The sequence below is a fragment of the Capricornis sumatraensis genome, chromosome 15, assembly GCF_032405125.1.
Source record: "Capricornis sumatraensis isolate serow.1 chromosome 15, serow.2, whole genome shotgun sequence".
Classification (NCBI taxonomy): Eukaryota; Metazoa; Chordata; class Mammalia; order Artiodactyla; family Bovidae; genus Capricornis; species Capricornis sumatraensis.
This window is the reverse complement of record NC_091083.1, coordinates 57281986-57351673: the sequence shown is the minus strand read 5'-3', so window position 1 is coordinate 57351673 and position 69688 is coordinate 57281986. Positions and strand designations below refer to the sequence as shown.

General features: G+C 60.1%; 1 protein-coding gene across 5 annotated transcripts; it reads right to left on the bottom strand.

Moving 5' to 3' along the window:
• Nucleotides 1-18108: 18108 nt before the first annotated feature.
• Nucleotides 18109-61069, bottom strand: KCNQ2 (potassium voltage-gated channel subfamily Q member 2). Of its 5 annotated transcripts, none has more exons than XM_068987032.1 (17): nucleotides 60774-61069; nucleotides 45638-45728; nucleotides 44523-44649; nucleotides 44058-44233; nucleotides 43120-43245; nucleotides 41347-41457; nucleotides 40719-40814; nucleotides 38025-38119; nucleotides 36970-36999; nucleotides 33915-33983; nucleotides 32972-33001; nucleotides 28858-28911; nucleotides 25218-25441; nucleotides 24757-24865; nucleotides 24238-24369; nucleotides 19574-19697; nucleotides 18109-18840 (listed from the first exon to the last, which is right to left on the bottom strand). In XM_068987032.1, the coding sequence occupies exons 1-17, from the start codon at nucleotides 61067-61069 to the stop codon at nucleotides 18109-18111; spliced, it is 2622 nt and encodes an 873-aa protein (XP_068843133.1). The 5 variants fall into 5 exon arrangements, with proteins under 5 accessions (XP_068843133.1, XP_068843132.1, XP_068843134.1 ...); XM_068987031.1 differs by lacking the exon at nucleotides 28858-28911 and adding an exon at nucleotides 22234-22341; XM_068987033.1 differs by lacking the exon at nucleotides 28858-28911.
• Nucleotides 61070-69688: the final 8619 nt, after the last annotated feature.

Genomic DNA, 69688 nt, shown 5'->3' with positions numbered 1-69688 from the left:
TCACATGATGTCAAAGCTGAGGTCATCTGGCCAAGGAGAGGACCCAACCATGGAACCCTAGCATCCATGTCCCTGTTTTCCAGCCCCAATGGACATCCAGTAGGCCAAGCCCCGTGTTACCCACACCTGCCATTGTCTGCAGCTTTGCACAGAGCTATAAGCCCAAGAGGGCCCCATAAATCCAGCTCTGCTTCCTGTTGACAAAGAAGCATCTGCAAATAGCTCCTCAAGGCTCCCAAATGAGTGGCAGGAGCTGGCACAGCCATGCCAGCAGGGCCCCAGCTACCTGGGCAAGGCTGTGGGCTAATGAATATTCACAGCATCTTCCCAATTATGGAAAACTAAGCCAACCAAGCTTCCCTTGTAGGCTCCAATCTCCCCAACTTTCTGCTCCCCTTCTCCAGGCTTTTATCTCTTCCTTCCAGCTCAGCAGGAAAGGGCAGGCAGGTGGGGGCTGCCTTGAACCCCCTCCCAAAGTCCTGGCTGGGCCAGTGTCTGTGCGGTGTGTCACGATGCCAGCACCCACCCCATTCCAGCTCACTTTCTCTGAAACGCTTGACACGTCCCTGGCCTGATCTCAGGAAGGCCCTGGACCTTGTCCCAGTCCTGGGTGGAGATAATTACCCTGAAGTCCATTTGCAGAGTTTAAATACGTCCTCTTGGCGCTGGAAGCACAGATTTGCTTGTGGCGAGTTGGGGGTGGAGGCATTGTCCCTTCCTTGGCTCAGCCTCTCTGGAAGGGCTGTTTCCTCCAGTGACGAGCTGGGGTGTCCTCACCAAGCATGCTTGGGACCTTGTTCTCTGGACCTACTGTTGGGGGGTGCCACCGCTGTCCCACTACCCCTCCCTGCTGCCAGGCCCACAGGCTCCCTGAGAGGCAGGAAGCTGGACACAGGGGGGGACAGGATGGAAGGGTGGGGGCTGGAGAGCCTGGCCCTGGTGCCCCATCTTTGTGGAGGAGCTGCAGAGCATTTGCAGGTACCAGAAGCAACAGCTCCCATCTCTGTAAAAACAGTGTCATGGGCCCCTCAGACCCAGCCACTCAGCTCAGGGACAGAACCCTCCACACAGGCCGCCGATGGACACCAGGAACAAACGTGGAGGTTGAATGGGATTCACACTGCCCTCCAAATCCCATTCAAGCCAGCAAATACCTCCCAGAAAATGGGCAGCCCCACAGAAAACTGGAACCATCAGGGCCATCACTCCTGCCCTTGGACAGCGCTTAGGGTCTCCAGGACAGAGGACGGGGTGCCTGGGACAACATTGTCCTCCCTCACAGGCACAGGGGGACCCCAGGGGTCTGCCAGGATCCTCTCTTGCTGCTATGTGTACAGTACTAGAGCTTTGAGCTGGGCCCACCCTGCTCGCCTTGCCCCCACACCACCTATTTCCTTCCTCTATTCGAGTCCCTCTCAGAAGACAGGGTCCTGTGGTTCTGCTTCAGTCCCTGCCACCCTTCCCCAGGACAGGGCACAGCACATGGTTGGGAGAGGATTGGGGAGCAAGGGGCCGGTTGCAGTAGGACCCCAGTGTGGCTGCCGTGGCTCAGGCCAGGTCAGGGTGGCCTGTGCTGCCCAGTCATGGAGTCCCACCTCTGTGCGGGCTCTCCAGCCGAGGAGGTCAGACAGCAGTTGTCCAACAGGAATCGGGTTTGCCTCCACCTCCTCTGGACCCACCCAGCAGCTCCCCGCTTCCTCTGTGGTCACTTCATGAAGTGGTCAGGTGGGGCAGGACTCAGCGTGAGGGGAGCCCAGGAGCTCTGACCCCCCCAGCCAGGCAGCCTCTCCTCCTGCCGTCCAACAGCATCCAGTATCTCTGCACAACCCGCTTGGCCTGAGTGGGATGTGTCTGCCTGGAGGCCACAGGGAGAGGAGGCCACGGCCGCACTGATCTCAGCCCTTGTCCCTTATCCCAAGAGCTCTGCCTCCCCAGACACAGCCCCAGGTTCCCAGTCCCCAGGGAACAGCTCCCCCTGTTGCCCGCAGCCTCCTCTGCAACAGACATGTCTCAACTGTTCCCCTGTGGCAAGCTTTCTGTCACCCGAGTCCCATCACCATCCCCTGAGCCGCCCTCCAAGTCCAACCACTGTCCCTCATGTCCCATCTGTCCCCCAAGTGCCACCACTGTCCCCCATGTCTCGTCTGCCCCCAGAGTCCCACCACCATCCCCTGAGTCTGACCCCTGAGTTCCACTACCATCCCCCGAAACCTTCTGCTATCTCTTCTGCTCTCCTCATTGACCTCCTCTGGCTTACTGAAGCCACGCTGCTGACCGCATCTAGAAGGACCTGTCCCTGCTCCTGCTGGCACCTGAGCCCCACTGCTCCCTAAGATCCTCTGGCCGCTCCCCTCCTTGTGAGCCTGACCTGGCAGGTAGACAGTTGAAAAGAGCTCAACTTCAGAATCAGGCCTGAGAGCAAGCCAGGGCAACCAGGGAGAGGCTGAGGCAGACATCAGCTGAGGGTTGGATAGGCTGGGTGGGGCAGAGGACAGTGTAGGGGGCTCAGCCACAGAGGACCTGGGGTCTGAAGGCCAAGGTCATCCCTAGGCCCTGGGCTCATGGAGAGCAAGGACCCACCCACACTCCCCACCTTCAGGCCGATCCCATGAGCTTCCAGTGGAGGCATCACCGCAGACCCATAGCTGGCCATCGGAGGATGGCCCTGGCAGAGGAGAGGCTCTCCATGTTCTAGAAAAATTTGGAACCCCAAGTATTAGGCAAATCCTGAGCCTCACTTGTTAAAGACTTTTGAAAATCTAGGTCCAGAGTGAGGGGTCCTTCGATTGTCTGTTCTCCTGTTCCCTGGAATGAGGGGTCTCCAAGGTCACAGGCTGCACTCCTGAGGGGAGTGAAGAGCCCCAGAGCCCCCGGAAGGGGACATTCAGGCTGGATTGGGGTCTCTGAGCCAGGCTGCTCCCCATCTCTGCTTCTGCACCCTCAGATCATACTTTCACCTAAAGAAATGACTTGGCAAACCAGGGTGGGCAAGGCGGGCGCAAGGGGATACTGGTGATTAGGGCTCCACATCTCACCTTCCCAGCTAGTTAGCTGTGATGCCCCTCTGCCCACAGCAGCCTCTTCCCTGTCTCCTGGGGAGATGCCGGAGGCTGAGTGGCAGCGAGTGTTTGCAGATTCTTTATCTCCAGTTCTGGATTGCGGGTGCCGCCTCTCCAGCGAGCCTGACGCCTGATGCTGGGATCCGTGGGAGACTGTTGACTCAGAGAGAAGAGGTTCTAACAGAATTTCTCCTCTGGGGGTTGTGACTTCTTGAGAGGCAGGCAAAGTTGGGGGAGGACGTGCCCCAGGACGGGCTCAGAGCCGGTGCTCGTCAGCCATATGTGACAAGGGCATAGAGTCACAGCAGTCCCTTCTCAAGGACACACCCAGAGGCTGATCGGGGTGCACCCATCACTGGGCCCAGACACACTGGCATCCACTCCAGGCTGCCCGCAGCCAGGCCTCGTCCAGCTTCGATTCTCCCCGCCTCCACCCAAGGGGTCTCCCTTCCTGACCGTAGCCACAGCAGGATGCTGGACACTTTCCAGGGACCACACAGACCAGGACACTTTGGGACACATCCCAGAGCAGGACCCCTCCCCATCGATCATCCAAAATCTGGGACGAGCTGGTGGGGGCCTTGATGGGGGCAAATAAGCGACTTGAGGTGCTCCCAGTGGACCCTGGCTGTGACCTAGGCTGCATAGACCCTTCCCCCGTGGGGGTGGGTGAGGAGCTCGGTCCCTGGACAACCCAGTTCCTCGGTGCTTGCCTGGTTGGCCCCCAGGTGCCCACCCTCTCCAGCCCAGTTATCTGCCTGGGATCCCACGTGCATGGCCACGACTCTCTCTGTATGCCCAAACCAGGGAGAAGACAGAACTGCCTGAGCCCTAAGACTAGCTTTGCTGAGAGACATTCAAATAAGCAGGTTCCTGGTGCTAGGCGTGGATCAGGATGAATAATCCCACATGTGGGTTTCTCCTTCATCTCAGAAGCTTCTCACTTGCCCAGAAGGACACGCTTCCCCTCCCACCTCCTCTGAGCCCTGCCGGGCTTGGAAGCTCATTCATCTTTCGACACCCAGACCCTCCAAGCCCATCCCCCAGCCCATAGCTCAGTGTTTCCATAGCAACATGCAGGTGCCTCCGTTGGTCACAGCTCATTGGACTGTGAGCTCTTTGAAGGTGGTGGGCCCTGACCTGGCTTACAAGAGCAAGGAGCTGGGGGGCTCTGTGACCCTGAACCCCCTCCCATGCAGTCCAGAGAGTGAGCATGGGTGCCAGCACTGCCTACTGGGAGCCTCCGGGCCTCTTCCGTCCTGCCAGTGACCTTGTTTATTCCAGAGTGGTTTTGATGGGCAGCTGAGGTCCAGAGAGAGGGACCCTTCCCCTTCACTACAGTGGGGGGTGGCATGCTGACCAGTGACAGCCACGCCCTCTTCTAGGAAACCCCACAGGAGACAGAAGTCACCGCTGGGAAAGGTCCCACCTGGCCGCATCCCTGAAGGAGGAAGGCCAGGTGCTGGCCCTGTGGTGCTGGGTGGGCCCTGGCCTCCTTGTCACCCAGAGCCCCTCTAGACTCAAGGATAGGACATAGCCCATTATCCGCTGCTTTAAGCCAGAGGAGGCTGAGAGTAAGAGGGGACTGGGGCTGGCCAGGAGAACTTCCAGAGCAGCTGTCTTTCCCCTCTGGTGGGCGTTCCCTGCAGAGCAAGATGCCTTTCTTCCACCCCACTCTGAAGATGCCCAGGGCCCAGCAGAGGGGCCAAGACTTGGGGAGGAGCACACCTCAGCAGGAGGCCGCCGGGTCCTGAGTGGGGTGGGCACAGCGGCAGTCCAGCTGTGGCCACCGTCCTGCTGAGCCGACCAACTTGGCAACTGATAAAATTCCCGGGGGGCCTTTCCTCGGGGTATTTGAATAACGAGGATCATCAAGGATTGAGGATCATTTCAAACACACACAGGTGCTACATTTCAACTTTCCTTTCAACTCAGCGGGGCTGTTGGAAGGAAAGATGAATAAACCAGAGACTGGGCCCTCTTGGCCTTGTCAAGATGGGGAGGCCAAGGCGGGGGCTGCCCCCAGGACTGGGGCTCCCACCTGGCTGGAGCTCAGGCCCTGTTCACAGCGGGTGATAGACCTTGGTCCTGGATAACAGCCCTGGGTGACACAGGCAGCGGGCGCTGGGAAGGACCAGGAATCCCCCATCTGCCCCCAGGGAAGGCAACTCCCACTGGGAGGGGCTCCAGGACCCAACAGATCTTGCATTCTGAGCCCTGGTTCCCAAATTGTGCATGGGCAAGTGGACCCATGCTCCCTACCCCATGTCACCACGGGAGCTGTCACCCGGGTGGCCCCTCCCACTGGGACAGGTGGTCTGCCCTTGTCCTGGCACCTACCCTTCCAGTGAGGGTCTTGTGGCCCTGGATGCCACATGCCCTGCCCTGGCCCCTGGGAGCAGGTGGGTGACAGGCAGGCCTCAGAGCTGTGACACACCTGTGGTTTCCGCATCACTGGTCCTGTCAGTGCCTACAGGGCTGTCTGACAAACAGAGGCCTCTCTCAGCCAAATTTTTTTAAAAGACACATAAAATATTTACCTTCCTGCTGCTGAAGAAAATGATGCATTTTTGTGTCCTCAGCAACCATACCCACTTCGGCCGTGGGACACAGACCCAACAAACTGTTCTCTGAGGCGCCTGCCTGCCTGGGGGACCCACCCTTGGCGCTCACCCCACAAGTACGGGTTTTCACTGCAGGGTCGGCCCTGCTCTTGGTACTATGTTTCCTCCGTGGTGAAATAATTGAAGATTTGTTTGGTGTTTTTAAATACAAATCTAGCCTGTGATGCCTGTAACTGCTTCCATAAAGAGCATCACAGAGAGCTGGAATTAGGAAGGCTCTCTCATACCCACTTCACACCCTCGCCTGTCCCCCTGCCCAGCCCTCTGCATGTGTTAAAGACATTGAAAGTGAAAGTGAAAAAGTCACTCAGTCGTGTCCTACTCTTTGCGACCCCATGGACTACACAGCCCATGGAATTCTCTAAGCCAGAATACTGGAGTGGGTAGCCTTTCTCTTCTCCAGAGGAATCTTCCCAACCCAGGGATCAAACCCAGGTTTCCCGCATTGCAGGCAGATTCTTCACCAGCTGACCCACAAGGGAAGCCTTAAAGACATTGAACTTGAGGTTAAAGTCTTCCAACAAAGAAAACTCCAGGCCCCAGGGCTTCTCTGGTAAATTCTAGTAGGTGAGCAGTGTTATGCAATCACTTTCTGAAGGAGAGGACATACTCCCACCAGTTCCCCAATGACTCCAAAGCCAGGACCCTGCAGAGTGAGGGCACCGTCTGTCATCACGGGGATCCAGCCACAGACCCAGAGGGTAACACGTCACCTCCATTCAAGCTCAACACAGGATGCAAAGCTGACTAAACACTCAGAAAGTATTCAGTGTAATTTCACTGGTTAACAGATGCAAGAAGAAAACCCTGTGATCATCTCAATAAACTCGGAAAAAGCATATGGCAAAACTCAGCAGCCATCCCGATGAGAAGTTCCCAATCACCAAGAAGAGACCTACTGCCCACGCCGAGTCCATGCCAAGTCCACGGCATCTCCACGCCATCAGCAGTGCACAAACACAGCACTCCAAGAAGGGAGGCAGCAGGCAGCTCCCTGCTCTCCACCTGCACCCACGGAGGCCACACTCTCTTTGCTGCAGACCTGTGTCCTGGGTGCACTGTGATTCTGTGGTTACATACCTGTGGCCACACAACAAACTACCCCAAAACCCAGTGGCCTCAAACAGTGACACCCATTTATCACCTCACACAGCCTCAAAGGCCAGGAATCTGGATAGGACACAGAGGGGTCAAAGGTCTCAGCCAGAGGCTGGTGTTGGCACAAGCTGTGGGCCGAGCACCCCCATGTGGCCCTGGGCAGCCTTGGCTGGATCCGGAAGTGAGGGTTCCTGCGAGAGGAGCACCCTCACCACTCCGGTATTTTCTGTGTGGCGAGAGCATGAAGGTTCCCAGCCTCCAAGGGGCCTAGGAGGAACGTCTGGGGTGAGGGTCCAGGCCAATTCCTGGATGGGCAGGCAGCCCCTCCTCCCCTCCAAGAGGGATCCCATCCCCAAGGAGGCCACAGTCAGACTGTCAGCAGCGTACACGGGTTCCCTCCAGTCTGGGGGTAGGTTTCCCCCTCACAAGAGGAGGAGCTCGGGCAACTGCCCCACAGGTCCCACTCCCTGGGCTGATTCTGCAGGACCAAGAGGGGTCCCCAGGGGCCTGAGACCCCTCCCACGCCCAGCTGGCTCCTCCAGCTCCCTCACTCTGCCGTCTGCAAGTTCTGAGTCCTGAGGGCTGGCCCAGGCGGCCAAGGGGGAGGTCTGCAGCCCCCGAGGTGGGCACAGGCTGGCAGGGAACCAACTGCTTAGACTACATGGACCCACCTCCTTCTGAAACCAGCCTGTGGCTCCTTCGGGGTGGCTCTCAGAATTCATGGGAGCTGTGCTCAGTGTCAGAGCCTGGAAGCCCACTCTGCCGTCTCCCCAGAGGACCTTCTTTCTACCCATCTTCTTGCACAACTTCCTCCGACTCGGAACCTCTGGCCAGGCCCTTTAGCTCCTCTAAGCCATGTGGCCCTCTCCTAAATCAGGAGGGGGCTCTAAACACAGGCCAAGCCGCAGTGGAGGACAGACTCCCAACAGGCGGACTTGTTCTGGGAGAGGAAGGCTGGGAGTTGGGCCTTCTTGGGGTGGGAGGTACTGGGCTCTCAACAGGGGCTCTGTCCAGGCCCCTCCCACCTGTAAAGTTTTCATCTAGCCCTGCTCTGCCCACTCACCTAGCTTCTCTCCTGAGGAAGCTCCTCCCTCCCACCCCAACCCCTATCAGAAGCCTGGGGAGAGCCGAAGCTGGGGTCACAAGGCCCTGTCCCCCTGGCCCTTGTCTACAAGACGGGCGAGCCTTCCTGGCCCAGGGTGGGCAGGCACCCATTCTCTGGATGCAGGCACAGCGCAGCAGCGTCAGGAGTGTGGAGGGATGGTGCGCCCTGTGAGGCTTGGATGCTGCAGGGAGCGTGCTCCTGGGCTGGCTGAAGCCGGGGGGTGCCAGCATGTGTGGACGCCGGGATGAGAAGAAGGGAGCCACCCTGACCCGAGGCAGGTGACGTGGGACTTGGGCGCTAAAACAGTGAAGGGGCAGGTGCGCTGGGACTTCGCCAGGGAAGATGGCCCCAGGACCAGGGCCCCTGGACTCCCTTGTTGGGGAGCTGCCCGGGGGCCGGGCAGGCAGCCATGTCCTGAGGTCAAGGCGGAAGCAGAGGTCGAGTGGAGGACCAGATCTGTGTCTAGGCGGCTGGGCCCTGAGCCTCTCCGGGCCGGGCAGGTGGGGTGGACCACAGGCAGCGATGCGGCAGACGGGAGGATTCAGTCTGAACCAGCCAGCTGCCAGAGGAAGTTAACAGAAACCAATTCCAATGCAAATGTCAAACCCACCCTGTGATGAAAAATTAGCAGCTCTGAATGTCAAGGAGGGAGTCCCAGCTCCGGCTGTCTGGCTCCAGCGAATGGTGTGGGTGGCGAATAGGGCTGAGCTGTTTTCTCCAGCTCCTGGGCCGGGGGCCGATGGAGGAGGTAGCTGGATTGGGGCCACTGTTGGTGCAGACTGACCACTGGATGGTCAGAGCACCATTGTCCTCTCAGCCCCTCTCCCAGGAGTCCAGCGGGTCCCTGAGTGGCTCAAGGGCTTAGTCACGCCTTCTCCCCCGCCTCCCCACAAGGCAGAGAACAAAGGATGCATTAAGTAGGTGCTCCATAGAGACTCTTGGCCGCATGAGCACGGCTCCTGTGAGCATGAGTCCTGCGCCCAGCGCTCTCCTGGTCCACTGGCCCATGGACACCCTGGGCAGGTCCCACCCAGGGTCACTCCAGGTAGGAAGGCAGTGTCCCGAGCCACCCCCTGTGTTCCCTGCTCCCAGCCTGGCCAGGTTTCAAGGCCATGCTTGAAAACTAAACATTTTCCACCTAAAAGTGTCTGAGAAGCACAGGCCACGTGCCATCATCACCAGTGAGTCCTCCTTCTGCACGTGCAGAAGTAAAACGCCAATTGCTTGAGTTAAGCTCTTTCATCTTAAATTGAAAAGAAATGACATTCTTGCAACTTGTAAAAGCAGATGCTGGCTGCTACAGGGCAGGGTTTCCTGAGGACCAGCAGTGTCTGGATTTGGGGCCTTTCCTGGTGTCAGACCCCAGCGAGTCTGCAGGGACTCAGGCACAGGCTCAAGAAGCTGGCCCTGGAGAGATGGGAGGGCCTCAGAGGAAGAGACCCATGGTGGGAGGACAGAGGGGGCTGTACACCACCCACGGGACACAGGTCTACATGAGGGAGGGGCCCAGAGGCTACGAGGAGAAGGCAGGAGTGGAGGTGGCCCCAGAAGGACCATAAGGATTGGGGAAGAGCCATGGAGGAGGGAAGGCGTGGGTGGTCACCCCTCCCAGAGGTACAGATGTGAGGGGAAGGTTTGGACTTTTCCTTGCTGGCACTGGGGGGCCCTAGAAGGGTTCAGAGCAGAATGCTGCCAAGGACAGAGGGGCAGAATGCAGAAGGAGAGGGCACAGTCAGACAGGCAGAGAAGACTGCGGACTCGGTGAGGTGGGCTCACATCTGCCCTCACACAGAAGAAACTTCTGGGCCTGCCCTCCATTGGGACAAGCATAAATGTGCAGCTTCTAAGCCAGCAGCCTGGTGGGCTGGTGTGGACAGCTGTGTCCCACAAATCCCCATGCCACCATTTGAGGTGCAGTCTGGGGGCTCCCAAAACACCAGGCAGTGATGACGGCTGGGCCCCTGCTCAGTAACCCCTCTTTCTCACCTGTGAAAACCCTGAACTTCACCCAGGTCTCACCAGATCTTAGAGCCCTGCCCTGAAGCACCAGCCTCGGGGATGTAATAACGTCTGCAGACAAGCCCAGCATCCCTGCCTGCCTGCTGTGTTCCCAGCGCAGGGCCTGAGCTGAGCTGTGTTAGGAGACGGTCAGGGAGATTTGCTCCGTCAGCTTCCGGAAAGGGAGCTGGTGACAATAGAACTTGCTCTGGGCAGCAGCTCTAGTAACGGGAGACAGCTTCCAGGTCTGTGTCCGTGGCTCCCTCCCTGGGTTTCAGCTACTTAGGCAGGGCGGCGGGATGGTCCCAGCACCAGACATCCCACTTTGGACTCGAGGGTCAAAGCTTGCCCGGGGCCTGCTGTACCTACAGTCCATTAGGACCACTGACCCAGGATTGGATTAGGCTCTGCCTTGAGACAAAGATGCTTGACAAGCCAGTAAGGGTAGGCTGTGATCACCCATGGAGCTGTCTGACCTCTGACCTCACGCACACAGTGGCATTTCTGTCCCTACCGTCTGTACTCCAGTAGCCATAATGAAAAGTCAGGCTTCATAAGTGGTGTCCATGGTCTGGCTTTCAGGCTCCCTGAGCTCAAGGCCGTGTCTGCCTCATTCTTGCTGCTCCAAGGACTGACACAGACCTGTTTGGTGAATGAATGAATACCCAAATGAATGAATGAGTGAATGAATATGTGAGTGAATGAGTGAATGAATGAATGAATGAGAGAATGAATGTTTGAATGAATGAAGGGCACCACTCCCAGAGAAGCCTTCAGTCTTGTTGTGTGCTAAGTCACTTCAGTCGTGTCCAGCTCTTTGCCACCCCATGGATTATAGCTCATCAGGCTCCTCTGTCCGTGGGATTTCCCAGGCAAGCATACTGGAGTGGGTTGCCATTTTCTCCTCCAGGGAATCTTCCAGACCCAGGGATTGAACCTCCGGCTCTTATGTCTCCTGCTTTGGCAGGCAGGTTCTTTACCACTAGCACCACCAAGTCAAGTCCAATTCCGAGAACACCACCTCATGGTCTTGGGATCCCAGGAGCGGCAGGTTTGAGGGTCCAGGCGGGACTGTGGCTGCAGCCACCCCAGCTTCGAGCCCTGGATTGCAGAGCAGTAGAACAAGCACCAGGCAAGTCAGTAGACACTGGGACCCAGGCCAAAGTGTTTGGATGGAGCAGTGTCTCCTACTGTCCTGAGGCCTGAGGGCCTGGCTAGCATCCTAGCCTCTCCCCATCCAGCTTACCAGCCCCCACCCCAAGGAGCCCCCACAGCAGGAGCCCTTCCTTGAACCCTCAGGCCCTTCCCCAGGTGCCACAGAGTCCAGGGCCAGGCCTGGGGACATCAGTACAGCAGAAGCCACCAGTCAGCCTTTCCAAGTTGAGGAATGATAGTCCCTGGGAGCTGCCGGGGATGGCTCCCCAGATGGGCTCCGTGTCCCAGAGCTCCAGGCAGCTCTCCACCAGGTGAGTGCTGCCACCTAGTGGCACCAGGATGCAGAGGCCCTGGGGCCCAGGAAGGGCTAGAGGGGGCATCCATCCTGGAAGGGCTTAAGGTTGGGCAGAGGCTGGCATTCCCCACCAGCCTTCCTACATCCATGCCTGCGCATGGCATCTGTCCACCACACGTCCTGTCACTCAGTCACCACAGTCTCCTCTGACCCTCCAAGGCCAGCACTCACACGCTGGGTCCCCTGCCTGCTTCACCTTCAGGCAATAAGAGGCGCCCCGCGTGCTAGGAACCCTGGTGGAACATGAGTCACAGACAGGGGCATGTGATCAAGGGGGCATGTGAGCTAGTGGGGGCGCTCATAAGCCATCTGGAAATGCACCACGGGACGGGGGGGACATCATCTTCCTACCCCCGGAGGGCTTGTCCAGGTGGGTGGAAGGGGCAGAACTGCGGGGGAACAAGATTTCAGGATGAGGGAGGGGCCAACGGACCGGGAGGTGCCCAAGCGGCCCTGTGGCGGACAGGCAGTGGGTGAGCTGCTGGACGGCAGGTGCCCACGGCACCCTTGGACCAGCACCCCTAGCAGGGAGAGCAGGGCCCCCAGGGGTCTGCTATGACCCCTTGTCTCTGGAGCCCTCTCCTCTGGCTCTAGCAGACGGGCAAGGACACAGCAGGACCAGGGTGGGTGATCTGGGTGGACACAGGTGAGAACAGAAGGGGACCCTGCACCTGCAGGCAGGAGTCCAGCTGCACCTAGACCCCAGTTCTCCCCCAAACCCAAGGCTACCCCAGCCAGAACTTTCTGGAAGTCTCACAGCACAAAGGCCTCTGGTGGGTGGCCTGGGCTTGCCAGGTCTCTCCCTAAGCCCCTGCTGCAGAGCCAGGTCACCTGGGAACAGGCTGTGGAGGCAGCAGTCAAGGCCTGGCCACTGCCTCTCGGTCCATTGTCCTGCTGAGCTGCTCTTCCTACTCAGCTGACCCCCAGGAGGATCCATCGGAGTGGAAAATTCCAGAGGGCAGTGGGCAGTATAGTTGAAAACACAGGCTTAGCTCGCCGCCACATCTCCGACTCACCTGCAGCCCATTCCTCTCACAGAGAGGAGATATGGGGGCAGCGACAGAGCAGGTGCCACGCCCGGCAAGAGGGCCTGGGGGACATCAGAGTCCAGGCAGGGAACCAATGGCGAGTTCTGAGTCTCCACTCACATGCAGAGCACGCACCTGAGAAAAGGGCCCCCCCCACACACAGGCGCCCACCCAGCATTTCGAGGGCCCGCTCCCAGGACTCCTGCCGCTCCCAGTGGCAGAGAGAAGGGCCAGGTGGGGAGCTCGGTGGACTCAGATCCCAGGCCCGGGGTCATGAGCATGTCTATTGTCTGAGCCACCAGCTTGTCCCCCACCGTTACACCAGTGACAGGACACTGACTGGGCTCGGTGCCTTGACCTCGGAGGGTGCAACCCCACCTAAGCCCTGTCACTGGCCAACAGCCCCGAGCCCCGAGGAAAGAGGCCACACACTGTCCAGGTTGAATCACTGTGTTTTACTAAGTGCACAGGTCCACTGGGCATCCGACTCCTCCCCGTGGCGCTACAGCTTCCCAGAACCTCCCACGTGTGTCCCTGACACCAGATCGCGCACCCGCCATCCCCGGGCAGCCTGCACTGGGCCCTCCGGGGGGCACACGCATCAGCCTGACAGTGAGTGCAGTCAGTGAGTCTCAGCTGGTCCATAGAAAACTAGATTCTTTCCCTGGGCGGCTGTCCCTGGAAAACGGACGGCACGCAGGTCACCTGTCACGGGGGTGACAGGCCCAGGAGCAGAGGCCCGGCTGTGCTGCAGGGGCGCGGGCGCGACGGTGCTCGTCAGCACTGAAGGCATCATGACATATTCTTTGGAGCATGAACATGAACAAAAGTGCAAAGACAGCCAAGACAACAGCGCAGATGGGGCCAGGGCCGGGCCGCCTTCGGAAGGCGTGGAATGGGGGCGGGGTCCCCAGGTGGGCGGGCAGGCAGAGCCCCGCAGGAGTCATGCCATGAAGTCCCCTACCCCCGTACTTGCTGCAGACCTGGGCCCGCGGACCCTGGATGGAGGAGGCGGCGGGGTCGCAGGTTGGTGCCTGGCAGAAGCCAAGGGGGCAGGGGGTGACCACGGTGAATTTTCATCAACGTGCATTAAGGCAACAACTTTATGAAACTCAGTCAGAGCTGGACGTGCAGCATTCAGCAAAGTCCACACACCTGCCCAGCAACCCCAGGACTGAGGGCTGCCCCCCAGGAGGGTCCTCGCCTCTCCCGGTGCCTGATCTGCCTGTACTGAGGGTCTCTCCAGACAGGGCCATCCAGTCACACCTCCATCAGGCAAGGGGACCCATGCAAGTGTCCAAGACAAGAGCTCCTCAAGACAGAGGGGTCTCTCCTCCCACAAGCATCTTTTTCATGCTCCCTACCTCCTTCCTATACTCTCCTCCCCCCAGAATGCCCTCCGCATCTGCCCCCATCCTCACAACCCCATCCTCACAAGTCAACAGAAGCCAACGAGCTGTGTGCCCCACTTGTGCAGCTCCAGGCGCTACAGTGTCCCACCCTGGGCAGCTGGCTTTCTAGGCCCCCTGGACAGAGGGCAGGTGTAAGCCCCCGATCCTAGCACATCACCTACTTCAGGAAGCTCCCGATCGTCTCTCCCACTTAGCACTTGGTAAAGGCCCAAGTGGAGCTTGCCCTGGGGGCAGAAAGCAGCTGGCCTGGGATGGCCTGTGGCTCCCCTGGGCACTAAAAGCAAGTAGCCCGGCCCTGCAGGGCCTAACATCCATCCATACAAACAGGCAGCCTGGAGTTCTGCTCAGGGGTCACAGAGGGCAGGACTGTCCACATCACTGCCCAGGGCAGTGAAGACCATGCAGGGCAGTGCAACGCGAGAAACAGTGTCTAATTTGGAGCTATGTGTACTGGGAGTCATGAAGCCACCCTGCTGCTCATAACTCCCCACCACGCTGGTGGCGGGGTGCCCTGAACCCTCCAGGTGGGGCCTCCCTGCCGAACCAGCCCTCTTCACAGCCATTTATTCTGGGGACTTTGTTGCAGAACCAATGTTGACTCTGCAGGAAGAAATCCGGGCCAATGCCTCCACCAGCGCCTGGCGTGGTCTTGACATCGGGGGAGCATGGGAATTAACACCAGCAATCTTACAAAGGCCTGTCTGCAGTCCCCACCCTCCGGGGCCTCAGAAGCATCAGCAATGTCCCAGGACCATGTTCTGTCCACAAACAGCATGACGGTGTAGCAGAAAAGAGGACACTCCCCCCCATCCTGTGTTGACATCTTAGGCCCGTGACCACCGGGGTGCCCCAGCCTAGGGAAGGGAGAAGTTAAAACAACGTGTGAAAGCTGTGGGGAGCTGCTGTCTGGTGACCGCTCCAGCTGAGAGTGTTAATTAGAGGGCAATGACTGGCTCTTCTCATGGGGTGGACTCCCTGGCGAATCCCCCCAGAGGAGGGTGGTGCCCCCCGGAGGGTGCCGTGGTCTCCCAGGGGCAGGGGCCCGGCAGGGGAGGCCCGGCAGGGAGGCCCCGGAGGGAGTCCCCTGCCCCCTGGCTGGGTTCCTTCATCCTCCACGGTGGCCATGGCTCATGCTGTCACAGAAGAGGGAGGTGTGGGGCAGAGAAGGGAGAGGGTCCTGAGGCTGGGTCACATGGCTCAGGAGGGCAGAGGGAGCCACCAGAGCCCCCACATTGCAGCTGGATGCCCACAGACACCAAGACCTCCCTGGCCCAGCCTAGGCCATCTTGGCATCTGGACAGCCTCCGGGGCAGCTGAGGAGGAGGAAAAGGGTAGGCGGGAACCTGCCTGGGCTCTGGGAATCCCCCTGAGGTGCTGCCCAGAGGTCAGAAGAGCAGAACCCCACCCAGGGTCAAATTCCCAGGACTGTCTGCAACTCCTGAACTCACTAATTCCTATGGACTGAAGCAGGAAGAGCCACAGCGAGTCAGACAGGCATCTGTGCATGGGTGGGTAAGTGTGTGTGCACATGGGTGTGTATGATTGTGCATACATGGGTGAGTGTGTGCACTCTGGTGTGTCTGGGTGAGAATGCATGTGACTCTGTGTGCAGGTGCTGTGTGTGTACCTGTGGGTGTGTATGCATGTGTATGTGCTGTATGTCTGCAGGCATGAGTGTGAGCACAGGCATGTGCGGAGCTGGGGGAGCCGCGTGATCAAGTAACTGAGATGCTTCTCTTGGGAAGCCCCTACCACACGTGCGGTGGGGCAGGGTGGGCCCACAGCCATGGGTCACCCAGAAAGTGCACTGACTTGCCTGGAATGCCAAGCACTCTCCTGCCATACCTCCTGAAGATGGGGGCCCTGGGGCAGCAGATGGACATAGAGGAACACATGTTGCTTAGGCCCCTGAGAAGGAGCCTCTACCCCATCATCTCCTAAAACTGCACCCCGAAACAGTCCCCCAAGAAAAGATGGGGGACAGGATTTCATGGAGGAGGCATCACACTCCTTGCTGAGCACAGCACGTGGATAGTCGGGCCTCAGCCCCTCCTGTTGCAACCTCAGAGGCCCTCCCAGCAGTGGCCCTGGCGCCAGCATCTGGCTTAGCAGCTCTGCAGACCAAGCTAGCCTCTCTGGTCACCAGGGACCCACAGCACAGGGCATGCATGTGATGGGACATGCACCTCTCTCCAGGGGCCAAAGGGCCCTCCTACCAGGCCAGGGGCCCAAGCAGGCCAAGGTCCAACGGGGGTGGGTCCCTGCGGCTGGCAACCTGAATTGAACCCTTCCAGAGCCAGACAGCAACAACTGGGGGCTGGAGTGGCTGTGGATGCACTTGGTCCAGGGGCCGGCCTGCTTGTGCCCTGTCGGGGCCCTCCAGCTGGGGCCTCTCTCTCCCAAGATGGGGGGCAAAGGGCAGCTCCGCCCTTACCCAGAGGAGCTGCCACTTGCCGGGGTCTCTTCACACAGTCAACACTAAAGAGGGGCTTTGCTCACCACTGAAGGTCTGAGGTGGAGAACATGAAGCGGGCACAGAGCAGATACGCTGGGTTGGGGTGGGGGGCCAACGAGGCACCCCCCCTGCCCCAGGCCACATGGAAGATCCCACAGCCAACCCTTCCTGGAGACTCGGGGGAGGCATCCTCATGCCTTGGCCCTGAACACAGACCACGGTTCTGACTCCGAGCTCGGGTCCTCCTGCACTGGGCCAGCAGACAGGTGCACATGGCTGGGACCTGGGGGTCCTGGTGTAGCGGGGTGGGGGGGGGGCACGCACAGAGGCTGCAGTAGACACTGCTCCCCAGGGATCTCAGAGGCCAGGACCCTAACAGCCAAGGGCATTCAACCCTCAGACACTGCTTTCAAAGTCCTTCCCGGAGAGCAAGCACAGTCTCTCACTGACCAGGATGGACGGAAACGTCCTGAGGAGACAGCTCAGGCTCTCCCTGGACCTGATATTTCAGGGGAAGTCACTACATGGTAGGCTTTGCAGACCCAGCCCTGGTGCACAGGAAGGTCACTGCCTCAGAGGGCACTAGGTGTCCAGGCTTGCTGTCCTGTCACTCCAAATGCCAGATGCCCCTGCACACTGACAACTGGGGGCCCAGGACGGGGTCCACTCGGCCTACCGGGGTTGGACTCCTGGCTCAAAGCGACTGCCCCTCAGGCTCAAAACGAGAAGGATGGGCACCACTGTTTCCCAGGGCCCAGGGAGGGAACAGGCATCACTGATCGCAAGACACCCAGAGGTCACAGTCAAGGGCTGGTCAGTGAGGAGAGTGGGGGTGATGGTCAGCCTAGGAGGGACAGGAGAGATCACCTACAAGGCAGCTCCTTCATCTCTGGACAGTGTGGGGCAGGACTCTACTGAAGGGTTTTCCCATTGGCTGAAGCATCGTCCAGCGGGGGTGCTGTTGGGGGGCTGATGGGGGACAGGTGAGGCAGGGTCCCTGGAGGACAGCGAGCAAATCGACTCACCACAACCGGCCCAGTCAGGATCCCAGAGCATGAGCCCAGCCAGGGGGCACCCTAGCCACTCAGCACTCCTCCCTGCAGGCAGGTCCATATCACAGCGCTGGCCACAGCGTGGTGACCAGCGTCCAGCCAGGGGAGAGGGGAGAGGACACAGGGGACACCCCCCAGCTTCCACGTCTGGAAGGGAGACCCCAAGGATCCCCTCCAGGAGCCTATGGAGCCGGCCCCTCCCCACAAGAATCAAGTTCAGGAGGTCTGAGGCCACTCTGTTCTGGAGGGGGTCCCAAGCCTTGCCCCCATGCCCCCTTCAGGCCAGGGTCCTGAACGTGGGGCTGGCTCCTGTCACAGGACGCTCAGAACCAGGGGAAGAAGGTGACACTGACCAGCAGCTGTGCGTGGTACCCAGGATGATGGGGCAGGACAGGAATGGGGGCAGAGACAAGCCACACGCCCTGGGCCTCAAACCTGCTGAGCCTCACAAGGCAGATCTGCCCCTCGCTGCCACCCTGCCCCCAACAAAGCCTGCACCTGGCCGCCAGGGGCCTATCCTCAGCCTTGACCCTGGCCTCTGTCATGCCCGGGCCAATGGTCTGCAGAGTCTGCCGAGTGGGCACGGCCAGCCGGGCTGCCCCTTGCTGGAAAAGAATTTCTGCCAACCTTCAGTGCAAGAGACTGAGGGCCACGCCTGCCCACCGCCCTGCACAGGCACCCCTACTGCCTTGCTCTAAGAAAAGGGCCCCAGAGCATCTGCCTCGAGACCAGGAGGCCAGGAGTCAGGGGGAGGCTAGCAGGTGGCCTCACTTCCGGGGCCCGGCCCAGCCCATATCACCAAAGGGGCCCTCGCCCGTGGCGGAGCGCGGTGGGGGCCCGCACGGGGTGCAGAGGTCCGAGTCCGTGTCCGACTCGCCCTCCGCGATGTAGGGCCTGACTTTGGCGCACGGAGCGACCGCCGCGTAGCAGCTGTTGAGGGCATCCAGGTTCTCCTTGGACTGGGAGATGCTGAAGCCACTGAAGGAGCGCTCCAGCTCCTCGTGGTCCACGGATGGAATGGAGATGGATGTGTCACTGTCCCTCAGTGCGCCCTCGTGGGGCCTGCAGGCCGGGGCATCCTCCGGCCTCAGGAACTCCGTGCTGGCCCGGTGGCCCCCACTGTAAGCGGACAGGGACCGCTCATGGGCGGGTGGCGGCGGGATGCGCACTAGCGAGCTGTGGTCCCCCACGGGTGAGGTGCCGTGGCCTGGGCGGGGGTGGCACTGCTGCTGCCACGAGGTGGAGGGTGGGCACTGGGTGGGGGGTGCAGGCGGGGGTGCCGCGAAGTTCTTCTGGCCCACGGAGCTGGTGGAGCGGACGAGCTTGATGATGCAGCCGCTCCGGCCACCGTGGTCCCGGCTGTCTTCGGGGCTGTGGTACGGTGGCGCCGGCTCCGGCTCCTTGGCCCCAAAGTAGGCCTCGGTTTCCGTCGGAGGGACACCCATGCGCTGCATGTAGATGTTCACCAGGAAATCCAGCTTCTTCTCCATGGACAGGACCTGTGGGAGGGGCTAGTGAGACATGCTGGATGGTTCCCATGCTGGGGAGGGGGTTGGGGGTGGGGAGGACGGTCCCTGGAAGTGGGAAGGGCTGGATGCTTCTCATGGCGGGGGTTGGGATGCTCCTTGGAGCTGGGGAGGGCAGCAATGCTCCCTGGACAGGTGGGGACCCTCGACACTCCCCAGAGGTGGGGGGACACAGGAGGTCACCTACAAAATTGCAGAGGCAATAGAAGGCAGGACACCCCCTCCCCCGACAGCTCAGCCTCTGACTGCCCCCATCAGGGTATGTGGCCTCAGGGCTTCAGAGCATGGACACTCTTGCTTCTTTGGGCCACTCTGTGGGTTCACCCATAAAGCAAACTCCAGAGGGAAGGAATCACCCGTTCCTCTCCTGGGCTCCCAGAAGCAGACCCTCAGCAAAGGGTCTTGTGTGTGGTTCCAGAGGACTTGCTCCCAAGAGAGTAGAGGAAAGTCAGACAAGGTCAGCCAAGTGGGGTGGAGAACGACCACGCAGGCCCTGCAGTAGCGCCCCCCAGGAGAGAAGTGAGCGAGCAAGCCAGTGCTTGGCCTGGGGTCTGTAGGCGCTGGCCAGCAGAAGGGAAGTGCCCCAGGCCTGGGAGTGCTCACGGGGTACCCAGGGTCCAGACACCAGAGCCCTCAGCTCCCAACAAAGCTGGCTCACCCTCCCGCAGCAGCTGCACTGACACCACGGACCCCCAGCCTCTCCCACCTGCTTCTCCACCTTCCCCAGCCTCCCCATCATGCTGGGGTCCTCGGGCAGCTCCGCCTCCGCCGGGCCCTTGCCTCGGTCTTTGTCCGCCATCGCTGGGCCACGCCCCACGATCTGGTCCACTCTGCCGGAAGAGACCCACCCCGGGCGTGAGGTCGGGTGAGAGTGCCGGGGCCCAAGGCGTCTCCTCCTGGGCCAGGCCGCAGCCCCCAGTTTTAGGCTCCGACTGAGCCAGAGCCGACTGAGGGCAGCGAGGAACCAGGACAGATAGACGCCTGGCGCCAGGTCCCTGTCCTGCTCTCTGCCACCCTCGGTGCCTGTCCCTTGACCGTCCCATCCCAGCGGGGCTGGCACATCAGCGAGGAGCAGAGAAGGAAGCCAGGGCCATGCACCCGCAGCTCCCCGCACCTTCCCCACCCCCACCGCCAACCCCACCCCCACCCCAGCTCTGCTCCTGGATAACGTACCACTGAGGCCCCGCCCACCCGGGGGTCTGGAGGGGGCGGAGCTAAAGGTGGGCCAAGGGAACCACAGAAGCGCGGACAGGGGGCAGGGGGCGTGAGGGCTACGCTCCATGCGCCAGACGCGGGAGGGGACACAGAAAAAAACACCGAAAACCGCCAACGCACAACCAGAAGGGACAGACAGAGCCACTGCCAACCAGAAGGGGTCCCTGTGCGCTCGTGCGTGTACACGTGTGTGCTTACTATGCATGCGTGTGCGTGCTTCCATGTATGTGCGCACACTTGTGTGAACGTGAGTGTGCCCTTATGTGCACACGAGTGGGGGATGCGCAACACAGCTGAGCTGGCCTCAAACAAGGGCAGCAGTCAGGAAAGCCAACAAGAGGGGAGGGAGGCCTCCTTCCTGGAGGGGCTTCTGCTTGACCACCGAGTGAGCAGGAACGGCCCCAGAGAAGCTCAGAAGGGGCCTTGAGAGGAGCAGCGTGGGTGCCTGAGTCGGAGGGGTGCAGCCACATGGACACTGGGCAAACACACTGGGGCCAGGGTGCGGCTGGCAGGACAGTGACCCGGGCACAGGCCACGCGAGCCTCATGGCCAAAGCCTCCTTCCAGGCTCCAGAGTGGGGAGGGCTGCCAGCCCCCCCAGAAGTGCCACTTGAAGCCACTGCCCCCTCCCCGGCTGCCTTCCTCATCCACAGCTGCCCTGATCGCCTGTCAGGACTCAGGGATCTGTCCTGTCTGTCGCAGGAAGCAGGAGGGGTCAGGCTTGCATCAGCCATGGGGCAGCCTCCTCATGCTCCAGTGGGCATCATGCTTGATCATGCGGGGGGAGGGGTTTGGGGGGATGAAGGGCCCTCAGACTCCAAGCAGACGCTGTGGGGACAGAGCGGGAAGAGGGCTGTCTGGTGTTCAAGTGTCCACACAGTCCAGGCACGGGCGCTCAGCGCCTTCACCCCTGCCACATGACGGGCTGTCCACCTGGCTGCTGCCCTGGGATCCTCAGCCCAGGGTCAGCCTGGGGGTGCTGCTGGTGAGTGCTCCTTGAGTCTGCACCACCCCCTCCCCTGGGCCTCAGGTGAGGAGCTGGGCTTAACCCCTCGTGCCCAGTCAGCCCTTTGGCCCCTTCTTTGTGGGAGTCTGCATGTCCTCTGGCTGCAGTGGTCCGGGAGGCCTGGGGGCTCCGAGGGCTGGCAGGGCCTTCTCAGCCCCTGTGCCCTGAAGCGATGCCGGAAGGGCAGGCTGCTGTCTCGGGGCACAGCTTCCTTGGGGCTGTCCTCCGTGTCCTCTTTGTGGGACACAGGAAGGACAGGGGATGCGACAAACACTGTCTGGGCTGCCCTGGGTCAGTCCTACTCCCCCGGAAACTCCTTTCTTATAGGAGAGCTGCCAGGCTGGGGTGCCGAGTACACTGACTCCCGGCCTCATGCAGAGAAACCCCAGCACACAGGAGTCAGACACCCAACTGGCCTTCAGGACACCCCTGGTCCTTTCTGCCAGCATGGCCAGGGTGCCTCTGCCCTCACCCCACAACCCTGCCCTGGGTGCTCTCTTAGACCTACTGGGGGAATCACAGCCGTCATTTCAACCGTCCAGGGGAACAGGAAGGCTCCGATGTCTGAATTCACCACCAGTGACCCTGCTCCTGCTGCCTAACACCTAACTGCCCTCATACCCCACTCCTCTTTGACCAGGACCACCTCCTGCAGGAACCCTGACTGCGGTGACAACTGGACACAAAGCCCAGGGTTCTGGGGACCCCCTGGGCGGCCCACTCAGGTTGGGGCCTTTCCTAGTCACTCTTCACCAGAGTCTAGAGGCCAGAGGACCTGCTTGGTCCATAAGCGGCACAGAGTGACCCACCGGCAGTGGTGCTAAGAGCCTGCATTGGTGCTCAGGCAGAGCTCCCGAAAGGCAGGCCCTCACGTCTGAACGCATCTGGTCCCTGGGGGGCTGCCGTCTACTTGTGCCCGGGGAGCACCCCCAAAGAAGTCACACAGGTGTCACACAGCCTCCCCAGGACCACGCCAAGAGGAGCAGCTCAAGGGCCCCCAACCCAGCCTCCCGGGGCCTCAGAGGACGTCACTTTGTCAAGGACAGAAACAGCCCTGCATCCTGTTGGGCAGAGAGGGTGCTGCCGTCATGTGGCTGGAGCAAAGGGGACTGGCATTCCACACAGACAGGCGGGGCGTGTCCTGACCTAGGTGAGTACTGGGGTGACTCTCTCGGAGGGGCCGTGGGTCCTTTGCTGGGGTACTTCTTGTGCCGGGGAGTTGAAGGGGGTGGGGGGCCCACAATCATATCTATCCTGGCGAGTAAACAAGAAAAGAGACACCGGGAAAATGCATCGTGAAGCAACATGTGGGGGGCAGCAGGAACTCGCAGAGAAAAGGAGCGACCTGCTGAAGGCCGCCCTGACCCTGGAGCACAAGGACTCTGAGCTCCAGGACCTTGGCACCGGGCAGGGCCACAAGCTCGTGGTGCCCCATCTGCCCGGGCCAATGTCCACATGCACAGGACACAAGGCAGCTGGCAGCAAAGTGCCAAGGGTCCCAGGAAGGACATGAAGGCCCTGCCAGTGAGCGACAGACATCCAGCTCCTGCGGAGTGGGTCTGTCTCATCTGTTTTCCAGACAGAAAGGGAGGGAGAGGAGACCATTTAGGACAGAAGAGCCTGGTGGACAAAAGCAGCTGCTGTGACGGATGGAGGTAGGCCACCCACTGGGACCCGGGCCGGCCTCTCACTCACACTTGTACACATGTGAACACACGTACACGCTCACACACTACGCATACCTGCATGTTTGCATGCACTGGCACATGTCCACACACCTGTGTACACATGCACTCTCACACATTATTTGCACGTGCACAACTGCATGGGCACACACGTTCATACAAACACACAGGTCTACTCAATGCTTGAGGAGGACACTGAGCAGCTGAACTCCTGGCCCAAGCCTGTGGACAGGAAGGGTCAACCCCTGGCCCCACCCTAAGAGAGAGCTGGAGACCTAGACGGACCCTTCCCCTGGAATCTCAAGCAGAACCGGGCAGACACCACCTGCTGTGGGGCCAGAGGCTGGACTGACCCCTAGTGCTGCCGTGACCATCCAGACCCCTCCACGGCCAGGGCCTGGGCTTCAGGCCAGAGAACTGGCAGCAGCTTCAGGGAAGGGGCCTGGCCAGCAGAGAGTGAGGCCCACGCCAGGACAGACCCATGACAGCCGTGGCATCACAGGCACCACAGACACGTGTGCTCGTTTGTGTGGACAGTGCGTGCTTCTCAGCACACGTGTACTCAGTGTGCATGTGTGTGTGCTGGCCTATGGGACATGTTTGTAGACATGAGGCTTAGGAAACAGTTATTTGTATATACATGTGCCAACACGCATGTGCATGTGGGAGCAGACATAGTTCTGTGTGCGTGTGTGTCCTGGGTCCTCACTGTGTCTGTGTACATGTGTGTATGACTGACTCCTGGAGTGAACAAGCCAGAGATGGCAGTGTCCGCGTGCGCCCTGCCCCAGCCACACCAGGCACCTGTCCAGCCCCATCGCCTACTCTGGCCATGGGAATCCCTCTGCATGGGGGGAGGGAGAATCTGCCCTCCCATTCTGGAAGAAAAGGTGCCACATGGCCTAACTGCTGCCCAACAGGCCCACAGAAACCTGCCCCTTCACCTCGCAACAGAACTACTCTCCCCAGCTCACGTGGGTACACATACATGCAAGGACACACAACACACACAGATACATGCGTACACCCACACACTTCTGCAAAACATGTGTTGCACTCGTGTGCACACATGCACACACATGCACTTTACACACACGTGTGCACATGTGCCCACGGTCCGCACACACGTGAGTACACGTGTGCATTCACAGACGTGCATGTGCACACATACACACATACACGTTTGCCCATCATGGCAAGGGCAGAGAGAAGAGAGAGACAACAGAAAGATTCAAAACAGACCACACAAGGACACAGCAGAAAGCCCACGTGGGGCCGGCGTGGGGCCGGAGAGGAAGGGCCCAGACGTGGCAGCAAGCAGGGCCAGCCACTGTGTCTGCAGCCGCATCCACCGCCACACCTCTGCCGGGAACGGGCAGCCCGCACTGCACCGGTCCCCGAACAGCACCCGGGTTTGGCCCAGAGGACCCGGCTCCGCAACCCAGGGCGGGGTGGGCCCTCTTGCCTGGACTGCAGGTTTTTGATGCGGGACAGCATGTCTAGGTGGCCGGCTGAGTACTGCTCAATCACATCCATCACGTCGTAGGGCCGCAGGCTCTCCTTGAACTTCCGCTTGGACACCAGGAACCGCATGACACTGGGGGAGTCAGACGAGGGGCTGTGAGCCCTGGGCAGAGAAGGGCCCACCGAAGGCAGCCCTCCAACAACCACCTAGCTATGGCCCTCCCAGTATCTCTAGCCCTATTATCTGGGACACCCACCGCCCGTACTCCCTCCACCTTTGGGCCTAGCTGTGCCAAGGACCCTGTCCACTCAGGAACCCCCGTGCAGCACAGCTCCTGCTGTCCACGGCACCTGGCACGCGGGCACAGGCGATGGCCATGACAGCAGGTGCCTTGTGAGCTGCAGGGCCCGGGCTGAAGGGGTGTCAGCCGCGAGGCATCCCCCTGGAGCTGTGTCTTCAAACCCGCTCCCCAGGCCCCGCGTGCACAGATGGCTCTGTGAGAGGCAGCCAGGTCCTCACCACACGGCCCGGATGCTGACTTTGAGGCCTGGGGTCAGATCCTCTGTCACGAACTCGCAGTTGCAGCTCTTATTATCGTCCACGATGTCCTCCCCTGGGAGACTTGCTTCTGGGTGGAAGGACATAGCCCGTGAGGGGCCGGGCAGCCCCCGGCGCTGTGGGGCCTGGTGCTCTGGCCCTGCAGCGCTCCAGCCCCCACTCCCGCCTTCTCAGCCTGCTTCCCTCCACTGTGCTCCTCGGGGAGCGGCCACCATGAGAGGGCATCACTGTACATGGACAGATGGGCAAAATGTGGTATGCCCACACACGGGACCCGGGGAATGTCTGCCCTAAGAGCAGGGCTGCGCCGTCACCAGTGCCATGGGTGAGCATGGAGCTCGTGGTGCAGGACAAGCCCATGCAGCCCCACCTCCCGGAGCTCCAGGACAGCAGGCCTGCACCCCCAGGGCTGCCCAACCCACCTTCCGAGTTCTGCCGCGAAGCAGCACCCCTGGCCCGGAATGCCTGCCGGGCGCGGCCACGTTCCCCGAAGCTCCAGCTCTTGGGCACCTTGCTTGGACTGTCCTCCAGGCTCTGGTCGGCGCTGGGTGACCGGCGGACGGTCTGGGCCTGAGGGGACCCCTTGCCCTTGGCAGCCACGCCGCGGGGGCTGGAGAAGACACGGTCTTTCAAACTGACCTTCTGACTGCTCCCGCGAGAACCGACAGACGGACAGACACACAGAAAGACAGCAAGAGAGGTCACCCTGCAAAGAACACTCCAGCCCACTGGCTGCTGGCGGGTGGACGGGGCGCTGAGGCCATGGGGATGGGGAAGGAAGGTCGCCCGGGTGAGTGGAGATGGGTCAGCCCTACCACAGACTCCCAGGGCCCACTGGGTGCTCAGCCTGGCCGGGGGCCGGTCAGTGGACTCTGAAATCACTTTCAATTGCCACCCAAAGGTGCCTGAACTCTTGCCACACTGTCCGGCCAGGCCTCCTTCTCCAAATGTCCTGGGCACCTCCTGAGGGTGCCCAGCCACTTCAGTGATTACCACACCTGCCCCTCCACCCTTGTAACTGCCCCAGGTCAGAAGGGTGAGGTCTGCAGCTGACCCCTGGGCCCCTCTGCCCAACCCTGGGGAGCTGCCTGGAGGAAGAGTTGCAGGGGAGGGGGAGGGGAAGCAGCACAGAGGGCAAGGGTCTGCCCACCCCTTCTACCCAGGGTGTTACAGGTTCCCCCAAACAAGACCCATCCAGGAATAGAACATTCACGCTCTGGAGAACACTTGGGGTGCCAGCCGAGCCCTGGCCAGAGGCCGCAGGGAGGGGGCAACCATGGCCATCCAGCCACAGCCCCATAAAGGGCTCCCTTCCCTCATCTCTTGGTAACCAGGGAGATGGATCTGACACCCCGAGCTTGTCGGTTCTAACATCTTCCAGGCCTCATGCAGGAAACAGAAGCATGGTAGTCACAGGTCGTGGTAGTCACAGGTCAGGCCCAGGGCCAGGCGGCCACTCACTTCCTCCCACAGACCACCATCTGCCTGGAGGAGAGCGAAGTCCCTGTGAACTGTGAACCCATTCATGCCACCACACTGAGGGGCCACCGGACCTCCTGGAGTGGCCTCTGCACTGCCCTGGGGCCCGGGGCCTGGGGCCAGCCCACAAAGGCACCTGGCAGGGCCTCTGCTGCCCCTGGGAAGCAACCACCACAGCTGATCCCTCAGACAGTGCCAGCCCCATCACAGATGCCCCGGGTCAGCCACCTCCCCTGACCTAAGGGGGACCCACAGCTGACACAGTGTCAGACGGCGCAGAGATGATAGGCCATGGACAAAAGACGGCCCATGGCCTGGTCCACCCAGCCCAGACACTGCAGTCCAAGCTGGTGCCCCCACCTTGCCCCCAGCCAGCTGAGACCCTCTGTGCTAGTTCTCAGGCCTGAGGCATGGAGCCCACCCGGAGGGGAGGTTCCCCCAGAGACTCTCAGTGCCCAGGGTCCCCTTGAGCACAGGAGCCAGGGCATTTGCTTGCTCAGGACACTAGCCCCAAACTTGTAACTGCTGTGCCTGGCACGAGGCCAAGACAGGGGTGGGGGGCCGAGGGACCCCCGGAGCCAGGGCATGGGAGCCATTGTGCAGATAACCCTCGTCATTCCCAAAGGAGACCACCAGCTGGTCCAGGAGAACCGAGAAGCAAGGGCCCCACCAAGCCCTTGATGGGGACCCCCAGCTGGACTTGCTGTCCTGTACATACCAGGGGTCCCTGGAACTTGGCCCCACGCAGCTGCCTGTGAGGACAAAGCCACAGGAAGGAGCCTTCCCTGGCCTCGCCCTGGCCCCGCCATCCCGTCCCTGACTCTCAGACTGCTCAGACCGGGGAGAAGCCTCCTGCTGGGGGACCATGGGTGGTGGTCTGGACTTTCTCAGTTATCACAACTCAGAGTCACAGGCACGCAGCCCCCCCTGCATGCGCAGCCCCCCCAACCACCCTGATCCTACGTCAACTCCAGGTGCTCGAGTGCCAACAGTCCTGCAGGAGTCAAGAGAGGCTCTCCCTCACTTCACAAGCCAAGGATGGAAGTAAACGCAGGGTGGGGCTCTGGCCGCCTGCCCCCAAGGAAGGGGCGGGAGGCTAGCCCACCCTCCGAGTGAAGGGCATTTACATGGGGCCAGACAGCAAGCTCAGGAAGGTCTGGGGGAGAAAGCAAGGCCCAGCCTCTCCTCTCCTGCCTGCCACCACCCCCATCCCCCATCCAAGGCAAAATCCCCAAAAAGAGAAGCCAGCCATCAACAAGGATAAGCGAGGGGGTGCCCTGGCTGAGCGCCGCTATACCCTAGTCTGCACGGCCAAGGCCCAGCTTGGAGGGGGAGAGCCAGCATCCACCAAGAGAACCATCTGGCCCACGGCTGGACCTTGGATGCCCAGGGAAGGTGAGGAAGATGAGGGGAGAGTTGTGAAACACACATAGCGGGGCCGAACATGGCCTGGGCCCCTGACCGGCCGTGGGCACCTCTGGCCCTTCCGGTTCCCAGGCAGCCTGACCACAGCCCCCAACCTGACAGGCCAACCTGTGGCCAGAAGCCCCCTGGACACAAGCTCTGGGCAAGCAGGACAGCTTCTACTGGGACCCCAAATCTCCCCTTGAAGGGCTGCAAGAGCCCCCCACCCCCGCAGGCCTTCTTCAGAACACACAGGCAGCACGGCAGGGGCAGGGGGGTCTACCCTCCGAGCCCCTCTCTGGGGGAGCAGGATTCGGAGCATGCACGGATGCAGGTGTGCAGGCATGCCGCCCTGGAACCCCGACCTGCTGCCCAGCCCCTCCCCACGCCCACCGCTCAACATCCCTGCTTCTGGGGCCAGCTCGGACCACATGCACACGATGACTGGTGAGTGCAGCTGCCAGCACCTGCGGGCCGCACGGGGCAGGGCGGGGCGGGCAGCAGTGGGCCCAGAGCAAGCAGGAGGACAGACACTTCCACATCCCCGAGAGCAGACAGGGCACAGAGAGAGGAAACGTGCCGGCAGTCAGGGAGCCCACTGGGCAAAGGTCGGCCCTTCCACCGTCCCGTTTCCAGTCTGCCCTAAACCAGGCCTGTACGTGGGAGGAGGGAGCCGCGGACCTCGGGCTTTCCGGTGCATCTGGTGTGCCAGGACCACAGGGAGCCCGGCACACACAGGACAGAGCCGCCTCCCGCGGGCGGGCAGCGGGTGGAGGGCAGTGCCCTCCCTTGCGTAGTAGAGGTGCTAGATGGCCCAGCCATGGGGAAGTCTCGCAGGAGAGCAATCAGACCCTGGAAGGCGCGCTTTGCGGGATCAGACCCCCTGGCCGGCCCCTCTCCTGCTTGGAGCACAGCATCGTTGGGGCATCGTTTGGCTTGGGGGGAAGGAAGGGCGTTAGCACAGTGCCCCTGTAGCCCAGGAGGGCGCCTGGGGTCAGAGGCGGGCAGGGGCTCCACGAAGGGCTGGGAGGTGAGCTGCCAATCAGAATCGGGGCCTAGGGGGCCGGACGGGCGCCAGCCTTTCCCTGGCGCATCTAGAACCTCTAATAAGCAGTGTTTGGAGCGGAAGGGGACAAGAGCCGTGCAGCAATGGTCGTCCGAGCGGCGTGTCCGCGGTACCTAGCGTGTCCTGGGCAGCATCCACACAGGGACTCTGCGCACCGTCTGCCTTTACTGGAAATGAGGAGAGGACAGTTAGTCCTGCGGGCGCTGGCGACCGGAGGGACCCCGGCCGGGGGCGTGGGCGTGGGGTGCGCCCGCCACAGATTTCGCATGGGAGAAAGAAGTGCGAGTGCGGAGGTCGCGCACAAAGTCCTCCATCAGCCTGGAAAAGAAAATAGTCCCTATTTTTGGAGAGAAAAAAAAATCTTTTTTTTTCTCTCCAAAAATACCTTTTCCTTCCAGCATCTATTTGGGGCCATCTCTTTCAAAAGATGTATTATTTTTTGCTATATTCATGCCAACAAAAAAATAATACATGGGCTAAGGCTTTGCTGGTTCTACAGGGACAGGATTTCAGAAAGCTCACGTTTTCAGAGGAAAAACGTGCGAGTTTGGCTTCACAAACCAACCCAGACAGCGGCCTGATCAGAAGTGGCCCCCGTTTACCCAGAATGCAGTGGCCACCTCTACCCAGAGGGGAGCCAAGGAGGAGGAGGCTTGGGGCCCCTGCACATGAAAGGGCCGGCCAAGGCCAGACCCTGGGTGAAGGCTATCCTGACCTGCGGCTAGCTGGTCAGGAAAGGCTGCCGGTGGTCAGCCTGCCCAAGACCCTCCGCAAAGGCCAGAGCAGCTGTGCATAAGAACCTGCACGTGTGTTAGTTGATCAGTCATGTCCAACTCCCTGTGACCCCATGGACCATAGCCTGCCAGACTTCTCCGTCCATAGGATTCTCCAGGCAAAAATACTGGAGTGAATAGCCATTCCCTTCTCCAGGGGATGTTCCCGACCTAGAGATCGAACCCAGGTCTCCTGCTCTGCAGACAGATTCTTTACTGTCTGAGCCACAAAGCTTTTAAGCAGAAATGAAAAGAACCAGCAAGAACATCAAGAAACCCTTCACTTCCCTGGGGTCTTGCTCTCTGCCTCCACCTTCAAAGTTGTTGCTTCTGAGACAGCGGTTCTCAAACTGCTGAGCCTGGAAACCCAGACACAGCCAACAGTGTTGACTCACAGTCACTTAAACACCGGTGGCACCTGCCACTGCCCCAGCAAGGATCTCCCCACATTAACACCAGCAAGCCAGGGTCAAGGCTCCTCAAAGAGCTCTCCCTCGGCTTCACCGGCCTCGCCCTCCGTGGAGGACCCTGCAAGCATGTGCACTTCCCTGGTGGGAGCTTCCCCAGTTACTTCAGGTTGTAGGAAAAAACTAACTAGAGGGCCACCCGGGGCAGAGGGGCACATCTTCCCAGGGTTCAGACCACCCCCACCCTGGCCCAGCAGCTCACAGAACTCAAATTTAGGGCAAACGTGCTCTCCGCAAGCACACCCCTGAGGCAGCCACAGTTCCACCAGGGCCTGCCAGACAGATGAAGACCCTAAAGACTGGGACCTACATGGCCAGCTCCTTGCAGGGGTCCCCAGGCCTGCACACAGAGCCCTGCCTTGCCCTGCCCGGGGGCTCCTCCCCCAGGAAAGAGCATGAGGTAGGATGGGATGTCTGCCCCCAGCTCTTTTGAAGGACCTCAGCCTTGAACAGATGAGCAGCCCCGCATTGCCCACCCACCATTTCCTACGTGACACCTCAAGCCTGGCTTCCACACACAGGAGCTTGGGGAGCAGCTCTCCAACTGCAGGGATTTCTTTAGTTTTAATGAAAATTTAAACAGCCTCACGTGGCCAGAGGCTCCTGCATGAAACCAGGAAGTCTGAGGGCAGGACAAGAGCAGGGGGAGGGGGACTGGTGGTGGCCCAGCCATCCCCCTGAACACTGCTTCTCTGCTTGGGGTGGGCAGTGAGGAGTCCCGACTCCAGCCCATCGCCTCTGGGCTCTAGGCTGGCCCTGGGGTTTCCTGCCCACATTCAGCCCGGGGGGGCCTGGGCTCAAGAGGGTGGAAGAGGTGCCCACAAACAGTCACCAACACCAGACTGGACAGACACGCACCCAAACACTGCACATGGCCCCCCACGATGAAGAGGGGGCCACACGGACGGGAGCAAAGCAGCTGGGGCGCAGGGGTTTCCCCAGGCACAGGAGTAGGCAGTCAGAAATGGGGTGGATCAAAGGGCAAGTCAGAGCCACACCCGGAGCAGCACAGCCCGAGACCCCCGCCTGCCCCCTCCCCTGCCCCCGCCAGCCCCACACCTTGGTCTAACGCCCACACAGCCACAGGGCATGTCCCCACCATGAGCCAGGACCAAGGGGTCTCCTGGCAGTGGAGGGCCCCAGCACCCACCCCGTCCACCTGCTTAGGGTCCCCTCGCCGGGCAGCCCAGGAACAGCCCACCCACAGGTGTCCAGGGCGGGACCCTTTCCTACAGACCTACTGTGCACCGGGTGCTGCACAGGGGCTCCTGGCTGCTCCAGTCGGGGCACAGAAATGCCCTGGCTGAAAGGTATGCACCCAGGATAGGCCGGCCCTCTGTCCCAGGGCCTCAGCCTCGGGCCCCCAAGGGAAGCCGCTGGTCACAGGCAGGGACACACGGACACACGGGGAGGGAGGGAGGAGCAAAAAGCGGGTTCGAGGAGGGGAGCCACAGAACGTGCCGGAGAGCCGGGGGGCTCCCGTGAATCCTCACCTGGAGTCCTGCTTTCAGGGTCAGCCACCTCATCCCCAAAGACAGAGCGGACGTGAAAGGGGCCCGAGAAGGGCAGTGACATGATTAAAGGCACTTGGGGGGGGCAGGCAAGATTTTCCAGATTAGGGGAGGGGAGGGCAAGAGAGGAGAGAGAGAGAGAGAGAGGCTGAGACGAAAGTTGTCTGGAGGGGAGAGGCACGCAGGCGGCGAGCACAGGGAGCTGCAACAGGCCAGAGGGGCCACGCCGAGGGCCAGAGAGCGCCCACTGGGCAGAGCTGAGGGCAGCCGCGCCCACCTCCTGGGCCTCAGGGTCCTGGGGGCTCACAGGAGGGGCTGATGGCAGCACCAATGGGAACCAATGAAGTGGAGCAGTCTCGGGGCTCCCCAGACACCAGGCTTGCTGCTCCCCCTCCCTGCCCACCTGACCACAGCCCCGTGCCAGGCCCCTTGGTTTGTGCCCATGAGAACAGAGGTCACTGCCCAGGATAAAGCCACTCTGGTCTGGGATCTAAAGGGTCCTCTCTGCTGTTCTTTGGGCTGGTTGGAGGCAAAGCGCTGCTGATGTTTCCAGGTCAGCTCCAGTGGCCAACCCGCTTCGGGGACTCAGGGATGGGGTACATGTCCTCCTCTGATGGATGCTGAAGGAGGGCTCAGCCCAGTGCCTTCCCAGCTGAGCAGCCTTCAGTCCAGGAGGGCATGAACAAGCAGGCAACATCTTTGGCCCATGGCCTGGGGGACGGGACTCCCCGTGCAGCTGTGGACAGGGCACCAGGGAACCCCTGAGCTCAGAGATACACAGCAGTACATGAGCAGGTTGGAGGTCACCAGACTCGAAAGCAGTGAATTGATCTGGCTTTCTTTTCAAAACTAGGAAAACAGCAGGGTGCTATCACCCTAACTCCAGCAGAGATCACCCCCAGGAGTCCTCATTTGGGGTTCCAGTCTCAAATTCACCTGAACCAAACAGAACTGCAGGGGCCTAGACAGACACGGGTAGTGGGGTACGGGTGCCCACCAAGGGGGTGTGAGGCGGGGCAGGAGACCCTGCCCCAAAGGAACCCTCTCCCACTCCTCCATCCTCCAGAAACCTCCACAAACCAAGACCTGCCAGGGTGGTGTGAGGACCTCCCCTCAGAACAGTGCCCCCCGCACTGCCTGACCCTGACCCGCAGTGTTTGGGGCACCCCATGGTAGTGTCCGCCTGGGCCACCCTTGACTCAGAGCAGCCCAGACCCTGTGCCTGGAGCCAGTGGGACCGCTCCCCTGGAAGCCCCCCACCTCCCGCCCAAGGGGCTGCAATCACAAGCAGGCAGACAGGAGCTGTCCCTGAGCTCGGGGGCCTGGAAGGAGGCACAGACCCAGGTACCCACATCACCACCGGGCAGGGGTCATTGCACAGTGGCATCGGGGAGCATGCACAGGCCCCGCGGCAGCGCGAGCTCCACGGGACACGCAGAAAAGAGCAGAGGCGGCAGAAGGCAGGCGGGCACTGACCTGGGAGATGGCTCCGGCTGGGGCTCCTTCCTGCAAACAGAAGCAGAGGATGTCAGAAGCCGGCCCAGCGGTTGGACCCCACGCAGGGCCCAGCTGATGCACAATGCTCCCATGGGCCAGGGCTGTGTGTGAGGGGTGCAGAAACAGCCCACAAACCCTCAAGAGCTCCCTGGGGGCCCAAGGAGGCAGGTCCTGGAGGGACAGCAAATCTGGAAGGGGTCACGAGAAGTTTTGAGACTGAGGGTGCTATGGCCCCTTGTTTATGGACACTTGGTTTAATCAGCATCACCAATATTAACAAACTTTGAAAGAGGAAGTGTGAAGAAAGATCTGGAGCTGTCGAATTCCACAGTCGATGCTCAGGACAGCTAAGGTCCTTCACAACCACATCCACGAGGAGTCTTCCAGATAAGGTCATGTTCACAGGTCCCAGGACACAGATGAATCTTTTCAGGGGGGCATCATCCAACCCTCTCCAGACGACCCACTGCTGAGAGCTCTTCAAACAGCCCTGGGCACTGGGCCCAGCAGGCATCCTCCCCTCCTCTCCCACTGGCCAGTCCATGTCCTCGGCAAGCCCGTCTGTGTCAAGTGCTCCGGGAGTCGCAGGTTTTGTAGTCGTGAAGGAACCAGCAGGTGCTACCCACGTGTCTCCACCCGATGCTCCAGGGTTGAACTCTTCCTCTGACCTGTGGCCAGAGCACCAGCCTCCCTGCCCCATGTGGAGCACCACCCCCACCCTGTGCCCACCCCCAAACCAGCTGCCCTCAGGATGGGAGCCAAGACTGGTCAGCAACAGGGAAAAACTGCCAGCAGCACCAGGGCCTGTGGCAACAGGATGTGAACATCCCGAGCCATCCGGGGCCTTAGCCCAGCCTGGGCACCCCTACTGGCCCTCACGGAGCCATAGGGGATTAGAGCCGGTGTGGATGCCCCTGCCCACCTGAAGGTAAGTCCAGACTTGCTCTTGAGGTTCCGCAGCAGCTCCAGCTGGTTGAGAGGCGGGATCAGTCTGCAGCAAGAGGACAGGTGAGTGAGCCCCCAACCCACCAGAGCCCCAGGGACCCCCATGCCAACTCTCACCGGTGTCCACATCTCACATGGGGACACAGGCCATGACCTGTCACAGGCAGAAACAGGAGGAGTCCATGGCGGCAGCAGACCCCCGGGGAGCCCATGCCTCCACCTCTGTGGTCCAGGCACTTTCTGTATTCCTCTGGGTTCACTTTCCCTGGGCATGTTGGCCCTGGGAGTGGATGGTGCCCAGGCCATCCCTAGAAGGGACGCCTATGTGGAGCAGGTCCCACAGGGCACCAGAAAATGGGGGGTGCCCCTCCCCCTTCCCAATCCCTGAACACCCCTTGGATTTGCAGCACAGTTGATAACGCAGCCCCCGACATCCTAGGACTCCCAGACCCTTCTCTCTCTGAGCCACTCTCTCTGCCAAAGCTGAGCAAGGCGGAGGTCCCAGGAAAGGACTGTGCTGGGCAGAGCCCGCTGGGCAGAGCCCACTGGGCGGCGCCCACTGGGTGGCTCCTGGGTGACTGGCCTGGTCCTACTCTGACCCCCATTTCCCGGATGGAGTCCCACCCACCAGGACAGCTGCATCCCTGGCCTGCCTGCCAATCCAGCATTCAGAGCTGTGGCCACCAGCAAGGAAGCCAGAGGTGAATCAAGTCCCTCTGGGATGCCAGGCAGTGGTCTGTATACATGGGAGGCTCCCGGGAAAGCCCATGCTCCCACCTCCAGCTCCAGAAGCCTTACCCAGAGACTTGGGTCCCCATGCTGTCTGGGGCCACTTTTGTCCCTCCCCCTCCCCCACTCCCCACTCCCCACCTGGTTCCTGGACACTTTCAACCCTCAGCTTCCATCTTGTCCATCAGTCACCCTGTCAGCTTCCAGGCACTGGTCTCTCCTTCCCAACTCAGCCTCCACCTGCTCTGATACCCACCTGCTCTGTGACCCCCCACTTTCTGTGAACTCCCACCTGCTCTGATACCCCCACCTGCTCTGTGACCCCACACTGTCTGTGAACGCCCACCTGCTCTGACACTCCACCTGCTCTGACACCCCCACTGTCTGTGACATCCCCACTGAGCCCCAGGCCCCCAAACCCCGTCCTGAGCCTCAGGCCTTCTTGACCCTGGGGGCCCCTGACCCTCCCAGGCAACTGTGTCCAAGCCTCCCCTCGGCATCCTCACTCGGTCCCGCAGTACCACCATTCCCCACGCACCCTGGCTCCAGCCCCTACCCAGTCCTGACCCTTCCACGTACCCCATGTCCCCGCTCCCCGGATGCCCATCCTCCTCTGACTCACTCTAGTCCTTCTGCTCGAACTCCCCACTGTCTCCAAAACAGGAAGATCTCTGACCCCTCTGTACCCGCAGCCCTGACCTGCCCCCGCCAGTCAGTTTCCAACTTTGCTCTGCTCTCTCCCAACTCCTCCCCTGCCCAGCCATGCCCCTAGCACCCAAAGGAATGCCCCTCCCCCAGCCCTGCCCTGGTCATTGCCATCCCAGGGTAGCAGGTGTGGCCCCACCTCTGTTCCCTCTGCAGCCCCAGCCCCGCCAGGCCTGGATCCTGGGAACGCTCACCCTCCTTTTTCCCCTCCCTACTCCTCTCCAAGGCTGTCCCCTGTCCTCTTAGGTTCAGACCAAGCAGGAGGCCTGGGCAGTTCAGTCGGCTCAAGACATGGGTACAGCAGAGTCCCAGGAGTGGACACTGGGTCAGAGCTGGTCTCCCCACCACCTTGAGCACCCACCATGGCCTGGAGCAGAGACCCCGGGCAGCTGGACCCAGTCAGCCCCCACACGTGGGTCAAGGGCAGGGACACACAGTTAGGACGCCATGCCTTGGACACAGAGCGGCAGGGGACAGAACACAGACGGGCAAGGACGTGCAGGCACCACACACTCGAGGGCCACGCACACACAGTCCAGTCGTGGGGGACGAGGGTGCAGCGGGCGACGGGGGTGGGACACACAGGAGCGAGCAGTGTTAGTCTAGGGGTCAGCCGGCTGCAGAGGACACCACCAGTCCCCAAGGCTGGGGCTGGGCAGGGGTGTCTCCCCAGATGTCGGTGGATGTGGTGCTGCTGGAGTAGGTGAACCAAGGGGCTGCTGGTCTCGGAGGAGGCTGTCAGGGTCTGAAGCAGGGTCCCCCCACCTGGAGCCCCAGGAGTTCCGGGTCAGCAGCCGGGAAGGACACTGCTCCCTCTCCACCCCGCCTCTGGGGGAAGGGTCAGGCCCTCCTGCCTGCGGAGCCTGGCCCTGCCTGGCCCTGCCTGGCCCCCTCTTCCCTTCTGGGAGCAGAGGGTTAACTCTGACAGGTTCCCACAGAGGGCACCAAGGGAGGATGAGAGAGCACCCTGCTCTGCAGGGCAGAGTACGGTGCCACCACTCTGAGGGGAAAGGCAGGGCCTACAAAGGGCACAGGGGACCCTTCCTGGAGCAGCTCGGCACCCCGGTCTAGACAGGGGACCCCAGGAAGCGAGCTGTCTGGTTCAGACGTGGTCAGTGGGGCTACGTGGATGGGCCACAGGACCCTCTGTCCATGGCCTCGAGTCTCACTTCCACTGCAGTGGGAAGACTTGGGGCTGGGGGAGTGGATGCAGAGAGAGAGACCCCAAGCCCAGAGCAATCTGCCAGGACTGGGGGCTAACTGGGGGTGCCCCAAACTGGGATGGCCAATACCCCATCTCCACTACCTTTGCACTGGGCGTAAGTGGGGCCCTGGGGGCAGGGTGGAGGCGCAGGGGCAGGACCCCAGCCACTGAGACAGGCAGGAAGCAGAACAAGGGACAGAAAACACCTGGACAGACAGATCCAGCACAAGAAAGCAGCTTGGGGGGGCCGTCAGGAGAGGGGGCCAGGGGAGCGAGGAGGGGGCGTGTGGCTCCAGGTAGGGGCCACAGGCCGGGCAGGGCTGGCTCAGGGGTCCCGGGACAGTCCCCAACAGAACAGAATCACACCACACGCTTTCCGCCCATGCAGTCCTACCTGGAGGCCCCGTAGGTTTGAGTTTGCGAGCTTTCAAGTGTTTTTCACACACACACAAAGGGAAAGGAACAAAAGATTGTAAAAGAACGGGAGAAGAAAAAGGAAATGAAAACAATAGTCAAGGAAAGTGGGGGAAACAACAGAACAAAGAAAATTAGCACGAGGGTCGGTCCTGCCTCAAGGACTGGGGACACGGGGCCTGGGGTGAGAGCGAGTGCCCTTGGGCCCCGGCACCCCAAGACTGAGTGTCCCCGGAAGTGCGGTGGGTCAAATGCTGGAGAGGGGAGTGGGCAGCCCTGTCTCCCAGGTGACAGATCCCGGGAGAGGCTGGTGGGGACCTGCAGGAGGACTCTGCCCCGGTGAGGGCTCCGTTGGGTGGACACCCAGGGGCAGGTAAGGGGACTCTTCTGGCTGAGAGGACCCAGAGTTCAGCGTTCACCGGAGGGCACCTGACCTTCATGGACTCCAGCCAGGCCCCGACCCTTCTCACCTCAGACTTCATTCTGACCCTGGGCCTGGCACCAACACACCCCAGTGGCAAAGCCTGGAAAGGTGCCCACTGTCCATGCGGCCCCCAAGGACCCTCTCTCCCCCGCAGGGATCCTGGGGGTGTCTGCACCTTGTCCTGTTGGGGCCTCTCTGTAGTCCAGGGGTCTCTCCTTCCTCAACAGAGACTCTGGCCCTTGCTGGGGGTCAGAGGGTCAAGGTTATCCTTTTGCTTCTAAACACAGGGGCCCCCACCAGCGAGGCTGCACCAGGCCATGGTCCGTGGAAGCAGCCACGTTTACCTCCGTGAGCTCAGGAGGCCGTGTCCACCAGACTCACACACTATAGCCCTGACAGCAAGGACACTAAGCAGGGGGCGGAATGAAGGTGAAAAATAAAAGCCGCAAACTATAAAACAGAGAACAAAGTTAATAAAATAAACCACACACGGTTCGTTTTTGAAAAGTACATGTTTTAAAGAAAAAAAAAAGCAAACAAAATGATGAGCAACTGAAAGTGGGGATTCAGAACAAATGGGGCACACAGGCCGCGCGGTGGGGCAGAGGCACCTGTACATGGGGACCGTCACCGTGCGCTCGTAGTACTGCCACGTGGAGTGCAGGTCCGTGCGCGACAAGTTGGTGGCATAGAACCTCCAGGCGGACTGTGGAGAGGATGGGGGTCAGGCGGGCGCTAGGGGCCCTCCCGCCTCTCCTGGGGCTTCGCCCCCACGCATCCCTGTGCACTGGCCTCTGGACAGCAGCCCAGTGTCACTCCCACCCCCATGGGCCACAGTCACCTCTGCAGAGTGGAGTTGGGAGGGGGGACCCAGCAGTGAGTCTGCATGGAACTCCAGTTCTTTCCTTTCCATCCGTCCCACCAAATGCCTGGCAGCCATCACTTGGCATCCTGGTCACCTTCCTGCCCTCCTTGGGGGACAGGAGGTGAAGGCCAGAGCCAAGGACATGGGCCACATCCTCCACTGTAAGGCTGAACCCCTTCAGGGCACAGGCCTGCCCCTTACACCAGCCTTGGCCAGGCCTGGCCTCTGCTCCCAACTCTTGTTAATCAGAGTAAAATACACATAACGTAAAACTCACCCTTTTAAAAGGGCACAGTTGATTGGCGCTAAGCTCGTTCCTGATGCTGTGCAAACATCCCCTTGACAAACACCACACTTTCACCACCTCAAGACCAAGGGCCCCCAACCCACCAGCATGACTCCCCACTCCCTCCACCCCTGGCCTGCCATCCCTGATCTGCACCAGTCTCTGTGGTTCCCCACTCTGGACACTTCCTAGCAATAGAACTTCAGTGCCAGGCCTCCTGGGTCTGGCTCCCTCTGTTTAGCACATCCGCAAGGCCTGTCCCTGGTGGAGCCCATGTCCAAGGCTTGTTCTTTTTAAGGCCAGACATAGTCAAGCATGGGGCTTCCCAGGGGGCTCAGTGGTAAAGAATCTGCTGCAATGCAGGAGATGCAGGTGCAATCCCTAGGAAGATCCCCTGGAAAAGGAGATGGCAACCGACTCCAGTATTGTTGCCTGGGAAACCACATGGACAGAGGAGCCTGATGGGCTATAGTCCATGGGCTTACAAAGAGTCAGACACGACTGAGTGACTAAACAACAAGATTCAAGCTTGTGGACGGACCACATCTTCTCACCCTTTCACTGGCTGAGGCGGTGTTTCAACTTTTGGCTCCTGTGAATGGTGCCATTGTGAACACCTGCGTGAAAATTTTTGGCTAAACACCTGTTTCCAGTTCTGTTGGGTGTTCACCTACGAGTGGGATTGCTGGGTCGTGTGACAGGTTTAACCTTTGGAGGAGCCACTAAACTCTTCTACAGCAGCCACACCATTTCACACCCACTCCCACAGCGACGTATGAGGGTTCTGACGTCACATCCTCATCAACACTTTTTTAAAATTGTGACCCATCCTGGTGGACATGAAGGAATTTTGATTTGCATTTCCCCCATGAAGAACGACGCTGAACATCTTTTCACATCCTTATAGGCCATCTGGTATATCTTCTTTGGAGAGATGTCTACTTAAATCCTTTGCCCATTTCTTAGTTGGGTCGTTTGTTTGCCATTGAGCTGCGAGTCCTTCATGTATTCTGGATACCAGATCGCTATCAGATATCTGATGTGCAAATATTTTCTCCCATCCTGTGGGTTATCTTTTCACTCTCTAAGGAGACAGTTCAAATAGCACCCTTGGATGCACAAAAGTTTTTCTTTCATTTCTCGTGCTTTTGGTGTCATATCTAAGAAACCAAAGTCTCAGAGGCTGACTTCCTACCGCATGAAGTCAGGTGAGGTAAGCACTTACGGTCTTCTCCAGTCACTTCTGAGCCTGCGTTCAGTGCTGGGCGTGTGTGGCCTCGTGGAGCCCCCAGTGTTTGGGGTCCTTCCCTAATTCCTCCCCATCTCCAGCCCTCCCCCAGTAACTCGGAGCTTCTCAGAGAGGAGGGGGTTGCGGGGAAGTGCTGTCCGTTCAGGCCGCGCTCCTTCCCTAACATTGTAACCACTGGGAGTGCTCTGACTTTGGTGTCAATAGTGGGTGGGACTATTGTCAGTGGGGGGGGTGGGCATTTTTGTTCTTCTTTACACTCTTTTGCATTTAAAAGAAGCAGTCATTTGCAGTTCTCACAGTGAAAGACAGCTATACATATACACACAAAAGTAGGCTGCAGCCTGGGCAAGACAACATCTTTAAAAGATAAAGCCATGTGAGGGACCAGGCCAGTGTCCAGCCTGTAGTAAAGGCCAGTCAATGCCAAAGGTCCATTGGATCCCCGGTACTTGGGAAGGGCTGCAGGAGCCTCAGCCCCTCGGGCAGCCTGTGCCCGGCCGGCACTTTCAGGATGGCTCAGGAAGCACTGCTGGATGCTGCACGGCCACTGTGACGCCAGTGATGGGGTGGGTGGTGCAAGCTAGGCAGCATGGACATGGCCCTGCCACCTACCTGCATGGGGGTCACTGAACCCGATCCCACAAGTGCAAGGCAGTGTCAGAGCTGTGAGGGGACAGCTCGGGGGCACCAGTGACAGCCTGGCCCAGGGCCTATAGACTGCTGGCCTTGATGCTACCTGTGCCATAGGTGCTGGGCCACTGCAAGCAACTAAGCAGTTCTCAGCACAGACTTGAATTCCCCGACAGGAGACAAACATGCAGTGGGGCTTCGCTCCAACACCGCGGGCCCAGGCCAGGGGTCCCATGGGTCCATGTGGGGCCCACATGGGGGCTATCTGGACGCACCTGGATCAGACCTGCTGCGGGGTTCCGCCTCTTCTCAAAGTGCTTCTGACGGTGCTGCTCTTGAACTTTCAGGGCAAAGCCAGACCCCAAAATGCCCTGCAAGTCACTAAGGTCAGATAGCACCCGGGGACCAGAGCTCTCCCACCTTGCCTGCACACTCCTGGCTCCGCCTTCTCGCCCCCACCCCCAGCCCCTAGTCACCAGGAGACAGACTGAGGGGCTTCATCCTCACAGGAGCCTGGCAGGGCCCACTCTGAACACATCTGGGCACAAAGGTTACCGTCCTTCCCATTCTGTCTACACTACAACGAGTGGGGTGTGAGGCCCAGGGTCTCAGAGAAGACCACCCGACAGCAGCACCAGCTCCCCCATGCCCTGCACAGCTGCAGGTGGAGGGCTAACAGGGCCCCCATGCCTTCTGCAGGAGACCTGCCAGAGACGTATCACCCACAGCACCGCTCCTGGCCACAGGCACCCAACTGGTCAATCCCAGGGCTAGGAGGCGCTGGGGACCCACAGATGCAGTAAGAGGGGGACCCTGCCCTGCCCCTTGTGATCCCAAGGAGAGCAGTGGTCACTGAGGAGGCCAGACTCCATCCCCAGCAAAGGCAGGAAGGGCAGGACTCACGGCAGGAAGAGCGAAGAAGGAGACACCGATGAGGGTGAAGGTTGCTGCCAGGAGCCTCCCGTTCCAGGTCTGGGGGTACTTGTCCCCGTAGCCAATGGTTGTCAGGGTGATCTGTGAACAGACAGCCCATCCTCAGCCAGACCTGGCAGGAGCCAGGGCCCCCTCCGGGGCCCATGAGGCCGGGGTCACCCCCAGCCACCCTTCCCCGCTCAAGAAGCAAAATGAAACTCTCCAACAGGGGGTGGGGAGACAGGGTGTTCAGCCTCCACTCTCATTTTACACCTGAATTGGGCAGGGCAGGTTCACCCAGGAGGGCCGACCTCCAGCTGGACGGGCAGCCAGGAGGCTCCGACAAAGCCGGAGCCTGAGAGATGATAGGGCCAAGGGACCCTCTGAGGACGCTCAGGGGTCATCTGGGGGCCTTTGGAGGGGGGCCTTGTGAGCTGAGGCCAGAGAGGGAGGGGCTCAGCTGCCAGGTGGGGCATGGAATTGGGGCACCTCCACACACAGGGTCTCACGAACTTCTCCCTCAGAAGGTCATGTATTCCCCAAACAAGGGCAGACTTGGGGTCGTGGGGGGATTGCTGGGGGCTCGGCCCTCGGGGCCAGGATTCAAGGCCAGTGTTCACGGCCAGCATTTGGGAGGCCGGCTTGACAGCGAGGCGGTGGGGGGACTCCCCCAGTGCCCATGAAGCCCCTCCAAGGACCACCAGCCCACACAGAAGAACAAGGGGAATCTCAGGTGGAATGGTTCCCAAGAATGATGGGGTGGAGCCAATCTCATCCCATCACAGAGCAGAGGGAACCTTTAAAGTCTTTAGTTCACAGAGAAGGGACTTCCCTGGAGGTCTCTTGGTCAAGACTCGGCAATGAAAGTGCCGAGGGCCCGGGTTCAGTCTCTGGTCTGGGAACTAAGACCCCCACACACCAAGAAACACGGCCAACAATGAAACACTAAAATAAAAATAATGTTCACAGAGGAAACCCCTGGTGTAGGTGGGAAATACACAGAAGGGGTTGCCTGTCTGAGTGTCCAGCACCCCCAGAAGAGTTCACAAAGGAGAGGCACTCCGGCTCCCACCTGGGGGCGTCCATGGAAACAGACAAGGAGGAGCCAGACAGAGGCCCTGGCTTGAGCAATTGGGGTCAAGGTCTTCGGGGCCCTCCGGAGGGCAGCCCAGGAAACCTTTTCTTGGGAGAGGCCATTGCACCATGACAGGAGAGGGGCCCTCAAGGGGCCCAGGAGGTAGGTGGCCGTGAGCATGGGCCAGAAGTTCACCAGCTCTGGATGGAGTCCCTCTTGTCAGGAGCAGCCTGGGAGGTTGAGTCAGGGGGTCTAGTTCCCCTTTTTCAAACTCTCCTCCATCAACATGACAGGCAGCACCGCCCCTTCCCCTCCATCACAGAGATCACACAGGTTGGTCAGCAGAGAAGGAAAGTGACCGGCCATGACTGGGCACAGGGTCCAAGGGCCAGGCTTCTTGCCACCCCACATAGACCAGTGCATCCCCCATCACGGCCCACCTGGGACGCCACCTCCATGTGGCATTCTGGTCAGAAGCAGCCAGCCGGTGGCCCCAGAGAGATGTCTCCAGCCAGGTCAGGCAGGAGAACTGAGGGTCTGCTGCCCAGGCCTGGGCAGTCAGGGGCACACCGTGGGGAGGGGTGGGGGGATCTCAGACCATGGGCAGGAGGGACCCCAGGCAGGGCACGCCCGGCAAGCACATCCTCGCTGAAGGCCCTTCTCCTTGGCCCCAGAGGCCAGACACTCACCAGGCCCCACCAGAGTGCGTCCGCGTAGGTATCAAAGTGATCATTCTCCCCCTTCTCCGCCAAGTACACCAGAAATGAGGCCAGGATGAGGCAGAGGAAGCCGATGTACCAGGCAGTGACCAACTCCTGAAAGAGATGGCTACGTCACAGCCACCAAATTGGCGCCCAGCCCAACCTGCCCAGGAGCACGGGGCCCCATCTGGCTTGAGGTTCACTGAGCTCTGGGTCCCCTGGGCTTCCGGGGCAGGTACGCCTCCCAAGAGCCAGCTGCAGAGTCCCCGGGAGCCCCAAGCCTGGGCAGACAGGAGAGGCAGCTGGTTTTCCAGCCCCAGCCCTGGGTGGTCCCACACCTGTGTACATCCTCACCCCTAGAGGATGGCAGGCAGGGATGGCCCAGAGCCACATCCATCCAGGAAGGGAGTGGTCCTGAACGGCTGTTAGGCAGGCAGGCTGGAGAATGTTGGGCCTGCTGGGGACCTACCCAAACTTCCCTGAGGCTGAGGGAGACTCCCACTTTGTCTTATCAACCAAGGCCCAGCCTCGGGGCCTCAGACAGGAAGGACAGTGGCCAATAAGCCCACCCACCAGCAGGACGGCCTTTCCGCACAGCCTGGCAGGGTGGGATCTGGGCTTGTGGAGCTCCTGGGAACACAGGTGGGGATTGGGAAGGACCTGGGACTGCAGCCACCTCGCAGGTCCCACAGCCAGTGGTCACCACAAGCCTCAGCTTAATGGGCAGGTGACTGGGGGATGGGCACTAATCCAGTACACCCCCCACCACGGAGCCAGCTTGTTCTGGGTGGGACCCAAGTGGACCAGGCCTGGCAGAAAAGCTGGGGAGACAAGGTCAAGGGTCAAGTCATGGTAAGACGCCCAGAGGAAACGAGGGGCTATGTCATGCCTGGCCAGCCCTCCCCACCCTGGCCTGGCACCCTCACCTTGCTGTGCGCATAGACCACGGAGCCCAGCAGCTTCCAGGTGCCGCCCCGCCGGTCCATTCGGATCATGCGCAGGATCTGCAGGAAGCGCAGGCTCCGGAGCGCCGATGTGGCGAACACATTGCCCTGGGAACCGGCAGCCAGCACGGCGATGGACGCGATGAGCACCATGATGTCTGTGGGAGATGGCGGAGCTGGGGGGCGGGCCCTCTGCTGCAGAAGGGCGGCCCCCACCAGGGCTCCAGGAGGATGGACAGATGGACGCACACAAAGTGCCAGCATGGCCTGGTTCCACAGTCCACCCAGCCCAACCCTTCCCTAGGCACGGCCACCCAGCACCTCATTGCCCTGCACTCAGGCCGCATCAACCACGGGCTCTGATGCCAAGAGGGCAGGTGGGAAGAAACTTCCAGAAAGAGCTGGTCCTACATTTGTGCCTGCCCACCTACCCCCACTGGGCCTCACCAATCACACAGAAGGGCTTCCGGGCAAACTTGAGCCGCCCTCTCCAGCCGCGGTACCGACAACAGCAACCCGCAGCCCAGATCCGCACGAAGTACTCCACACCGAACACCACGATGGTCACGATTTCCTACGGGCAACACTGCAGCTGAGCCACTATAGTGGGTGGAGGGCTGTCTTGTGTAGCTGGTGTGGGGCCCCCATCCTGTGTAGGTGGCGTGCATGCATGGACCTGTGTAGCCAGTGTGGGTGTGGGGTCCCCGTCCTGCGTAGCCACCATGAATGCAGGGTCCCGTCCTGTGTAGCTGGTGTGGGGCCCCGTTCTGTGTAGTCAGTATGAGTGCGGGGTCCCATCCTGTGTAGCTCTCATGCGTGTGGGGTCCCCGTCCTGTGTAGCCGGTGTGGGGCTCCCATCCTGTGTAGCTGGTGTGGGGCCCCCATCCTGTGTAGCTGGCATCCTGTGTAGCTGGCGTGCATGCAGGGCACAGAGGGCAGAGCTGATGGAGGGTCTCAGGTAACTGCCAAGTGGGGGGGTGCTCTCAGGCCTGGGGCAGCTCCAGGACACAGGGCAGGGGGGAGGAGGACCCCCCCAGAGGTGCATCTGCCTCCCTGCAGCCCTGCCTCCCATCACCAACAGCAACACAGAAATTACCCTGCAGTTGCCATGGCGCCCACCCCTACCCATCACAGGAGTGCTGTGAGCTTCACAACCCCCACTCCACGCCCACATCTGCCGGGAAACACCCCACACTCCGAGGCGGAGGGAGCCACCCGAGCCTGCAGGCTCCAGTGGGAACGGAAGGTGGGAAAGGGCAAAGGGCCAGTGGGGGCGGGGCTGTCAGGTGCTGTGATGACACAGGGTGGGAAACAGGCCGGGAACGGGGTGCTGGGGTGTGTGGGGAGGGGCCGGTGGAAGCTGAGGAAGCTGCAGTATCACCAACGTCAGGAGGGGAGGCTGGGAGGAACCAAAGGGCTACCAAGAAGAACAGTGGGTGCCAGGAGGGTGGGGGTCCCTGCCAATGGGGGACCTGGAAGGTCAGACCAACGGGATCAAGGACAGGCTGCCGCCCGTGGCCTCAAGTGCCATCGGGCCCTCCGTGCCATCCTGCAGGACCCACCAGGATGTAGAGTGCGCCCTCAGAGCTCTTCTCGTACTCCTTGATGGTGGAGAACACGGACAGCACAAGGCAGGAGAAGACCAGCAGGAATCTGGGGACCGAGCAGAAGGCGGTCAGCCAGGCCAGGCGCCCAGAGCAGGGGACACCCGCCCCCCAGGGCTCCATGGCTATGACCAGCCTCATCTGCTCTCCAGGACACCCACCACGTGTCCCTTGTCTGCTCCCAAAGCTCTCGGAGCAGACAAGGGGCACTGTCTCCTGGGTCACTGGGCAAGTGCTACAGCCCACCCCCAAGCAAGGCACCCCAGGCACAGTCCCCCATCCCTGCCCACAACTGTCCTTGCTAGGCTCACAGGCAAACACTGCCTGTCCCCTAGTTCACACCGGCTTCACCCATGCCGTCCAGCATCCTTGACCACCAGAACACACCTGCAGGCAGTGTTGAGAGGGGGCACAGAGAACTGGTCAGTTTCCAGAACCAGGAACTGCTGGGCAGCAGGCGTCCAGCCAAAGGGGACAGGGTGGGGCTGGGGTCCCAGGGAGCAGAGCCCCTGAGGGCTGCTGACGGGGGTCTAGGGCCCCTGAGGTGCTCTCCCACTCTATCACCACCTGGGAAACCACAGGCACCCAGCCCCACCTTCCCTGGGCATCGAGACCACTGGCTTCCTTGGTGGCAGAGGTGGGGTGGGGAATGAGACCCTCAGAGCCAACACCACGTGGTCCAAACTCAGCCTGGCCACGGTGACAGTGACGTGGGCCCGGCCTGCCCAGTCTGGCCAGAATCACCGGGGGGTGCTCCGCGCCAAGGCCTACTGAGCCTCAGCCAGATCCAGGGTCACCTCCTGCCCACGTGCCCGGAAGAGGTCTGGCAACAAGGCCCAGAGAGACATAGGCCACCTCCCTCACAGGGCTGACCCAGCCCCTCCTCAGACCATGGCCCCCTGAAGACAGCTCCATCATCGTCCCTGGCCCCATCCGTGTTCCTGGCTCCATCAATCACCCCCAGCTCTATCTGAAGGCCGCTGGCACAGACAAAAGGCATGCGGGGAAACGGTCACATTTCAAAACCGCAATTAATTTCCTTTGCTCATTAGCCAATTTATTCAATTAGCTGAGCCCAGGGACAAAAATGTCCAGATGTCTCATGTGCCTTATATCCACAAATCTCTGCCCTCAACTCTGCTGGTGAGAAGGCGCCCACATGCCCAGAGAGGGTCTGCCAGGGTTGGATGAGATCCCAGGGCAGTGGGTCAGGATGCCAAGCAAGGCCTGGGTGGTAGGAGAGACTGAGGTGGGTCGCCCACCTCAGAAGGGGCACTGGAACCCAGTTCAGCTCAGTACCGGGACTTGGGAGCTGGGGGACACACAACCCAGTGGGCTTCCCTGGGGAGGTGTCCGTCACACTGCAGGCTGAAGAGCTGGTGGGGCCAACAGAGAAGGGAAGGTGTTCCTGACAGAGGGAAGAGTAAGTGGGGTGGCCCTGGAGGGGGTAAGGGGTAGACAGTGAGTCTGGGACCCGGCAGAGGGCGAGTCTGACCCTAGAGATCAGGGTCCCCAGGGTGCCTGATGTCATCGTGTCGGGGAGGCAGGGCCCAGGGCCGCACCCACGAATGCCAGCTCCTTGTGCTGCAAAAGAACACTCTTCTAGAGAACAAAGAAAAGGCCAGCACTCTGGCTTCCTCGAGGTGGCTCTGCCAGCAACTCAGAACATTCCAGAATGTCCCCCTCTTCCTAGCAGACAGAGGCCAGGCTGTCAGGAGCCCCACCAGCAGCTCAGGAGACAAACCTGCAGCCCAAGGTGGGAACCTCACAGAGTTCTTCTCCCCTCCCCCAGAAAGTGCCGGCCACACTCCCAGTTTTGTTTCTGATGTTTTGGGACAGATGGCCACAGATGGCACCGCCAGGGGGTGCAGGGGAGGCAGCGGGACAGACGCTTGGAAAAAGGCTGGCACGCCCACTAGGCAACAAGGAGGAAGCAGAGGAGGGCAGTAGACGCCCCCAGGGAGCAAGCACCCCTTACACAGTGCTGCCAGGTCCAGGTGGGGTCCCCACAGATCTAGAGGGACACCTCCAAAGTGCAATGATGCCCCCGCAGTCCTCAGCCACTCGCAGGCAGCTGGCTGATGGGAGCACTCACTCCAGGCCTCTCCTGTCTGCGGGCACCTCAGTGACTGGTGGTCATCCCCACCCAGCACCCAGCTGCAGCCTGGCACCTGAGACTTCCATCGCCAATGCCCATCTAGAGACAGGGAGGCAGAGGCCCCACAAGCCGAGGAGGGGGCTTTGCCTCTGGCCTCCTGGTTTCAGACACTGCATCCTTGATGACAAGGGGCACTTCAATGGGGCCTGGCCCCCCACTGGAGCTGGTGGGGGTGGGGGGCTAGCTCAGATGCAGGTGCCGCCCTCCCACAGGACAACACGGGTGACTACTCCTAGCCCTGTGGCCATCGCAAGGTGCCCACTGCAGTTATGCTGGGGCCCTGGGCACTGGGGCATCCTGGAGATGCTGGGGAATCTGAGCCAGGCCTTCATGACCTGGGTTCTGGCCTCCGGCAGACTCCTCAGAGCTGGCAGCTGTGTCTCAGAACTCCCTCTGCCCCACTGCTCCTCAGGAGAGGAGTTGCAGAGGTGCAGGGCAGACACCGCCAACAACACTGGGGCCCTGGGAGGCCAGCTGTCTCCTGGGCATTGACCCCCAGGCCCCAGAGTCTGCTTCCTCCCAGACAGACTAGTGAGCGGGTCCATCCCACCCCCCGCACACTGGGAGACCAGCCCGTCTGCTGCAAGGTTCAGCTTAATGCCCAGCACCATCCTGCACCTCTCCTTGCCACCTGACCAAGGCCCCAAGCCCTGGAGTAGGAGAGTCCTCATGCCCTCCAGCCCAGGAACTATCCAGGCTGGAGGGAAAGAAAGGAGCGGTGGCAGGAGGTGTCCACAAAGGCAGTACGTGGTGGCTAATTATGATAATGAATTCAATGTCAGGATGCTTCCCTGGCAGGAGTTGCCATGGAGACAAGCATCTTGAGTAGTTGGTCCCCAGCCCCAGACTCCAGAGGCTGTGATGGGGGTCAGGCAAGGGGGCGGGGCAGGCAGGCACAGCGGACCTTGCTCACCACCTGGAGAGTGAGCATCAGCCAAAACCACCACAGCCCAGATGCACGGCCGCACCTGCACCACCCAGAGCACCCAGTCTACCAGCAGCCACGGCGGGGCTTGGGGGTGGGGCTGGCCCCAGCCCTGCAGGATCCGAAGCAGCAGAAGAGACCCAAGGTTGGCCCACCCCCAAAGGTTGTCCCCGACACCCAGACTCCCCCCTCTCCAAAGACTGAGTCAAAAGGTAGCTGGGATTACTCACCTCTTTCTACATATTTAATGAGATAGGCATACGTGCTCAATCATGTCTGACCCTGTGTGACCCCATGGACTATAGCTCGCCAGGCTCCTCTGTCCATGGGATTCTCCAGGCAAGAATACCGGAGTGGGTTGCCATGCCCTCCTCCAGGGGGTGTTCCTGACCCAGGGATCAAACCTGCGTCTCTTATGTCTCCTGCACTGGCAGGCGGGTTCTTTACCACAAGCGCCCCCTGGGAAGCCCTTAATGAGATAACCCTCTCATAAGCAGGTGGCAGGGTTGGGAGGAAAAATAGTCGTGTTGCTATCGCTCATTTGCTCGCCCCCAGGCCCCAGAGCTGGGAGAGGAGGGTGGGAAGGGGTCACTGACATTGAGCCCCACCCCCAGGCTGGAATCCACAGCATGTCTGCTATGCTCCAGGCACTCAACAACTGACAGATGAGGAAGGTGTGAGTCCATCTTACAGATGAGAGCACAGAGAGAGCACAGAGGCTGTGAAGCTGCTCACTGCCGCCGTGGGAGCCAAGCCTGAGCTCCCCTTCCACTGGTGGGGGGTCCCCAGAATCGTTCATTCTGTTAAGACTGTGCCTCCCTGGGGGCCAGGTGACCCAGGAGCCAGGAGAGGCCGGGGGAGGGGGAGCCACCAGTGTGAGGTCCCTGGGGAACCTCCCGCTGCCTCGTCCTTCAGGACTGCAGCCGGCGCCGCAGCCTGGAATCTAATTTCACTGCCTAATAAACTGCTCTGCCTCCAGGATCCACTGCCACGTCCAATCTCTGGGAGCGACAGGAAGCCTGGATTCCTGACAGCTGTTCAAGGTGCAAAGCAGATGCAGGGAACCACTCGTTATCCTGCCAGGGTTGGAGGGAGCTGGAGGTTCCACGCAGACCTCTTCCGTGGAGCCCGGGCCACCAATGGGGCAGCACCCAGCCCACTGCAGCCCAGGAGAACAGAAGGCACTTGGAAGCACCACCTGAGCCTAAGGCCATGAGGGTGAAGGAGGTGGGCACTGGGAGCCTTGCAAACAGCATGAGCTCAATCAGCTGACAGGCCCCGACCCAGGAATCTCAGACCCTGGGAAGGTCTGGCTTCAGACTCAGCCTTCAAGGCCTCTACAAATGACCTTGGCCTCCCTTGTCCTGGCCCCCAACGCCTTCCCCTGCTCCCTGCTGGACCAGAGGTCTCTCCACATCCACAGCAACCCCCACATCCAGCCCTCTCTCTCCCAACACGCAGGAAGGCATGCTCAGGGGACCCCTTATGATCCACTGGCCAGTACCTCGGATGGCCCTTGTCCTCCAAAGCCTCAGCCACAGGGTGAATCTGGTGAACGTCCGGTCCTACCCTTCCCAAGCATTGTCCCCTGACCACGTACCAGTCAGAAGCCCCAGATTCCAAGGGACCCCCCCAGTACCCCCAAAAGAGTAGACATCTGTGGTGAAGCCCCAGGGGCTCCGGGAGCTACAGGAAGGGCTGTCCCCTGGGGCCAGGCCAGACAGGAAGACCCCTGGGGCCCTGGCAGGAAACCCACTGGCTCAGCACCCATGGAGGCCACTTCCCCAGCCCACCCATCTCGTCCCCAAAATGGCCGCTCCACACGGGACTACTCTCCACTAGTCACCTGTCCACATCCAGACCCAGCACTAGACAAAGGCCCACCTGAGTGCCCTCCTCCATCCCACGTCAAACAGGTTTTGGGGTATTTTATGTTTGTGTGTTTATTTTAGCCACACAGCATGCAGGATCTTAGTTCCCTGCGTAGGGGTTGAACCCATGCCCCCTGCAGTGGAAGCTTTCAATCCTAACCACTGGACAGCCTTGGAATTTCCCCTCCATCCCCCATCAGAGTTCACTCGCCGCCAGCCTGCACACATGGATGGGTCCCCTCATCATCCCCAGCCTCCTTAGACACAACAGTGCCCACCAGGCTCACAGCCCCCATCAGGGGTCCTCCCTGCCAAGACCCCATGTCAGGCCTGCTCCACCAGACTCTTCCTCCAATGTGTCCTGACTGCAACCCACCTCTCTGTTCCCCATTCCCAGCACCCGACACCCCACCAAGACACCTGGAGGAGTGCCCATCTCCTCCTGGCAGCTCCCCTGCTCCAGGGCCTTTGCACGCTTTCCTCCACTGCCTGGCACTCTCTGCTGCATGCCCAGTGCAGGGCTACTCCCTCCTCATGCCCAGGTGCCGTGCTCAGCATCACCTTCTGTAAGAGGCTCCCACCTCCCTCCAGTTTCTCTCCTGGCGCCCCCAATCATCCTGGTGCTGGCTCTCCTCACCTGCTCTGCTCATCCGTTCCCTCAGTGTGCAGCCAGAACCCACACACGGGGTGGGCCCACATCCTGACAAAGAGCAAGGTCAGCTCTAGCCCACAGCCTCCATCAGACAAGGCTCGATAGTGCAGACCTGCCAGTTTGGGAGCAGGGAGGCAAGAAGGGGCCACAGACAGAGGCCCAATGGACCCAGAGGCTTCTGAAGGCAGAGGGTGGGGGTCATGGGACCAGGAGAGTACGGCACACCCCACGGAGCCTGACCACACCTGAGTTCACAGGTGGCAAACGCATTCATTAAAAACACAGGAAATGTTTGCGTGTGTTCACACAGAGCCATGAACTCAAGTGTTCACAGCAGCTCCAGACACCCCAAACTGAGGGGGATGCCCCACAGGTCATCAGCAGATGCACAGTGGGCAGCTGGCCCCTCTGCAGTGGAACATGCTTGGCCTTTAAGGGGCGCAAAGCACTGACCCAGGTCACAACCTGGATGAACCTTAACACATGACACTCAGTGAAGGAAGCCAGATGCAAAAGTCACACAGTATGTGATCCGCTCCCAAGAAATGTCCAGAACAGGAGCTGCGGCCCCAGGGGCTGGAGGTGGGGAGACAGACTGGATGGGCTCGGGTGTCTTAGATGGGGACAAACATGTCCCAAGACCAGAGACAGCTGGTGGCTGCCCCTCACTGTGAACCCAAAAAACACCCCCAATTGGCCACTTTGGAGTGACTAATTGTACATTCTGTGAGTTTCACCTCGATTACAGAAGAAAGACGGGCAGGTTGTCAGGCTCTGAAGAAGCAGGTGAAGCCCCATCCACATGCTTGTGCCCGAGCCAGCCTTCTCACCTGGGCCTCAGCTTCCCTCTGAGAAAGTCTCAGACAGCCCACCCCTTCCCACACACTGCTTCCCGCACCCCTGCCAGCAGGGAACCTGACCCATCCTTAGAGGAAAGACACTGCTCTGAGGCCTCTGGGGGCAAGAAGGGCCCCAGCCTCCCCTAGAGAAGCCTCAGCACCCACTCGCAGGGAGCAGGCAGCCACTAGCTGGTTGATTTCCCCAGTCGTGGGAGAGGGTCCCCTCCAGGTGTGTTTTCTTCCATAGTCTTCACTGAGTTCTGTCCTCGTAAGGCCCGGACTCCCCTAGGCCCGGCTCACTCTGCGGGCCCCATCTGGAGGTGTGCCCCCAGGCCTGACACACACTCCCCCAGCACAGGCACCTTTGGGGAACTGTCCTGATCAGGCAGTCAGCATGACTGACTCTGGCCCCTACAGGTCCCACAGCCCCACCACGTGGAAGCCTGGGCAGGAGTGGGATGGGGAGGGGTCCCCCAAGGGCACACTGCAGTGGACAGGTTACTGGGCTCAGAACACAGGGCAGACACCAGCTTTTGGGGGAGAGGGGCTCCCCCAATGAGGGGGTCAGTTTGGACTACACCCCTGGTATCCAACATCCCCTTTGTGAGCACAGGAGCCACTCAGGGCTCAGGGCACCCCACCCAGTGTCCTCCTGACTCAGGATCTCTCACAGAGTCACCCCCCGCCCACTGCCCCCAGGTTGACGAGATGGCCAGGCTTGCTCCCCCAGACTCTTCCTGGAGACCCTCCAAGCAGCTCTCAGGCTGGTCCCCCCACCACACTCCCACAGCTCCCAGCTCACTAATCCTTTACAGACACCCCCAGTGCCCTCTCAGCCTTCACTTCATGCCTCCAGCAACAGAGGGCTCACCCTCGGGCAGGACCTCACTTTAACAAGCCCCCTCCTGGGCCAGTCCTGGTCCTGACCCCAGGGCCCCTCCCCAGGCCAGAACCCAGAGCCACCAAGGGCACAGGGTAAGGGATTGGGGACAGGGTCACCTTTTCCCCCGCTCCAGAGAGATGGGGAGCCTTGATGACAGAGACAAAGTCCAACATTTGGCCAACTGAGGCTTGTCTGACTCCATGGGTAAATCCCCACTGCGCACGGTCAGCATGGAGGAGGGTGACAGAGTCTGAATCTGATCTCCTTTGAGAAACACAGATGCTCGGAAACAGATCAGGAATGACAAACGCGCCTCCTCGGGTTTTCTGCATCTTCTCCGTCTCCTACAGCAGACGTGTGCAGTATTCAGAATCAGAAAGGATAATGCACCATAACCAAGTGTTTCTCTAAGAGGCCACCAGCCCCCTCTCTCAGACCACGCGGTGCTGTCTGCCCACTGCATGGCCTGAAACACTGGGTTTTCATCCAGAAGATATTAATTCAGCTCTCAGCTAATTAAACTGCAGATTGGAGAGAACCATTTGGAGAACGTTAACCAAGGAGGAAAGAGCCCTCTAAGCACAAACAGCTGAATCTGGAGACAGAAGCAAGTGGTCCAGACAAAGCGTGGCCATGCGTCTGCCTCAGGAGCCCCTTCCCCGCGACAGCCACTCGTGGACAAAGCCCTCACTCTCCATGGTCCTGCACGGAGTTCACAGGGAGAAACGGCCAAGGGTTCCTGATCAGGACCATGGCCAGCGCCCTGTCCGGCCCTCCAGTCACACAGGACCCAGCCTCCCATCCCGACCCTAACCACCCCCCCACACACACAACCAGAGGCTGAGCTCTAAACGCTCCCACTCCTTGTTCCTCCAGTGAAAGTCAGAAACCCTGCATCAGACTGGCTGGAAGGCCGTCCCAGTACTGCCAGTACATCCTACATCAAGGCTCCGTCTCCCCCGTGGATATGGCCCAGCAGGACTGCCAGTCCTTCAGGGCCCTGCTTGCAGGAACAGAAACAGATCGCCAGGTGCTTGCCCAGGCTCCCCCAACTTCCACACCCCTCATGGCCCCACTTCCTCCCCCAAAGCCTGGGATCCCAGGAGAAACTGGCCTTTTTCCTCAGACAAACCCTTCAAGTATTTTTCCAAGTGTTAAATGGAAAAGCAAACTCAAGAGTTCTAAGCTCTCTAGCTGGGCCAAGACTGAGGCTCCAAGGAGGGAAGGGGGCCAGACAGGACCTAGAGGAGGAAGGGGCCTGGGTAGGGGCCGCACGCAGCAGACTGCCACGAACAGCCTGGGAGCTGAGATCTGCCACCACCGCGGATGGCCAAGGGATCGCTAAGGACAGTTTCCAACAACTCCTCATAGGACTTTCTGGAGTAAACATGTTCTGCACAGTTACAAAATTATTCCAGGTAATCCAAAAAAATTAAAGAATTGTATTCAAGACAGCAGGCAGAGCCTAAGAACACTCAGATCTGAGTACATCCTGAGGGTGAAGGTCAGACTCAGGGATGGAAGCTGGAACACACCCAACCTCCCATTTCAACTGAGTGAAGCCACCATGGCCTCTACAAGGAGCTGCTGGGAAAGGCCTGCCTGTCTGGTGTCCCCTTCCTTTGGCCAATCCCAGGTGCTGGGCAGTGGGACCAAGACTCTGGGCAGATGGTGGCCAAGGAGAAGTGAGAGTCCCCTCACAGGCAGACCTTCCTCAGACCAGGGGTCTCAGCATGTCCTTGGACCTGCTAGAGAAGCTGAGGGCCCTGCCCATCACCTGCCTGGCTGAGTGCTGGTGGCCCAACTCACCAGTATGTGGCCCTGGATCTGTTCATGAGACAGGCTCACCTGGGCTTGCACCCCAGTGTCATGACACCTGAAAAAGCCCTGTTCTCCCTCCAACGGGCACCATCCTGCCTGTTCCCAGGGGAACCCCTTTCCATGATAGAACACACACTTCCCACACCCAGGCCTTCACAACCGGGAACTCTGGGGCCTGCCACCCCCACAGGCTCTGACTGGGCTGCGGAGGAAGCCACCCAAACTCAGAGCAAATTGGGGGATGTGGGCTGCGGCTCTGCAGCAACCCCTCAGGAGGATCAAGGGTCCCACAGCCGACCCATCCAGGGGCTAGAGACCCATGTGTCCCCAACCCGGCTTCCTCCTGGATAAATGGAAAGCTTGGTGCCGCCCAACTTCAAACAACAGACTTCAGCCTCTAACTCCAGACCATTTATGTGCAAAACAGCCCCCGGACCACCTGCCTCCAACTCTCCCCAAGGCTGCCCTGATTCACGGGAGGATCAGACAGCCTTTAGAAATAGTCATCTCTCTGCCCCAGACCCCTCCCGCACACACCCACGTCATCAAGAGAGGTCTTGGGGCTCACCATCACCCCACCAGCTCTCAGGGAAGTGAGAACATTCACTGGGCAATGGCACCCCACAAAAGTGGAGGGAGGGGGGCAGCTTTGTCAAACCCTCCCCAACGTGGAAGGCGGAGTCCCCAGGGGACAATGTGGGACTGCAGGCCCCTCTTCTTCCCACCTCAGCTCTCACCAAACTGGCGCAGCCTTGCTGGCCGGGTGGGCTGCAGCCGGGAGGGCACAGGTGAGGCCTGTTTCCCGGGGCTACAGAGCTGTCAGAAAGCACAGCCGGGCACCTGGGGCAGTGCCAGCTGAAGGTGGGCTCTAAGTCACCATACAGCAGCTCATCGCCACACAGCCCACAGGGAAACCTGAAGTCCCCTTTATGGTCTGAGGTCTGTGGCTACAACCTGTCCACCGTGGTGCTTTTCAAACCAAAACCGTGTGGCTTCCTCGCTTGGAGGTACCAGGTGCTAGGACCACTTAGTGATGAAAGGAAGACCTCCCCCAGCACCTGGGCAGTGGCAGAACAAGCGAGGTCCTCTAGGGAATGGCCAGTTCGCCTGGACAAACACGCAGCGTCAGCCTGGGCCCTGGGTCTAATCGTGCAGCCATGTTCACAGCGGCCCTGAACCCCTGTCCAGACCAGCCTCTGGCCAACGGGACTGAGAACATGCTGGACTGGGCTAAGGGCGGCTGAGGGCGGACGGCCCAGAGTGCTGTCCCAGACGTGCCCACCTCCATCTGCCCGGAATTCCTCCTGCAGAGCAACTCATGATGCAGCCAGGACCCCGTGACCATCACACACGCCAGGCGCTGTGTTGAGTGATTCACAGGAGACAAGCCCAGAACCGTGTCCCCATGTCACAGACACAGACACGCAGGGCCCTGCTCCAGGAGCAGCTGTAGGGGCAGGATCCCTACCAGGCTTGCCTGGAGCCCCCACCCCCACTGCCCACCCACCTTCACCCACACATGTCCTCTGAACCATCACTGGTTATAACTTCAAGCTGCACCTAAGAGGGGTGTGGGGACGATGAGGTGACATCTGGTACTAATGCATGTGCCCACCCAGGAAAGAGCCTGCATTTATACTCAAGAATGTTTTCAGTGACCCGCCTACCAGCTAACCCAGCAGCACGGATTGTAGTAACGAGGTACTGGACACAGACCAATGTCCCTTACACGCTTCACCCCTGGAAGGGCAGCAGCTTCCAGTGACCCGCCCCCTGCCCCCCTCCCTGTCCTCCTCACAAGTCTTGGTATGGAGGCTCAGCCCTCCCCATGGTTTCCTCCACCTCCCCGGCCCTCAGCACCTCCCATGAAAGGCCTAGAGTACCCCTGGTCCCCTGGACACTGTTCCTTCTCCAGTAGGTTCAGAACCCCACTCCCAAGGGTAGGGGCAGCCTGGTGGGCTCACTAGGGGGGTACTCAGAAGGTAGTGTGAGCAACACCCAGGAGCAGAAGTGGCCTCTGCTTAGCCGGAGGGCTGGGATTAACAGAGTCTGAACATTCATTGACTGACTCAAACAAACGGGGGAAGACACCCCCTTAGACACTCCCTCCACCACTGAACTCAGTCTATGCTCTCAGAAATGACCCGGTCCTTCTACAGACACTCCAGGGTGAGGTGTTTTCAGGTGCGGTACCCATTCAAGGGTCCCCTCCTGCCTCAAGAATCTCCACAAAGCCAAGTTGTGAAGTTTGACTTGTACTGATTTCTAACAAAACAGAGGTCTTTCTTTGTTCTGATCTGTGAAACTGTCAAGAACAGAGCTTTCAACTGACTGTTACCTTGAAGACACAGACTGTCTGTGGGGCATCATGGCCCAGTGTAATTAGACACCATGATTAAAAAACATTTCATGGTTGTGGGAGGGAAATCCTACAAGGAGGCCTGAGGTCTCCAGACGGGCGGCCAGAGACAATCTGCCAAGCCCTGGTCTCCCTGGAAACCACAATCCTCCCACCTTCTCACCTTTGGGGAAATTTCCATAAGATTCTCCAACTCTCCAATCAATAGTCACTTCCTCCCCAGGACGGTAGGATAGTCTGGGAGCTGGAAGGAGCTGAGGACATGACCATTCAGACTCCAGCCTCCTCTCAAAGCAAAGCCCTGGTCACTCGCCCTGGGCCCACACTCATCCCCAAAGGCAGTCAGGGCGAGGAGAAGAGTGACTGGCCCGTGGGATCCAGCCTTGCCTACTGAGGACATACGGATGAGAAGGGGCAGCAGGCAGCCTGCACGTGACCAGACGTAGAGCCAACTGGGTTATCCAAGGCCATGCAGGAGACGAGTATATGGCCCCAAGGTCTCAGACCCTCATCCCACTGCCCCCAGCCACAGGCCCAAACTGTCGCAGGCCACCGGAGGTCTAGCTGACGCCATCTGAGGATAGAGGGGACTCGGTGTACCAGCCCAAGAGAAGGCAACTCACAGAAGTGAGCTAGTCAGATAAGCCCTGGTCTCCAGGGGTCAGTCCCTGTCCTGCATCACCAGCATTCTCCATCTGCCTATTTTAAACACCATTTCATTGGCAACTCCTAGTGGCTTTCGGACGTTGGAAGTTAGCCAATCTGCACCCCAGCTCTGGGCAGAGACTTCTTCTGGTGTGAGTGGGGCAACTCCGGAATTCTACCCCTTGCCTCAGTCTCCCCACCAGTGAAAATGGGGCCACAAAATGAGAAAAACCTGAGACCGGCAGACTGCAGGCCCACAAGATGTGTGGTTCCCCTCTCCTCCTAACTCAGGCCTCAAGCAGGTTCCCCACAACACCAGCCTGCCCGCCCAGGGGAAGGAGTCATGTGGGGAGGGGTCAGCCGGCCCAGGGACCGGTCTCCCTCCAGCCCAAGCAGAGGAAGGGACGTCAGGGCTGGGAGAGGCGGCCCGCCCTCCACCTGGTCTGAGATCCCTCCATACTCAGGGAAGCCTCCTGCCTTCAGAAGTGTTTCTGGGGCCGCTCCCAGGCAGAGGCAGTGATGGCCATAGCTCCGGGCCTAGAGGCACGTTCAAAGAGACAGCCCCTTCCGCAAAGGGTGGGAGAGAGGGGGACAGGACCTGGCCTGATGCCCACCAAGCCGGGGGGGCCACAAGGCAGCCGCCTCCTTCCCCTCCTCTGATGCTCAGAGGGTCCGGCACACCCCTGCCTTCCAGAAGCCAGGCTTTGGTGGCAAAAGGCAGAGGAAGGTGGCCTAGGAAGGCAACGCTGTCCACCCCACCACAATACTCCCTGCCCCCATGGCTCCCCCAGGCCCAGCACAGGAGGAGCTTGAACTGGCTTAATTAATGAATCAACAAACCAAACTGAGGAGTGTCGGTCCCTGCTGGGGGCGTGGGGGGAGGCTGGCAATGTGCACAGGGGAGGCCACACCCTCGGGGACCGGAATGAGGGCAGAAAAGGTCTCCTGAGACTGATGGCCTGGGCCCCAAGGATGGGCGGGGCCTAGGGACAGTGGTGGATTCCATGCTCAGGGACTGGGTGATGGCTGATGAACAAGAGAGGACAGAGATTTCGCTGTTCAGGGAGTATCCCGGGGCCAGGTGAGGGGAGGCCCCACACAGTTCACCTCCACAGTGCCTTGGGGCAGGGGCAGCTGGGCCCCTTTACTGCCTCGGAGCCCCCATGCGCTGCAGGCCCACTTGTCCTGACTTAGGGACACTTGAGAAGGAGGCAACAGAGACCCCACCCTGGGAGTGGCTGCCTGGACCCCAGCCCCACACACTATCCCTACAGCTTTGGAAGCAGGAAGCACAGACGGCTGACTGCTTCAGGCTGGGCATGGAGGGGCCAATAGAGGGGCCCTGGGAAGCCCTGCCAGCTGGGACCTTAGTGTCAAAGCACAGAAAACCCTCCAGTACCCCCACTGTAGGTCAAACAGAAGTGAGGGCACCGTGGGCTGTGTCCATGGATCAGAGGTCACCTCAGGCCAGGACCTGCCGGCCAGAGCTGGCCCCCAGGACCCCCTTGAGCCCCAGCCCAGCAGGAGAGAAGACGGGGCTCTTCCAAGGGTGAGGAGCACACCTGGGCACATCCGCCCAAGGGGATTACCAGGGTGGAGCCACCTCCCCAGGGTCGGCAGGGCTGATGCGGTGCCAGGGAAGCCTCTGGGGACTGCCCAGGAGGTCTCCAGGGCTGTGGTGACCCCCAGGACACCCACTCCTCAGCAGCTGGGCACTTCCCTCCCAGGGTCTTCTCTCCCTCCCACGGAGGGTCCATACAGAGCACACACTCACAGGCACAGCACACTGCGCCTGTTCTAGGTGGGCCCTCAGTTGGTCGGAGATGGTTTCCCAGAATCCACCCCTCACTCCCATCCCAAAATGCCTCTTCTCACAAAATGGCCGAGTCCCGGCCCCAGGCTGGCTGGGATGGGAGAGAGAGCCTGCAGGCTCAGAAGCCGTGCACGCCACCGGCATGGGTACACACACACACACACACACACACAGGCACAAACGCCACACACATGCAAACACCCATGTGCACACGCTGGCCCCTGGCCACCAGCCCTGCCTCAGGAGCCAGGAGCTCCCTGAACAGTGGGCCTGGGGACACTGGCAGCCCCTCCACAGCCAGGGCGGGTGGCCCCAGGATGGTGGCACCCCTTCTTCTGCGGGTCCGCTCTGCCAATGAGGGGGTCCAAAGACCAGAATGTGCACAGGGGCCTCAGGCATACACCTGCCCCTCCTGCTGCTGAGAGGGGTCAGGGCCGCGCTGCGCAGAGGGAGAGTGGGGGTGCAGGACAGCTCAGGGATGGGTGCAGGTCCACAGGACAGGACAGCCAGCTAGCTGCCCTGGGCCTAGGGCTGGGGAGGAGAGTAAGATTTGGACCCCTCCCCATTTCCGCGATCCAGGCGCTCAGCCTGGACCAAGAGCAAGCGGCTTGGGGGGATGGGGAACGGTAAGCCAGCCCCTCCCCCATTTCCCTTTCTTTGGGCAAACCCATCTAGAGGGGGCCCCTCAGGAGTCGAGATCCCGTGGCAGGACGGGCAGCGCTGCGCTTCCTCCCAGACCGGCCCTTTGTTCCGTACAGCGACCGTGGGGAGGGGCCTCTGGGGCTGAGGAGGGAAAGCTGGGGCGTTGCAAGGCTCCCCATCCTGCGGGGGAGGGGCTGATGCAACCCAACCAGGCCGCGGGCGGGCGGGCGGGGGAGGGGGACAGACGCCCCCGCCCGGACCTGAACGCCGGATCTTAGAACTCCTTTCAACCGTATGTCTCCAAAATCGCTCTCCGACCTCCGTCCCCCGCTTGAGCCAAGGGACCCCAGGCACACGGTGTGACCGACGCGGGCGCCCGGACACAGACGGAGGCCCTTGTCCCCTGCAGCTGCGCGCCCGCGGGCCACCAGCGGCCGATTGGCCTGGTGCCCCGCGACCCGCGCCCCGGCCCGGGTGGGCACTCACACGTAGGCGTGGTAGATGAACGCCCAGCCGCGCGGCCGCTCCAGCACGTTGTAGAGGAAATTTTGCAGCTTGCGGTAGAAGGCGTTGCGCTTGGGGGGCTTCCCAGCGCCCGCGCCACCCGCACGCGGCTTGCTCAGGATGCTGCCGCGCTTGGGGGCCTCGGAGCCGGCGATGAGCAACGCGCCGTCCCGGGTGGAGTCGGGCGCGCCTGGGTCCAGCCCCACGAAGCCCACCTTGAGCTTCTTCTCCCCGCTCGGGCCAGGGTACACGCCGCCGTTACGCGACTTCTGCACCATGGTGCCGGGCGGCGCCCGGGCGGGCGCGGGTTCAGCGAGGGCGGCGCGCGGGGGGCGGCGCGGGCCCGAGCCCAGGTCCCCGGCCCGGGAGCCGCATGGCCGAGGTGGCGGTGGCGGCGGCGGTGGCGGCGGTTCCGCGCTCCTGCCGGGCCTGGGCCGCGCGCGGGGACGTTGCGGCCACCTAGCTCCGCGCGCGCCTGGGCGCCTGGCCCGAGGCCGCGCCGGCTCCGCCCGCCGCCTCGCCCCGCCCCCCGTTAACTCCTGCGCCGCCGGGAAGGGAGGGGAGGGGAGGAGGGGGGAAAGAGACGAGGGAGGACCGGCCTGGGCCGCTGAGACCAGCCCTTCCCGCTCCTGCGGCCACGTGTGCCCTGACGAGGGAATCTGGACCCCTGGTCCCCTCTGGGAGGGCGGAACCAGGCAATCACACCGCCTGACCAGAGCCCCCAGCTCTCCCTGGCCCCAGCTGAATTTTAAACAGCTGACCTGGACTGGACACCTTGGAGCTGGGGAGACAGGAGCTCTTGCCAGGCTCTCTGTTATAAAGCCCAGTCCCCAAGGACCTTGTGCTCCTGGCCTCTAGATGAACCAGGCATTCCAACGGAAGCTGTAGACTCCAGGCCCTTGGGTGAGCAGGGAGGCATCTAGGACTGCCTTAGAGGTGGCCTGAACTGGGCCTTGGAGAGCAGATCCAGGAAGGCACACAGCATGGGAAAGGCTGGGTTTGCAGAGACCTCAGGGCAGGAAAAGGGGCGTTGACGGTCAGGAAAGTGAGGCCTGAGACACCCCGGGGGGCCTGGAAGCCCCCCAAGGGGCCTGGGCTTTGTTCTGTAGATTCCAGAGGGGCCTGTGGCAGGATCAGCAGTTGGAGAGTCAGCCCCAGGGCAAGACCTAGGCCTCAGGCCACTGGGGACATTGACGCCACAATCCAGGACAAAGGAGGGCAGGCTTGGGACACAGACAGCAGGGTGTCCCTTGGGAGGAGTTGGCAGAGTTGGCTTCCCCTAGCCTTGGATGTCCCAGGGAGTGGGGCAGTGTTGCTGGAAGACCAACGGGCTCACTCCTCAGCCCCCGAGGGTCCCCTGCACGCTCAGTGCTGCCAGCTTCTCACCAGTCCCCTGGGAGCCCGCTCTGCACACCTGGGATGTTGATGGCTGCACGTGGGCCTCCTGACCACATTCAGACTCCTCTTACATTCACTGGGCAGTGTGGGATCCACCAAGTGAACAGCCTGTTTAATAGTTGGTGCGTCTTCAACAGTAACTTGGGGCTCCTAAAACAGCAGGACCCCTGGGGCCAAGTCACCCGTGTTGTTTGCCCTTTGGGTTCCAAAACCAGTGGCTTGATTTTGGGGATTTTTTCACTTGGGCAGAAAACAAAATGGACAGTGCAGGCACAGTGCTAAGTCATCTAGAATGTGGAAGGGGGGACTGCAGCGCATGCCACGCACACATCCGTGCACACAAGTGCATGCCAGGGGCCACATTCCTGACCCCTACCTCCCTGCCTCTGTGCCTGGTCACTGGCTCTGACTGCCAGCATTAGGTGGGTTCACCCCCACTGAGCCCAGGATGAGGGAAGAGGAGGAGGACCTGGATTACAAAAGGGAGGAAGGGACCATTGCATCATGCATGCACTGGGTCTTCTCACCTGGGGGACACCAATGCTCAGTGCTCAGAAACCGGACGAAGCGTCTGTGACTCAAATCTGCATGCTCCATGAGGGCTGACCCAGCCCATCCTGTTGAGGGGAGGCCTCCCAGACCCTGAGGTTCCACCTGAGCTAGGCACAGTCCCTCCTGGGGCTGGATGGGAGAGCAGAGTGGGCTCATGGTTGGGGGGTTCACAGAGGTGCAGGTGCATCGAGACAGAAGCAAGCTTGGGCTCTGCGTCCAAGACCCTGGGCAGGAACAGAGGCCAGAGGGGCCCAGCTGCCTTCACCACCTCCTGGGGTGCTGAGCGGGAGCACCACCCTCCCAGCTGAAAGGGGACCAGGCTCAAGTGTAGGCCCGTGCTGCTCAAGTGCAGGCCCAGTGGTGTTGGTACCAACCGCTTCACCACATCTCTCGGAGCTCTGGAAGGTGAACCCTCTGTTGAGGTTTGAAAGCCTCTGCTTCTGCTGTTCAGGGCTCCTTCCTGTAATCATTTGTGCTTTCAGTTTTGAGTCTTGCACAAGTAGACTGCACGCTGTCCAGTGCTCCCAGCCCTGCCACCCAGACAAAACAGGTCATTGGAAACAGTCAGTTGGGGTGAATTTCATGCAGGCGACAAGAATTCCATTTATTTAAAAATAGATGGGAAAAGCTTTCAGGCTCAAGCCATCTTTGCCAAGACTGCACTGACAGGATCCAGAGAAGAGGAGTGGAAAAATTCAGATGCACACGATGCCCAGCTCCAGTTTGGGGAGAAATCTTTCTCCTGCACTCTTGAGCCAGGCGCTGTCCTTTCAGCACCACCTCAGAGCCTCCTGAGACCAACACATATTTTTGCCCTCTCTCTTGGCTTCCTCCTCCCATCCCCCACATCACTGGTTACACTGAGCTGTCATATTCCCATCGGGGAGCTCAGCACACAGGGCTATGACCCTGTTTCCTGGCCAGGCTCCCCTGCCTTTGGGTGCGTCTCATCCACCATTGTGTCCCTCAGAGCCTGGCACATGTGAGGCCTGCATTGGGAGTGGGGACATCACAGCTGCCAGTGGCAGAGGCCATCTAGAAGCAGGTCTGGATCATCCCCTCTTTGGGAACCTTCATGGTGACCCTTCCCATGGCTCAGATCATGGCCTCAGCATTTCCCAGGAACCCACTTCTCCACTAGACTTGGGGTAGTGACTCTAGCTTCACAGACTTAACATCAGACAGTGGGGCCTGAAGACATCAGAGCATAGGGGAGCGAGTGGAGAGGAAGCTGGGTTTCCCCTGGCTGTCCATCCTGGCCAAGGGCCATAACCATCGAGGTCCTGCAGGCCGTCCCCAGGGGAGGTGGCTGCGGTACCCTGCTGTGGGAGCCCTTTTGGTTGAGCCCCATCTTGCTTTGTTGACACCCTGTGGTCACAAAAAATGCATGCCCTAATGGTTCTTGCATTCAGCCCCTGGGTCCATGGCCAGCAACCACATGGATGTGGGGGCTAGACACTGAAAAGCAGTGTTTCCTACTTCACCACTGCCCCTTTTCCTCCAGGAGAAAAGGAGTAAGTTCCCTCCCAACCACAATGCCTTCAGAAAAACAGATGGTTCCTCCGAGGCCCAGAGGCAGAGCTCCACCAGGCCAAGAAGCAAGACTTAATTTGGGAAAACGAGGAGAGACAGGTTCTCAATCATACAACCTGGGCCTGAGCTGCTGTCGTCTCAGCGCCTTGATCTGGGGCAACAGGAAGTGCCTGCCCAGACAGAGTCCAGTCCCCCACCCCCACCCCCACTACTTGCAAGGAATTTTCCGTTATTTAGAGGAAGGGCTGTGTTATTTCTCCAGCTCATGGAAAGAACAAGGAAGTGAGGGAAAGATTCAAGACATGGAAGAATTGATTTTTTTTAAACATCTTACGCACTAAAGTCAATATAAATTTAATTTATAGGTTCTTTTTGAAGGGTCAGATCTCTCAACAAGCTTCCCTGGCCCCTGGCAACCCAGCTAATTGCATGCAGGAGCTGACTTGTGTTCTTCAGCCACCAATAACACCTTGATGCCAGGAGTCCACAGTCACCTGTGACAGCGGGAAAAAATCAGGCAGCAGAGTTGGCCCTGGACACGTACAGATGGGCAGAAATCAACACGGAGATTCTGGGAGGGGCTGGTAGGCTGTGCACTTTGTCATCGCCAGCCCATAGCTTCCTTAGAAGGCAACCCACATTCCCCTTCTCACGCCTCCAGGCAAATGAGGAGTCTGTAATCCCCGTCCCCATTCAAGTTCATGTGTTCTTGTTTGGAAGTGTGATCCAGGCCCCCTGGGTTCTCTGCGTGTCAATGCTCCCGTGGCAAGTTGATCCCCACTTTCCTCGCCATGGCCTTTTCATCTGGGTGATCAACTCACTCCCCACCCTTCCAGCTCCTCACCCTGGGCACACGATGCTCCAAGGATGCTCAAGCAGGTGAAGCGGGCTTCAGTATACTGTTTCCTCTGCCAGGAATGCTGTTCCCTCCATTAGCACCAGAAGGTCCCTGCTTGTGGGTCTCCCCTGAGGTGTGACCCCAGCCCCCACTCAGCTCTGGCTCACAGTCACAATCGGAAACTGTGCCACTTATTAGCTCGCCTGCTGTTCATCCCCCGCCCACCCAGACAGGGAGCTCAAGAAGAGGGCAGTGCCACACACATCCCTGTGTGCGTGTGCACACACACAAACACACACACAGCTCTGTACACACACACAGCTCTGTGCACACACGCACATCCTCCCACACACACACAGAGCCCCACACACACACACAGCCCTCTGCATACACACAGCCCAGTGCACACACTCACATCCTCCCACACACACTCACATCCTAGTGCACACACATCACAGCCTCTGGCCCCGCCCACAGGAGGTGATGAACGAGTGAACAGTCACTTTTCTCTAGAACTGGAAGTTGCTTGGAGCCTCCAGCCAGGATGCGCCCTTGATGACTGGCCTGGGGCTTGTGTGGCTGGGGGGCGGCCCGTAGACCGTGGGTGGATGTGCACTGGAGTGCAATGCCATGGAGACAGGCTCCCTACCAGCAGAGTGGTCAGCCACCCTGCCCACACACAGGCGTCGGCATCTGGGTCCTGGCTGCCTGCCCACTGCCAGCCCTGGCTCGCTTGAGTGCCTGGCTTGATTGGCCAGATGTCCAGTAGGCTTTGGACAGAGCTGTCCAGCCTGGGGCAGGGCCTGTGGGCTGTCAGAGTCCCTTCCTACAGCCCCCTCACCCAGGACAAGGTCACCACACTGTAAGCCAGGGAGATGGGACAGAAAGGCTGGATTCCTGGACCAGCAAACAAGGACACACCTGCCTAGACAGAGCTGGCGCCCTCAGCCCACACTGAGAGCTCTGGCGGGGTGGCCCTTGATGAATTACTCCACCAGAAATACAGTCCCCCCCATGGCACTGCCAGAGGCGACCTCACGGGCTTCTCTCAACTGTGTGACCTTGGGCAGACGAAAGGATCTTTGCAGGAGTTCTCACTGATCAAGTGAAGAGCCATGGCTCCCACCTTACAGGGCTGCTGGGGACTCTGAACAGAGATGACCTTGTAAAGCATCACCCAGCACAGAGCAGCCTCCAGGAAATAGCAGGGAGATGCGTGGCAACCCCAGTCCTGGCTTACAAGAACTCTCTTTCTTGGTTTCTTATAGACCCTCCCCTGTGGAGGGTCTCCCAGCTCAGATACACTGATCCTGTCCCCTCCTGGTGTCCACTCACAGAGACAAGATCCAATTAGGCCACTCACTCTTGCCTAGGGCAGGTGCTACTGGTATCTAGTGGGGGCAGAGGATAGGACAGGCTCCCCACCCCCACAACAGAGAATTCCCTACCCCCTGATGTTGCTAGCACTGAGGTTAAGACACCTTGATTTAGGGACTTCCTAGTGATCTGGTGGCTAGGAGTCCACCCTGCAATGCAGGGTACACGGGTTTGATCCCTGGTCCAGGAAGATCCCACATGCTGCAGGGCAAATGAGCCCACGAGCTGCAACTACCAAAGGCCATCCACGCTAGAACCAGTACTCTGCAATAAGAGAAGCCACCACCATAAGCCCACGCACTACAACTAGAGAAAGCCTGTATGCAGCAACAAAGACCCAGGACAGCCAAAAATAAATAAATAAATATATTTTAAAAAGATACCATGATTTACTTTAACAAGATTTCCTCTTAAGTTGCAAATATTTCTGGGAAGCTAGCCATTCACTCCTTAGTATGAAATAATGCCAACAAATGAATTCTCTTCTTAAAGCTCCTAATGATACCTAAGCCAAGGAATGAGAATGCTCATGGCAAAAAGGCAGGAGTCTGGGGTGTTGGGGAGGAGAGCTGCTCTCCCCCAGGAAGGGCTTTGGACAGGGCAAGCATCTTTGGGGGGCACACTGGCCAAGTGGCCACAGAACAGTCATCGTGGGAGTTCCACAAAGTAACCTTGGGTTTTCTACCTAACGACAGTCTCTACCTTCACACCATCACAGAGCACTGCAGTCTTTGCTTCTGTTTCATGGCTCTTGTCGGTAGCGGGGCACAGTCCTGGACCTCTCTGCCCCTCAGTTTCCCAGCCTGTGCATGGCGAGTAATCAGAGTAAACACACCACAGGATTGTTATGACCATGCACAGAGTTAAGATTTGCAAAGCACTAGAACAATGCCTGCCATGAGTAAGCGTTATATAAGCTTTAAAGTAAAACTAAGTGAGTCGATTCCAGGGCTGGCTCTGCAAACTCGCCTTTCCAATGTGTGCCACCTTCCTCAACACGGGGATGAGGACCCTGGGTGTTTGGAAACACACTGGAAAGAACAACATGAGAGGATACAGGAGGCACAGAGCGTCCCAGGAGCCCCACCCCCACCCCAGCAGGGGCAGCCGCAGCCTTCCAAGAGAGCTGAGGTCTGCAGGAGCACCATCCAGCCCAGACCCCAGCCCTTCTGGTGTGTAGAGCACCCTTCCAGGCCTTGCCTACTCTGTGAAACAAGAGGTCTGCTCAGAGGCCAGAGATGGACGAGGAGACTCATGAACTCCAACACAGGATCCAGAAACATGGCCGTGCCCCCTCCCCAACCCTCCCCATCTAGCTCAACTTTACCCCCCATCCCCCCACCTTCTAAGCAGCTGAGCCCTGGACCCAGTCAGCCAGCTAGACAGACCTAGCTTCAAACAGCAGCTGGCACCATTCTTGCCACCAGAGCCCTGGGTGGGCTCTCTGGCTCAGAGAGCTGGCCCTTCAGGCACTCAGGGCTGGCGCGAGCCCAGCCACAGCACTATGCCCCCAGAGTTGCCAGCATCCCTGAGGAGATGGTTTTCAGAAGCTGGGACCACTTTGCCAGCCTCTTTAGAGAGACAATCCAGAGACTGTGATCTGGTCTCTGCCCTGCTGACCCTTCTAGGCCCACCCACCCTGCCACGGTAGACCCCAGACAGGCAGAGCCTGGACACCATCACCTCCAGAGACTGTGATCTGGTCTCTGCCCCTCTGACCCTTCCAAGCCCACCCACTCTGCCAGGGCAGACCCCAGAGAGGCAGAGCCTGGACACTGTCACCTCCCCCAGCCCTGCCTCAGGCCCCGCTCTGCACACAGTCCAGGGCCAGATCTTGGTGTGAGCTGACTGGACCTCCATGCTGCGTGGGTTCCTAGCCACAAGTCCACATCTGGGCTGGCCCCCGGCCTTCCTCTACCTCCTCCCCCGCCGACTTCTACAGAAAGCAGCAGCTCCTCCAGACACAAAGCTCCATTCCTCCATGACCCACCCAGACCCACCCCAGCAGAGTTGGGAGCAGCCAGCCCAGCCACTTGGCTGGTTTCTCCCTGCATGGCTGCAGGGCCGGGAAAATTGCCCAGCACTGCCGCCGTCCAGCCACCCACGGCGCCCCCAGGAGCTCAGATCTGATTGTAGGCAGCCAGCCAGGAGTGCAGGTAGAGCCAACATAGCCTGTGTAGGTGTACACACACAGTCATGTACATATGTGTGCACGCACACGCGTGCTCCCTCAAGCATGCACGAGATGCACGCCCACATACACGCCGGCTCCCATGGGTTCCAGGACAGCCCACCACGTTCCCCTCACACCCCACACAGCTACACACAGGCCCGCAAGCTTCACATCCAGGTCACACTCACACACGTGTGCACAGCTGGACACACATACCAGGGACATTCATGCAGTCTGGCACAACCACGGCCCCATTCAGAGACATATCAGGGCACCCAGGAGGAGACACACCCACAGCCATCCCCGGGGACAGTCTGAGACTGCTCCCAGGACTGTCACCACCTGGGTCCTGGGGGAGAGAGGGAAGGTGCTTCCTGCCTTAAGGGGAGGCGTTGGGAACCCTGGGGAGACTAGGGCAGGAGATAGATCAGATTTGGCCAGCTCAGCAGGGCCCTGCCGCCCCAAGGACTCATGAATTTTTCAGAGGCATCCAAAGTGCAGACTGAAGCTGCCAGTCAGGTCCTGGTGGTTCCTGCTTTCAATTATTCACCAGCCCAGCAGAGGGTGGGAGACCAGCCCCAGGCCCCAGCTTCAGGGACCACTCGCCAAACCCAGGCTGCAGGCACCAGCTCCATGGCCAGCAGGAAGGCTACTGTCTGAGTCCCCACATTGTCCAGGGAAGCCTGGGTATCTAGGCTTGGTGTAAGTGCTGGTCTGTGTCCCGTCCTTGGGCCCCAGCCCAGAGGCTGTACCATCATCCCCATCCCAGGGTGCACTGTCTGGGCTGTGGTGCCCACCCCGTCCACCCATCCCCTGTCCAACCACCCACCGCCTCTGAAGCTGACGCACCGCCCCACCAACCCAGTGGACTCCGTCCCCTCCTCTGATCCCCTGCCCCAAACTGTGGAGGGAAAGGGCCCACCTACCATCAAAACAAAGGGAGGGCCCTCCATCTCACCCTGCCGCCTCAGCCCAAACTCAGATGACCACACCAGGAACTGGACAGCAGAGGAGGCAGGTGCGGAG

What these genes read in the sequence shown, in the direction of transcription:
- KCNQ2 (XM_068987031.1), bottom strand. Translation starts at nt 61,069, where the DNA reads ATGGTGCAGAAGTCGCGTAACGGCGGCGTGTACCCTGGCCCGAGCGGG. An exon ending in AGGGCGCACTCTACATCCTG is followed by an intron (nt 44,650 to 45,637) that starts GTGGGTCCTGCA and finishes TGTTGCCCGTAG; the next exon opens with GAAATCGTGACCATCGTGGT. An exon ending in TCACCCCAGTACTCACCTAG is followed by an intron (nt 19,698 to 22,233) that starts GTCAGGACACGC and finishes CTCTTCCGGCAG; the next exon opens with AGTGGACCAGATCGTGGGGC.